The sequence below is a fragment of the Rhododendron vialii genome, chromosome 10a (genome assembly GCF_030253575.1).
Source record: "Rhododendron vialii isolate Sample 1 chromosome 10a, ASM3025357v1".
In the NCBI taxonomy this organism is placed as follows: domain Eukaryota; kingdom Viridiplantae; phylum Streptophyta; class Magnoliopsida; order Ericales; family Ericaceae; genus Rhododendron; species Rhododendron vialii.
In genome coordinates this window covers 16,439,371-16,500,318 of record NC_080566.1, presented here as the reverse complement: position 1 = coordinate 16,500,318, position 60,948 = coordinate 16,439,371, and the positions used below count along the sequence as shown (strand labels likewise).

Genomic DNA, 60,948 nt, shown 5'->3' with positions numbered 1-60,948 from the left:
TTGTCTTGACGAGACAAATCGGAACAGTAAAAAATTTATGATTTTTACCCAAATATTTTTTGAAATATCCAAGATACAATTCATAATTTTACTTTTCCGATTTGTCTTGACAAAACGAATCAAAAAATCAAAAATTGAAGCGCCAAACTAATAAACGCTAAAAAATTTAAACAAAGACAAAGTAAAAAAAGTCCCAAAATACAAAAAAAAAAAGAAAAAGAAAAAAAAAGTGAATGCCACCTAGCGATTAACTTTTGTAACTGTAATTAGTTACGCAAGCGTGTCCGTATCTCCCTTTCTGACTTCCAAACAAACCCTGTGAACAAAGATTCTTGAATCTTGACACCATGACGAAAACATGACTCCATCCTCTCTCTCTCTCTCTCTCTCTCTCTCTCTCTCCGGTCCCGCTTGTCTTGAAAGCCCAAAACAAGGGGCTGCCTCTCTCTCTCTCTCTCTCTCTCTCTCTCTCTCTTGCTTCCCCTAATTCTGCTTTGGGTTTGTGGGTTTGTCAAAGCAGAAAACATAGAAGAGAGATGAGGAGAGAGGAAGAGGCGGAGATTGACCGCCTTCCGATTGACCTCCTCGCTCACATACTCTGCCTCATCAATTGCTTCAAAGATTTGGCCCAGTAAGGCTTTATTTACTTTACCGATCTTTTGGTTAATTTGAGCTGATTAATTCGGTTCATATTATTTGTTAATATATTTGCACGCAACTCACAAACATGGAGGAGTAATTGGTAGTAATATGATGTATGTGGTCATATTATATTATGTAGGGCGAGCGGGGTATGTAGGAAATGGAAACAGGCAGTGAAGCAATCGCTGGCTCGGAGAGAGAGACTGAGCTTTGCTGGCTGGAAAATGGACGATGAATCCACTACCCGCCTTGTTCTCTACGCTTACAACCTCAAGGAGCTCGACATGTAAACCCCTCTCACTCTACATATATATAAATAGATTGTATATACGTATGTGTGGTTAATTTGTATTGTTTTTATTTTTGATTTGCTGCACAATGTGTTCGGAACTTGTGGAAGAGAAGGGAAAAGAATGGAAAATTAAAAATTTTCCTCCTCTCTTTTTTGGATTCCTACAGAAAGAGGAGGGACAATAACAAAATGATCTCAACTTTCCTCTTATTTTCTCTTAATTATCTTCCCTTCCTTTCTTTTTCTTTCCACAAGTTCCAAACGTAGGTTAATTTTATTATCAATTATTGTTCTTTTCATTGGAGGTTGGTTCTTGTTTCACACATGGGTTGATTGGTAATCTTGTTGTTTTGGAGAGGGTCTGCGGTTAATTTGTGTTGCAATGAGGGGAACTGTATTACTAGGGAATGCTAATTCTTCTCACTGATGGCATTGTGTAACGCGTGCACGTTCCCAATCAAAGTATACCTTCGTACCGAAATGGTGAATTAGCGTTCCAAATGGACTTTCAAATTTTCAGATTGTATTATACTATGAATCTGGAGTTAGTGGACTATTGGCAGGATAGAAGGGTTAAAGAAATTTTCGTTATGCTCTTAGAAGTGTGTCTTGCATTAATAATATGGAAAATAAAGTTTCTTTATTGGCATTTGGCTGTTTATCGTACCACAATTTGGGGCGTGTGACATCAATCATGTCTCTCTCCTCATATAGATACGATCCAGTGATCCACGTTCTGGGCTACGCAAACTGAACATAGGTGTAGCATGACCATAATCCATTGGGTTTAAATTTGAGATCAAGATAAGGTGGTTGATTGTGTTATGGAAAGTTATATAACACTAAAGCTCCAACCGGATAAAATAAAAATTTTGTTCGCTGGCTCGGAGAGAGAGACTGAGCTTTGCTGGTTGGAAAATGGACGATGAATCCACCACCCGCTTTGTTCTCCATGCCTACAACCTCAAGGAGCTCGTTATGTAAACCCCTCTTACTCTATATACATAAATAGTTAGTATATGCGTGTTTATGGTTTGTATTGTTTTTATTTTTGATTAGCTGAAGATTAACTTTATTTTCAGGAGGTTAATATCATTTTCGAATTTTGTTCTTTATTGGAGGTTGATTCTTGTTTCACGCATGGGTTAATTGCTTATCTTGTCGTTTCGGAGAGGTTCTGTGGTTAACTTATGTAGGAATGAGGGGATCTGTACTGCTAGGGAATGATAATTCTTCTCACTGACAACGGTGTGGAACGCGCATGTTTTCTGTCATAGTATACCTTCGTACCGAAATGGTGAATTAACGTTCCAAAGGGATTTCCAGGTTTTCCCCAAAAGACTCATGTTTGATTTTATATTTAAATTCTGGAGTGGGTGGAGTATTGGCAAGAGAGAAGGGTTAAAGAAGTTTTCATTATGCTCTTAGAAGTGTGTTTTGCATGAATAATTTGGGAAAGAAGATTTTTCTTTATTGGATGTTTATCGAACCACAGTTTGGGGGATATGACATCGTCCAATCGTGTCTCTCTCATCATCTAGAGACGATCCATGTTCAGGGTAACACAAACTGAACATAGGTGTAGCATGACCCATTGACCATAATCCATTGGGTTTAAATTTGATATCAAGATTAGGTGGTTGAGGGTGGTTATGGAAAGTTTACTCCTGGATTCTATGTAAAAACTATAGCTCCAACTGGATAAAATAAAACATTGTTCTCTCTCTCCCTCTTTCCTCTCAATATCTCTCTGCCAAGTAAATAACAAAGGATAAGCCTTTGTGCTGTAGATTCTGAACTAATACCCATCACCATGGTGTTACTCCATCGCTGGGCAGGTCAGTGGTCGTAGGAGCATGTAATTCATTCTGTTTTGAGGGACTGGGTCCATATTCGAAGTGATTAGTCTGGACCACTCCACTTCCTCATGTCTTTGAGTTCTAATCGGGAGGAAATAATCGGGTGCAAATAATAATTAGCGGTATCAACAGATGATGGTGTGACATTGATGTTGTTATAGGCGTCTATGCGGTGTACAAATATTGCAGACTTCTGTGTAGTCATCTATCTGTCATCTGTATCCAGGATTTATTTACTGACGTGTTCACCTGTTATGTATTTTCAGTCCAAGGAGTCGTTGGGGTTGCCAAATTACAGACATTGGTCTGTACCAAATATCTTCAGCAAAATGTGTCAGCAACCTGACTTCAATATCTTTATGGGGTATGACAGGGATCACAGACAAAGGTGTTGTTCAACTGGTATGTAATCACTGCTATTGCCAAAATCATGTACTTCAAAGCAACCTTCAACATTTGTGATTTTGAACTGTTCTTGCAGCCTTGTTTGTAATCTAGTCTACAAGATTGTGTACTTTCGAAGATACGAACTTCATTTTGTTCTACTAACAGTATGCAGTTATTAGTTACAATAGATTAGGCTTCGCCACATAGACAAGAACTAAGATAGCATGGCTGCAAAAAGAACTCAGCGTAGAAATCAATAGATGAAAAGAGCTCATGAGGCTGTAGTTTCTTTTAGATGGTATGGTTTGTTTTGGATGTCTCTTTCATGTATCTGCTTTCCAGACTGACCGTCTTATCCAAAATCAAAATTTTCATCCACATACTTCATCATGTATAGCCATATTGCTGACAATGAGGTCTACGTTGTGCTATGTGATTGAGAATGTCAGGAATTGGGCTGATAATAGAAGAATCAGATATCTAGAGACTAGAACTAAGAAACTGAATTGTGATCATGTAACAGTAACTGGAGTATATAAAGATTGGATGTGGTTTTCGCCTCATTGATAAGTAAGTAAGGTGTTTGTACCCAACCCTGCCCTATTAGTACAATGGTCATGCCACTTAACTTGTCAATGAATTACCTTTGGGAGTTAAATGACCTAGTTTACGAGATTGAGGGTGTTAGACCTAAGGAATTCAGGTGTCAGGCTTTTCATTGCAAAGTCTGAGTAGCTTGATTTTCTTGTCTGGACAATCATCGATGGAGGTCACGTTTGAGGTTTGTCATGTCAAGGATCATAAGAATCTTTTTTAGGGGTCTATCCGAACCCAAAAAAGAAAATGATCTCGGGTTTATTATTGGGAAGTTATCTTATACTCCATTGTCTTTGAAGCATTTCCTTGCATACACATATCTTAGAAGTGCATAATTTGGTGCTTCAGTTCCTATGTTTATAATTTTTCAGTAACATATGCTGTATTTGTTAATGGATATATATTTCTTTCCAACAGATTTCAAGAACAACTTCCTTGCAACACTTGAATATTGGTGGTACATTCATAACAGATGATTCTTTGTTTGCCATTGCTGATAGCTGTCCAAATTTAAAGGTGAGTTTTAAAAGTAAAGATCATTCAGGCTTGTTTTTTCAGTTATATGATTCCCAATGTGAATGGCGGCCCGGGTGAAAGGTAAGGTTGCCCCAAGGTGACCTGGTGGTAAGGCTATGTACATTCAACCCTTCCCCATACCCTGCAGTAGCAGGGAGCCTTGTGCACCGGGTAGCCCTCTTTTCTATGAACTCCCAAGATATCCCCCCTTCTATATGCACCATAGCGGCTATGATCAACTACTTTCACCCTTATCCACTCCGCATCGCACTCTTTTTTGCCCCATTATGATCTTCTATAATACAACATATTATCTGCACATAATTTCACACAGACCTGATGCATGTCTTGTATGAATGTCTCTTACGTCCACCTTTTTTTCCCAGACTATTGTCCTCTGGAGTTGTCGTCATGTAACTGGGAGTGGACTTCTTATTCTTGTAAATAAATGTCAGAAACTTAAGTCCATCGATGTGTGGGGTACACGGGTTCCCCTGGATTGCTTCATTGGCTTGCTTGCCATCAGTCCAGCTCTCCAGATTAAACCCAAAGAACTCCAGCTAAACATTGAAAGGGTTTCGATGGTGCCTGTATAAATGATTCAAGTACAGATTGTATGTTCATGTATTCGTTGATTGGACATCGAACATGTTTTGTACTGATTACATCATGTTGCTTCCTGTATTTTCCATTCCCATAATTTGCAAGTGATTTCCCTCGGTCCATATATCTTTGTTCGTGAAATAAACTTGCGTGCAAGAAATGTATTTGTAATGGAGATTTATTACCACTTAGTTGTCAGCTATTTGAAAGGAAAATAAGTAGTTAGGTTCGCAGATCTGTATAACGTAACGGTGTTGTGTTTTTTGATCAAGGATATGTTTGGTTGCTGCAGCCAAAATCAGGTAAGTGAAGGCCTCTTTCATCTTTTGCCTTGAGGCACATTGATCTCTGTTATGGACACTGGTAACGAGTTCTTCTAGTTGTTGTATTACTTTTTGCCGTTGAGGGATGGTTGTTTCGAAGTATGACAGTAATGGTGGGTCTCACTCTACGTCTTTAGCTGGCTGGGCGGCCTAGTTGGCTTTTATAAATTAAAATAATCCCGAGTCCATCCCACTTATTAAATGGGCTTAGAAACTCTTCCCAGTCCAGCTCCATGAACCTAAATCGAACTCTCAAACCCTTTACTTTCTGACTTCATGGATGATCTCCAAATTCTTCTCCCAAAGAAAGTGTTCGGATAGCGAGAGAAGAAAAGGATGAATGCAAATCCACAGAATTCCCTGTCATTTTGAGTCTTTTATTGACAATCTACGAATTCTTATTCACAAGGCATCTCAAGTGAAAGTTGACTTGACTGGCTCCTCAATTGAACACTTCGTTTGATAACAATTAACTGACATCTCCATTGAACTCTTCTCAATCCCAGAATGCAGTTTGGCTTCCATTGAGCGTTAGATTAGGTCATACTATTCCGTAATACGATCGTCCACTTCCGCTCTCAATCCTCATCTTTGCGAAATTTAGTGATTGGATATTTCAAAGAATCTTTCATGCTCGTGCTCACATTTGTTAATGCTGCGCATTATGTGTTGGATCACTATTGCCAACTTGTCTCCCTGCTCTCAAACGTAGGAAAAGATATTGAAACATACCCCAAACGGTTTCTTTTTTGGGCCCCCGGATTGTTTTCCTTCACTGAACTAGTCATAAATCGAAAATGCAAATACGACCTTAAAGTTTCAAGACTGGAGTTATCTGCCCAGCCCAACCTGCAATTGATCCAATCACCTAATATTCAAAGTTCGCAGATGGGCAATTTGGCAAAGAGCTTAATAACAAATTTCTCTACAAACACTCAAATATTGGTACATTTTTTTGTTTATAAACTGTGATCGTCTTGGCAATTTCTCTATGGAATCAACATCTAGAATGACCAACAAATAGGGAATAAAATGTTGCTTGGTGTAATGCCAAGGGTGAATTAAACGAGCCACTTGAAACTTGAAAGCATCTCCAGAAATTGAGAAAAAAAAGGTGAAGGATGAGCAAAATCGCCCTATTTTAAACAAGAATAGGGTCCTAAAATGCATATTGGCAAAAAACCTTCACACTGGAATGCCTGCCACAAGTAGGCAACCTTTCGCTAGAGAAGGGCTTGATAAATGTCGAATTCTATAAGGGGATCTAGAATTTCCGAGAGGAGATAACACATCAATGTGTTAGATTCTATGATGAAAAGCAAGAATGTGCAGATCCAAAATTATGCTCCATAAGAACTAATATGAGCAAGAATGACCAACGGTTAGACTTGAGAATACCATCAATTATGTGAAAGTAAATATGATAATATCATTTAGTCTTGAAAATTAAACACCACTGCTTCGTTATTTTTCCTCGCACTTTAAGGCAAACCATACATATATAGAAAAACATTGATGAAGGCCGGAACACTTCCTCCACCACCAATACGAACCCATACGTTCTCCAAATATTGCTGCTGCTACATATATAACATGACCATCTCAAAATGGCCATCAGAAACCTGGCAAAATATGAGCAGAAATCATGACATTTCAGCATGTACGCAAATGAATGCTGCATAACGAGCAAATTTTTGAACAAAGTAAGATTTTTGAAAATATTTGTGGTGTCTTCCAGTTTTAAGCTCTCTAATTTTCGTTGTTTTCCAATATTGCTGAAGTAGCAAATATCCCATGGGTCTCTCAAAACCCAAAGCTCCACAAAACCATCCTTCTAATGGATGTGATAAAAAATTCTGAAATTAACTCTTTTGAATGAACAAATAGCAATGATTACTTGCAAGACATACACCACGGCATACACAGAATAACAGAAAATACAAGCACACCACGTGTGTTTCACTGACCTAATTGAATATATCGTGAGGGCAATCTCAAACATATAAGCATGCATAATCGAGACAACTGCACCGACGATTTCACCAATGAAGCATGGGATGATATAACAATCGGAAGAAGCACTTAGGATGAAAATTTCCAATGCTTGAGCAAGATGCAATATGAATGCCATTGAAATTTTGTCTAATATAGAAAATATGAGCTTAATTTTCCACTAAACATCTTTGTTGAATCAAACAAATGGTGTTAAGACTACTAACTAAGCATAACAATACTTATGACATGGTTTATCATCTAGCCATTGACATTTTCATTTAATAACAGCATGCATTCGACAATGCCAAAATGGATTTTTAGGACACCTAGTGTTCTGACTTGAAACTTATTACACTTCAGCTATGGGAAGGGATTTCTGTGATGAATGAAACTGCAGTCTTATATATTCTCCAACTTGAGTGACAACACCCACCACAGCAAAGCAATGAGCAAACAAATGAAAGGAACAACACGATTCTAAAGCAAATTTTAACTAAGCGTGTATCCCGAATAGCAAGACCATTATTCTTGCATTAATAAGCACACTGCAGTGCAGAAATTCACAGTCAAGTCTGGTAGAAATACCTGAACCACCTCCTGGCTTCTTGTTGATCTATTTTGGCCGATCTTGACCACAAATTTCAAAGCACCTTCTTGTCTCTTGACTTGGTATTACTTTAAATAGCTCTCCCATATTTAACCTTACCTTATAAATCTAGCCAGCATGTCTTGACTTCCCAAAGGAAGCTTGCGGCTTCCTATTCTAACTCCAAAATTTACGTACTAAGACACTATAACCCCACACTCAAGGGCGTAGCTCATTGACCATCTACCAGAAACATCCATATTAGTCATAATTTGAAAAACATTGAAATGAAATAAAACAAGCAGAAAACCAAGGGACTAGTGGTGTGAACAGTTGAAGCAGATCCTGTTAACTGCACAGATCCGGAAAAAGTTCCCGCAGGAGCAGCATAGGTTGGTGGAGTCCCATTAGATACAGGAGTGCTTTTGCAAACTCCAAAAGGTGCTCCTGCCTGTGAAAACCCACAAAAGATGCACTATTTAGGATGACTAAAGTATCTTATTGTAACACAAACACACACACAAAAGTTAGAGATATATGTCATTTTCTAGAAGGGTGGAAAATGAAATCTTTCCCCAAAATAGATCATAGGACTCCACAACAACTGTCAACTATTATAAACCATCAGCATCATACAATATGTAGAAGTTCGGTCAGCAAGTGAATAAACAGTACATCTTGCCGGATCAACAAACTCAAGTTCATGTCTTCGTGCAATAGGATATTAAGCATCCAGATTTTTAAAGTGCACAAAATCTGGGAATATGAGAAGGGCTTCCGAATTGTTTGAAATTATTGAGATCTTCACCAAAAGAAGGAAACTTCCACAATCTTACTTTCAGAATCTTAATTTTGGAAAACTTCAAATCCAACAGCTTCATGCTAAGTTTTATGATTGTATCTTTTATCCAGGAAGAGATTGTATCTTTTATCCAGGAAGAGATTTGGGTAATACCAAGGTGAAACTTTGTAAGACTATTGAGAGTCTGAGACAAGATGACTCCTGCTACATTTGTCATCCAATCTTAAAAAAAGAGTTGCCCTTGCAGGTGAGGAAAGAAGCAGAAAATTCCTGAGGGGATACTAGCACTGCTCCTATCCTGTTTCCATGTGATTTCAAAGTTTGGCAACTATGCGTTACCAATCAATCTTCATTTGGAAGACATTCAAAGATTAGTCAAACCAGTGAAAAACTAAGGACACTACTGAGGTGGGGCTGCGAGGTTTAGTCCTAAATGTTTTTGAGTTTTTCTGTGTGTTTTTGGTTTTTCGTTGGCTGATTCTGGTGGGGCTGTGTCCCCCCTGGCTTGTTTTTCTTGTTGTTTTGGGTGTGTTCCGGTCTGTGACTTGGAGATCACAGGTGTCTGTAGTGTTGTTGGCTGTTGGTTTTGCATGGTGGGGTCTGTTTCTAATGAATTAATTTACCAAAAAAAACAAAACACGGGGCAGAATTAAATTTTTTTTTTTTTTGGTTGATCAATGGGGAGTTGATTGTGTTACCTTTTGCTTGTATAAGCCGAATAATACAACAGAATGGATGAATAATTTGGAATTTTGTAGAAAATAACAAAGAAGTAAAGTAACACAATTGAGAATTTCATACTATCCAACTTTAGCAATAAATGGGGAGGCCTTTCAGCACCGCTAGGTATGAGTCAGTCGGAGTGTTGAATCTCTGTCCAAAACAAACTCTAGTTGAAAGTGATAGAAGGCGTATATAGTGCAAAGTGCAAACAAGGGAATCGCAAACCGTGGGAACAAGTACGTTAAAGCATTCCCAAACTGTTAAACAACTTAAACTAAAACCATGTACGGGAGATATGGACACACCTGACAAGCAGAAACTGAGCTACACCCACACAATGCCTGACCATTCATTCGATCCAGAGCGTCAAAAACGCCTCCTCCATCGCTTCTCTGCATAATTGCCAGTAAGAATGCAAAATTGACAGGAATAAAACATTCATATATGTTCCATTTCCCTTGAGCTAAAATTTTAATACCATGTAAAAGTTCACTGCCAAAAAGTTCGGTATTGCATTGCCTGCTGCTTTATAACATGTCCCGACCATGTCAAGAAGCGGAGCTGAATTCTCTTTGCAAGCATCAGCTTCAACTGGGAATGTGGGGAAGTAATTCTGCAGAAACAGAGATGAGCTCCTCGAATTGAGCGGCTTTGATTCCTTTCTGTTTGGGCAAGAGCCTTGCACCACACCAGGATCCCCAGCTGAAACCCATTAACGAGGTTGCTAAGAACAATATCTATAGAAGAAAAATAACAGAATAGTAACCTCATTTCAATGACACGTACATTCATTTTCAACCATATACCTCCACTGATAAGCAATTCCTTCACCAGCTTCCTTCGAGGAGTCGGAAGTGAAAACCAGTAACCGGTGGTTTTGTTGGACCATATCAGTAACAGTGGGCCAATCTTGACCCTTTTTTGGCATCTTAGATACCGGAAACCAGTACTTAACTAACCCCGCATCAGTGAACAATTTTGTCAAGCCTTTTGGAGTATGCACATAATCTTCAATTATAACGGTAACGATTTCAGTCGGATTTGTGCCTAAGAATGCTTCTACTTCCTTCAATGTGTTTATTGCAGGTTGCTGCAATATTTTAACAGAACACACAACTCACAATTATGAATCACAAAAATTGATATATGAAACTAAACAAGGGAGATGTGATAATGGATTACAAAGGCGGTGAAGTTGTAACACTGTCCGCGAAACGAATGGCAGAGCCAGATATCGTTGTTGAAGTCATACATGTCCAACATTAGTCCTCTCACTCCATTCTAAACAAAGCCAATCAAAGGGGGGGAAAAAAATTACGAACATAGAAATGATAATTGTATTGCAGCATGCCAATATTTTTTGAAGCTAAAAAACATCAAAAATGAAGCTCTTCAAACATTTATTTTAGTTTTCAGCATTTTAAAGTCGTCTTTGGCTCTGAAAAACAAAAAGAATTGTTCTCGTCCCATTAGCAATGGCAGAAACTAAAAATCTGTGTCAAACATGTAGCAAAAATTTCGGGAAAAAATAGAGTTGTAACGCAGAATTATAAACAGCCGTTTCAATAAGGTAATCAAAACAACAATGCTACAAACACGCGTGAGCCTCATTCCTTGCAAGTGTTCGTGCAAGTGTGTGCGCGATGCAAATGGACTAGTAGCCAAGTGGTAGGCACCATGTACTCCCACGCATTTGACGGAAGGTCAAATCCCATTAACAACAATTAACAATGCTGACTTTTGCCGAGAAAAAAAAAGTGTGCATTTTGTGGGTATGCATAGACCTTTTGTAGATTCTCGAGGCATGTTTGACACTACTTCTATTCCCAAAATGATTGTCCAGTTCACAAGAACTTAAATTAATACATTTTGTCAAACAATTTCACATCATTTTTCCGCTAGTTACTAGATATTAATTATTTAATTTTCATTTATAGCAAAAAGATTGAATTTTTTGCGACAAAATATAAGTTACACGATTTACGGACCAAACAATTTTGTTTGGGGCGGACGAGTACCATTTTGATGCACTTTCACGTCTTTCTATGCAATTTTCCACACATCCCACTATATATTCCAAACTAATAAGGGGACTATTTCTACTAACATTTGTTAAAGTTATAAACTATGGCAGAAAAGACGCAGAAAAACACCCTTTCTATCCTCATTGTATATTGAAATCATGCAATAACAGGAACCACATACTCTCAATTGGTTAGTAACAGTATCCTCTTGATTATACACCGTAATTCTCTGAACACCCGCCAACTGCGGAAAATCAACAATCGAAAACGAATTGTGCGTGACAAGCCATGAGTACTTGTTGAACGGCAACCCATCGACCTGCCCATTACCAATTGCACAAAAAAGGCACAAAACCCATCACCGCATTTGCTTTCAAATCCACCAAATGCAAAGAAACTTGAAGAATTGGACGAAAAACAGAAAGAAATCAAGTCAAGAAGCTTACTACAGGAGTGGGTATTGTAGCTTGGCCTCTGGTACAAATGGGTTGATTCTTACCCATCGAAGGGCAGTTGCCACAGTAAAGCCCGGGCCCACAGTCGGTGGCCGCAGCACACGAGTCTAGAACCTGTGTAATTCTTTGAATTTTCAGTTCAATTGCCAAGAGTTAAGTGAAAATTTAATGTTCCGAGAGAGAGAGAGAGAGAGAGAGAGAGAGAGAGAGAAAGACCTGGCAGTTGCCGTTGGAGCAAGCGGATGAAGCGGTAACGGAAAGGGAGAAAATGAGAAGAAGAAGAAGAAAGAGAGGTCTGCATCTGCTTATGCGGTGCTTTGCAAGAAACACCAACATGGTTGCAGCAGAGAGAGAGAGAGAAGTGGAATTAAAGCAGTCTCAGGTAGAAGGAGATGGAAAAGCAGATGAGAGAGGGAGAGAGGGAGAGAGGCAATTTTGGGTTCCAACCGCGGGCTTTACCAACATAAATTTCCTATGTTGTACTATTCATTTCCTATGTTGTACTATTAAATTAAGGGGAAATTTCAAAACAAGTGTCTGAACTTTCAACGATTCTTAAAAAAATACTACTCCATCAGTTACCTTTTTAAAGTTCAGTATTTTTTTTTGGGTTGTTTTTTAATAAGTGCATATTTTGTAAAATTCGTGAATAAAAATTGATACATTTTTTATTTTGCCCCTAAAAATAGATTTCATTTTGAAAAGTTAGTGAGTAAAAGTATAATGATGATGTCTCCATAAATGGTAAATAGGAAAAGTAGAGGTAAAAGTTGATGTGAAATGTGTAATTATGATGGTTTTGTTTGGTTGTGAATTTAGTTTAGTTTAGTTTTAGTAGTGGTGGAGAGAGAAATAGAGTAATGATTAAAGATAGGGGTAATGATTGGAGAGAGATAGAGAGAGATGAAAAGTTGTAATTGGAAAAATAGGGTAATGATTGGAGAAAGAAATAGAGTAATGATTGAAAACAAAACTAAAACTCAAATTTTAACCGAACAAAGCCTTTTTTTTCTTAATAAGTTGAAGTTACGAAATGAGACATTTAAAAATGGAAGGAGAGAGTACTGTATATGATCTTATGATAAAGCACACCTAAATTTGTCATTTCGTTAACAATTAGGCTCCATTCCAGTAATTAATATAAGTACTTATTTTTTAAGAAGGTAATTTCAAACTCAAAAATAATGTATTTATACAAATAATTTTTCTACCAATATGAATCTTATTTGATAGATCTCATTGAGATCTTTTATACGGTGCAAAAAAAAATCGAAAAATTATTTTTCATTTACATTATTTTTAAATTTGAAAATGTAAAATAAATACTTATTTTTTAAGAAGATGTTCTGGAACGGAGCCTTAGGCTCCTACTGTTACAATCTGTCAATTTGTAACAGATGTAGTTAACAAAAGTCATTTAACTTCCTTTTTTTTTAATTTTACTTTCAAAAATTACTTTAAACTCTTTCTTTTTTTTAGTAGTAAAAAATAAATATGTAATAAATTTTTTTTGGCTTACCATTTACCAAAAATTACTTTAATCCTTCTTAATTTTTTTTAAAAAAAATTGATGCGCTGCCACCAATCAATTGCCGAAGTATGAGCCCCAATTGTAGAATGACTTAAGTACGGGACAAACATGACCCCTGGAGATAATGTATAAATCTCATGTGTGGGTCCACCTCGCGCAAGTTCCATAGAGATAGTTGAGACGCTTATGTTGTAGAGATTAATTTTTAAACCATTCTTTTTAAAAATCAGTTCAATCGGACATGGAAAAGATTTGATAAAAACTTTCAATTTTTTATTCCAAAAATATACGAATGTTGTCACGCCCTCGATTTTAAACATAAATAATAATAACATTTAATAATCAAAATCCTCACAACTGTTACAATTAATAATCCAAAAGATAGTTCAGTCCCCAAATTAGCAAACTTGTCCAATCAGTTACATTGTTCAAAAGAAAAATATTATAGTACAATTTACTTATGCAAAGATACTTGGGTAACTTCCGAAAACAACTTAAACCGTGATATCAACATGCAATCCAAGCACTCCATGCCAGTGTCCCTGTGGTGTACCTGAAAATGATAGGGTTGAGCAAACACGCGCCCAGTAGAAAAATCTATACTCAAGTTATATAAACATGCGGTGAAACATGTACCAAGAGAGAGAATGAATTTCAACAAACGAACATGAGAAACAAAAGGTTACTACAATAAATAGGCAGACTACAACTACGGAATTCTAGATGTCTTATAAATATCCCTAACTATTCACATGTCAAACTAGAAGCATTATTAAATTTGCATCAATCTAAATAACCTACAGCAATTTCTCAACCATTTTATGACTCATCGAATGAATGCCACAAATAACCTCTATAGAATATCTCGTGTGTCTCTTTTTTAATAGCTACAATCTCAAGTCGCAAATAGTTCAAGAAACAACATGAACTTCTGACTTCGACTATACCATCCTTTGTTTTGCAAGAAATTCAACTGTATTACCTCCCCATGCGTTATAATGAACTCTCTCCACTTGGGTCTCCACGTTACCACCACATGCATTGCGGGACTCCCTTATTCAAATTCCCAACTCAAGCGTGTGCGCGCACACACACACACCATCAATCTATATACAAGCAAACAACATTCCTTAGTTCACATTCTTTCATTCATCATCATACAAGGCAATACAAACATTGTAGACATGCCACATTATACATTGACAAATATGCAAATTCCCGTCATTCCTCTAAGTATATCACAACATTCTTCGTCACATACCGAACCCACAAATAACTCTATGATGCACCACCCGCTAGGTTCTAAACTAGAATCTTATAGAACGAACGCCAAAGGACTTTAGAAAGATCAACGGGATGAATCACGAGGATACGAGTTACCCTATTCTCATCCGGACCATTAGGCAAGCCCCCATCAACCAACTATGCATCCCACGATATACCTTACAGCCTACGATATTTGAAATCACTCTACGGTACGTTTTCCAATCACCACGTTATGTTATAGCACCGAACATGTCTATATCGTTCATCATATCATGCCACAATGTCCACATACTCATTCTAAGACATAGGCGATGAATAGATACCAAACTTATAGGATTTGACTCTTTCCTCTTGTACAATGAGAGTCAAAGGAGATAGATTGATCAAAGAATCACCTAAGGTACGAACAATCAAGTTTAGAAGCGGTTTGGAGGTGTTCCAATGGTGTTAGAAGTGATCGAGGGTCAAAACAATCATGAGAACACGAAGTGGCAAAAAGCTGTTCAAAGACATAGGGGATCGATCCCTCATTACATGGGAATCGATCCTTTAAGGGTGAAAATCCAGATTGCATAGGAATTGATCCCTCCTTGCAAGGGGATCGATCCCCAGGCAGTTCGGGGCAATTTTTTGCAGATTTTCAAGCTCGAAACCCAAATAACAAACCTCAAGCTAAGGTACGATTGAAGCATAAAATCAACTCATAAACACATAGAATGAGTAAGAAATCTCTACCTCAAGTCAAGGATCGAAACCCACTTGATTTGGGCAAGCCCTAGCTCTCCAAACTTCAAAATCAACTGAGTGCTCCTCCTCCAAGAGAAATCCACGAAATATAAGCTCGAGACTGCGATTGAGGGGTGGAATGGAGGCGGTTCTTGGTGAGTTTTGGTGTATAAGAGCTTAGGAGGAGTGGAGAGAGAGAGAGAGAGAGAGAGAGAGAGAGAGAGAGAGAGAGAGAGGTGTGTTGTGTGTGTGTGTGTAGAGAGAGAGATGTGATTTTTAATCCCTTACACACACCCACCCACCTATATATACCAACATATACACAAATTACCCAAACACTCCTTCTACTAATAATCTTATCACATAGACCCCCAATTCATATAATTTTAACAATTTTCATATTTTCCTCAATTTCTAACATTTATAAAACCTTTAAATAAATTTTCAAAAATACGGGTCTCTACAAGTGTTATATAGAGTAATGAATTTAGGGTCCATTATTTTATATACATGTATCAATTATTAAGAGCAACATATTAGGGGATAATATAATATATAACTAATTGTATTTATTGACAGTTAGATATAATTACATTAATCCAATAAATAATTAATTCTTTGAAAAAAATCAATTCAAAAGGAAAAATAATTCTAACATTCTGTTTCGATCCTAGTGAATTACTACTATTTTTTGTCTCTTTCCATGGATTTATTCTGTGTAAATTATTTTTCATATATTTAGGGATATAATAACTTGATAAATCACAAAAAGGAGTTCATTTCAGTAAAAGAGAGTGTTTGAATAGTACCTTAAAGCAAACACCTCCATAATACAAAGACCACAACCAAAATTTGTTCATAAATTCTCCTTTAAAAAGTGCTTACAATTATCAAATCGATCTCGTCACAAAAAATGACGAATAACAAAACTTCTACCGTCACGCTCTCAATTTTCAACATAAATAAAGATAGCTTTTCATAAATGAAACTCCTCACATTATTTTACATAATACCTGAAAAGAGTTTACCATGTATTAATCTTTAAATTTACCATGTATTAATCTTTAAATTTCAAATTCAACTCCAAGAGTTTGAACATATTACATCAATAAAAGAAATAGAGTTAAGGTTCTATTACATTTCCAAAACATATTTTACCAAAATGTCCATGAGTCTTCTTTATCACTTCTTCCAAAAATATGTACTGGAATGCGTGCACTTCACTCCATGCTACTGCTTCGAGATCACACCTGAAAGATAATAGGTTAAGCTACACTAGCCCAATAGAGAAATCTATACAACCATTATATGCAAATGGGAGGACAAGCGGAATGAATAAAGTAGGTAAATTATTATGTCTCAAGTTTAAAATGGAATGTAAAATAATAGATATCTCACAGTCATTCATGATAATACAACATTATGACTACACGCCAAGTTTCTAGGCTAACCACAACATCTTATTCTGAATACTCTATCCGCTCCTGGACTTCACTTTAATCATAACGACATACGTTTAAAGAAAAAGACCTGTTAACACATGTCTCATTGGTGTTGTTTCGACAACCAATCATTTTTTTTGTAAATTCATCAAACAACCCTTACAACTCAGTCATTCATCTCAATCACAACGAAAACTTATTCACATAGAAGTAGTATGGATAAATTCCACTTCAGTCAACTCACCATCATTACGCCATTAGTTTCTCATATCACCATTTAAGCTTGTACATATTATACATCAAAGGGCACTAACTCACAACGATTCATAGATTTCATCCTAGCAACTCTTTTAACCGTACAAGCCACACAAGGGATGTATCATTCATCAATCATGAGAAAAAAGTCTCTCGTATTTACGCCTAGCATTGTTTAACTTAGCAGAGTGTTCTACATATTTGTCTTTCACATCGCATGTCAGCACACACAACATTCGCCTACCTATCTTCATTATGTTCTCTAAACTCTCATTTCGGTATCAATAGGCTCATGCGTAATCCAACGACCACTACCAAAGCCTTAAGTATACCACTAGCCTCGTCAAACCGTTCAATTAAGTACTCAGGCAAACCTAAGAACATCTGGTCTCACCCAAACGATTCTAAGAAAAAAGGATTACCCAACGTATATGAACATATCTATCTCATTTTGGCTACCAAACCTTATCGGCTTAGAATTAGGTTATGAGACCACCACCGTTAGAAAGTAGATTTTTGGTACATGAATTTCAATATAAAATTTGCCCAAAATGGAGTTCGGATGAAAAAGTTATGCCCGTTCGAAATTTTGCCAAAATTGCAGATTTTTCAATCCCTACCGGTAGGAGACCAGAATTTCACAAAATGACACTACTGGACAGCGTTTCTACCGGTAGGGTCAAAACTCCTATTGGTAGAACCTGGGTTTTGAGTGCACGGTTTTTTTCAGATTTCACAAGAATAAATTCAACAAAAAAATCAATGATCTAGGGCACGATTCAAACACCAAATCAATGCATAAACACATAATAGAAGTGAGAAATCCCTACTTCAAAGTCGAAGAACAAAACCAAAGCTCAAGCAAGCAAGCCCTAGCTCCGAAAACCTTGAATCAACCGTATATTCCTCTTCGAGCTCAAATCCATGAATTTCCAAGCTCTAGAACACTTGAATGCGAAAACCTTGCGGCGGATCAATGTGGGTTCAAAGTATTTTGGGGTGTTGGAGTGTGAGAGTTTGAGAGAGAGCCAAGAGAGTAGAGAGAGTTCGGATACAGAGGGAAGGAGGGGTGGATTGTGTGGTTCTCACACCCACACACACTCCTATATATACTCCATTATCTTTGCATTACACTATCGCCCCTCACCTCCAAGTTCTTGCACATTCGCCCCAAATCTCATATTCACATGACGTTTCACATTATCCCGATATTCTAATTTTCACTTAAACACTGAAATTATCGAATTTAAAACACGGGTCTATACATCTACTAAGGCACAAATAGGTAAATATTTTTATGACAAATTAATGGAAATACTAAATTAATTTCTGCTATTGATTTCACCTGGTTTGTATTAATATACATGTACCATTCTTTGGTCGCAAAAAACGTTCTAGTCTTTGTAAACTTCAATTTTTTTTTTTTTTTTGTAAATTTACATTTCAATACATAGTTGAAAGAAAATAAAACAAAATATTCACTTGCGTTTAGGATTAAGAAAGATAGAAATGAGGTGAACATGGAAGATGGTACTAATCCACCAATCCTAGTTGTCAACTATTTCTCAAAGCCATTTTTATAATTATTTTCCCGGCGCATGGAGGACAGCGCGACTGCTCTCTTGCGTTCGCCATTCTTCAATACCATGTTTGGTTGCTGTGGAGGATGGCGAACAGGGCTCCACCATCGTTGTGGAGTGAGTGCCTCGTCTCTCTATTCTCAGGAGTGGCTCGAAGTAGATGTAGGAGAGGCATTGATGTGGAGCTTCAAACTCAGTCACGACTGGAGTTGTTTTCTCGAGTTCTAGCTTATCACTCAGGCTGTGTTTAGGCTCTTATCATTTAGAATCTTAACATTAGCATTTGTAGCCAAAGATTTCTGTTATGTAATTTATGAATTTTTTTTGTTGATGTGCCTCGATAAAATTCCTTGCCAATTATCTTGAGGTTTTCAGCCTGTTTTTTCAATTGGAATTGGCTAGATGACCTGCAAATTCTACGTCTAGTTTTACTCCTTTAACCAGAATAACATAGTTACTAATTAGATAACCTGCTGGTTCTCTTTGAGCCTTCTCGCGAAGCCAGGAGAATTCCTCGATTCCTCTTGCATGTTCACCATCCTCAATACCACGCCTAATTTGCTCTAGAGGATGGGGAACATGGCTCCACTATTGTCATACAATGAGTGCCTTGTCGTTGTTCGGGAGTGGCTTGGATAAGGTGTAAGAGCCAAATTGGTGTGGAGTCCCAAACTCAGTCGCGATACTAATGAAACAAAGACGATTGTATGCAAGGATGAGAATTTGTATTATGAAACAAAGGAGTACAACTTACCTAAGTGTTTTTAGTTGATTCAAAATAGCCAGACTCATACTCTATTTATACTACTCCATGGATTGTTTTAGTCCACTGATATTTTCTACATCTTAATGTGGGTACATTCTAGATTCAAACATATATTTACATGAGATAATTATCTAAATGTTTCTATGATTATATCTTGGTATTGTAAGCAAACTTCTTCTAGAAGCTAGATTTTTGTAAATCTCTAGAAGCTACTCCATTTTGGGTTTTTTTTTTCCTTTGGGCTCCTCTGCAAAACTTTGGATTTCTCTACAAATCTAACTTCTAAATTATACAAATTAACTTCTTACTACCCCCTCTTAATTGTAATCTTCATGCATTCTTGAAACTGTGAGAATTTCTATGTTGTTACTGCTTTGGCCATTATATTTGCTAGTTGCTCTCTCTCGTATTAAAAAATTTCAGTCGCATTTTTCCTTTCCATGCCATGTCTTTAATAAAATGATATCGGAGTTCGATATTTTTTGTTTTGCCGTGAAATACTAGATTTTTACTCATTGCCATGTCATAATAAATAGTTATTGCACCTTCTTCTCTCTGCTCCATATTAGATATGACGCAGCTGAATTCACAAGAGATTAGTTGCGTACTAATCTAAAAAAGATAAATGTTTGAGTCCACGAACGAGTTCTTGAGTCCACAAGAAGAAAGAGATAAACTCATAATTTTATTGATAAAAAGTTCAATAATTGAATAACTTACACCCCTTTTTATACTAATAAGAGTCATAACAATAAGGTAACTACTTAGAGTGGAGACCAAGCAAAACAATTATTTGGAAACCAAGACCATAATAAGAAGGAAAATAAAATCTCCAAGGAAATAACATCTCCAAGGGAATAATAAATCCTAAAAAACTAGGAATTAGAAAAATAAGACACGTGCCAAATAAGTAGCACAAATATAATTTCATAACAATATTGTTCCTATATAAAGGTTCCCAAAATATAAAAAATCCTACGATCTTGTCCTACATCAGTCTTCTTTTTTTCAAAAGAACTCGACCTCGAGTTCTCATTGTTTGAAACAACTTCACACGTTGACACTTGTCTTCATCAATTTTGTACTTCAAATTAATTTTCTCGAACACGAACTTCAATAATGTGCTCCACTCTGCTTGACCTTCAAAATCTTCCAATAGGTTGCAAGTTGACAACAACAGTATCGACAAAACATGGAATATTTCAACTTCTTACTTCTCCAAAAATTTATCAAAGAAAAGTTTTCAAGCAATAATCTTTTCTCTTCATGTTTCACCTTGTTGACAAGATTCAATAGATGAACATTGGGAATTCATTCAAACTGTTCCACTCCAAGAAAATTGACAAAAGCAAATTTAGCCCTATCAAATATGCAATTATGTTGTGAATCCATCGTTTGGATATACGCTTCAAATTGATTGTTGGATGATCCTTTTGAATGTATTTCATTTGACAACCCTGTATTGATGGTGAGACCCTCCTCCTCAACACAAATATTAGTATCAACCATCTCCAATAAACAACTGTTTCGGTCCTTAACAACTTGATCACCAATATCGATATTAATTTTATATTTCTCACTAACATCAGTGTTACTTTTCTCATCATCAACTTCCATTATGACATCTTTAACATCTTTATCAGCATCACATTCAACCTGATCTCCTTCCTCTTCTGCGACCTCATATCCATCATAATAATTGTGAAACGATTGATTGGAACTTGAAGGAACTTGATTCTTTTTTTGACCTCCGAAGCTTAACTGAGTCAAACTCGTTGGCATATTTCTTGAATAATTTGTATCAGCAGTAACATACTATATTGCAAATCAAAATTATCTCGGAACATTTGTTTTGACTCAAGTTTTCTCCGGTATTCTTGATACAACTCTTGTCAACGATTTGATTGAAGAAATCTATCATTCATCAATCGTCTCATCCTGGGCCATGTCCTAATGGGTTGTTTATATTGTCGCAATCTATTGGACTGCAATCGTTCCCACCACGTAGAAACATAGCCATATAATTTACGAGCCACATATTTGACCTCATTCTCTTCAAGAATATCCGTGTAGAACTCAAAGAATTTATCTACTTTACGAAACCAATAAATAAAATTCTTAGGATGGCAATACCCATAAAAGTAGTAGGAATTATTGGTTCTACCTGAAAGTTAAAAAGTCGTCATCTGTGCGATAAAATTCTCCAGACCTTGAATGTCTCTTCTTCAACTGATATCCATAATAATCCTCAGGTAACTCGTCTTTAGATTCATCATCACTATCAAGTTGATAATAAGAATATCCTTGACGCAGTGGAATTCACGAGAGACTAGTTAGCGTACTAGTCCAAACGAGATAAATAACTCGTCGTAACGAGCAAATCTTGCGCACAAGAAAGAAAGAGAAAATCTCTGAACATTATTGATAAAAAGCTTTAAAAGTTGAATAATTGAATAGGTTACAACCCTTTTTATAAGACCATAATCCTAGAAATCTTACAGTAAAAGAAATAATAAATCATGCCAAAACAAGCGGCATTAAATAAAATATATTTTCTAATTAATTAAAATAAAATTATAATTTTTGTAGACCAAGAATTCTAATAAAGGTAGAAATCAAAATCAAACCGAATACGGAAAGTTAATAATTCTAACCTAAATGAAAATATTCTTAACCAAAATTTTATTCTAAAATAATAAAAATAAAATACAATAACTCTCTTTTTTGTCCTACATCAGTCTCTTTTTCTTCAAAAGAACTCGACCTCGAGTTCTCGTTGGGAATCTGCCATCTTCCATGTCAAAGAAACAGATACTTAGAATACTTCAACTCCTTTCTTAACTTGAAATAAAATTTCAAGAAAAAATGTATTTGCAAAGATTGTTTCTCAGCATGCTTTAACTTGTTGACAAAATTCACTAGATGAATGTTGGGAACCCAATCAAATTGTTGCACTCCAAGAAAATCGACAACTAGAACCTTATGCTGAAGTTGTTGGTTCTCTAGACTTTGATTTATTGTAGAGTTGGTTGGCACTCCTTTATCAAAAAATCGGATTTCAGCAACAACTATATTTTCTTGTAGTGTTGCAGTCAACTCCATTGTGGGTGATTCATCAAGCCCAAACACACAAACCTCCAATGCAATATTCCTTTGTTCCTGCGCAACCACATCGGAAACAATTTCAGTATCCTCTTGCACACAAGCATCGATGTTAATTTCATCTTGATCTTCAACATCAATTTTGACCTCTCCCATGGCTTCTACAATAATTTGTTCTACATGATACTACTTTGGCCTATATTTTTCCTCCAACAATTGCTCATAATTCCTTGGTAAAAATCTTTCCATCATACATTTTTTAATTTTGTACCATGCATAAATTCGACGCTTGCCCAATCGATCTCTTAGAAATTGCATATCTAGCCACCATCGTAGCTCTGGACCCGTAAGCTTCACTAACAAATACCTCCACATTTGTTCTGTCAGAATTTTTGCATACTCGAAGGAATCTTCGATGTCTAGAATCCAATCCAAACGATCTTCAAAAAATTCAAGACCACTAAATTTTGGTAAACTATCGTAATACCTGAAATTTGGTTGTCGCTTTGTCGACTGATAATCATCACAATTTTTGAATAGCTCGCCTTCAAGTTTATTCCTACTATCATAGTGATAATAAGAATATCCTCTACAGACGTTTTGGTTACTAGGTTGGTCGTGGGCAAATCCCTCAACGCGATTCCTATCAACTTTGCATTTAATAGGTTGACCATGGGCAAATCCCTTGGTGCGAGTCCTATTAAATCCTTCACCACGACCAACGTCAATGGGTGTGTCTTCAACTTTGTTTGGTGCCATCAAACCAGGCAAAGCCTTGCTCTGATACCACTTGACGCACTTCGATGTCTAGAATCCAATCCAAACGATCTTCAAAAAATTCAAGACCACTAAATTTTTGTAAATTATCGTAATACCTGAAATTTGGTTGTCGCTTTGTCGACTGATAATCATCACGATTTTTGAATAGCTCGCCTTCAAATTTATTCCTACTATCGTATTGATAATAAGAATGTCCTCTACAGACGTTTTGGTTAATAGGTTGGTCGTGGGTAAATCCCTCAACGCGATTCCTATCAACTTTGCGTTTAACAGGTTGACCATGGGCAAATCCCTTGGTGCGAGTCCTGTTAAATCCTTCACCACGACCAACGTCAATGGGTGTGTCTTCAACTTTGTTTGGTGCCATCGAACCAGGCAAAGCCTTGCTCTGATACTACTTGACGCAGCGGAATTCACGAGAGACTAGTTAGCATACTAGTTCAAACGAGATAAACAACTCGTCGTAACGAGCAAATCTTACGCACAAGAAAGAAAGAGAGAATCTCTGAATATTATTGATAAAAAGCTTTAAAAGTTGAATAATTGAATAGGTTACAACCCTTTTTATAAGACTCTAACCCTAGAAATCCTACAGTAAAAGAAATAATAAATCATGCCAAAAGAAGCGGCAATAAATAAAATATATTTCCTAATTAATTAAAATAAAATCATAATTCTTGTAGACCAAGAATCCTAATAAAGGTAGAAATCAAAATCAAACCGAATACGGAAAGTTAATAATTCTAACCTAAATGAAAATATTCTTAACCAAAATTTTATTCTAAAATAATAAAAATAAAATACAATAACTCTCAATTTTTGTCCTACATCAATCCTCCAAAGACGTTTTGATTAATAGGTTGGTTGTGGGCAAATCCTCAATGCGGTTCCTATCAACTTTGTGTTTAACAAGTTGACCATAGGCAAATCCCTTGGCGTGAGTCCTGTTAAATCCTTCCCTACGATCATTGTCAATAGGGTTTGTGTATCTTCCACGGACAAATGCCATTGAACCAAGAAAAAGTGTGGCTCTGATATCACTTGACGCAGTGAAATTCACAAGAGATTAGTTGCATACTAATCTAAACAAGATAAATGTTCGAGTCCACGAACGAGTTCTTGAGTCCATAAGAAGAAAGAGATAAACTCATAATTTTATTGATAAAAAGTTCAATAATTGAATAACTTACTCCCATATTTATACTAATAGAAGTCCTAACAATAAGGTAACTACTTAGAGTGGAGACCAAGCAAAACAATTACTTGGAAACCAAGACCATAATAAAAAGGAAAATAAAATCTCCAAAGAAATAACATCTCCAAGGGAATAATAAATCCTACAAAAACTAGAAATTAGAAAAATAAGACACGTGCAAAACAAGCAGCACAAATATAATTTCATAATAATATTGTTCCTAAATAAAGGTTTCCAAAATATAAAAATTCCTACGATCTTGTCCTATATCAAGATAGTATTGTCTTAGTCCTTTGCAAGTTGCATCTATGACTGCTACATAATCTACTTCGGCTTATGATAATGGATAGTCCTTTGCTTTAGAACTCCAATATATAATGTTTGGTCCAAGACATAATACATATCTAGAGGTGCTTTTGAGATCATGATCCAGTGAGCCTGCCCAATCACTATCTATGAAGCCAATAGGGCCGACCCAAGGGTTTTTAGTGCCCAAGGCCAATAAAAAAAAGTGTGCCCTTAAAGAGTTAATACTAAACAGTTTTACAGCAACAATCACAATACAAGAAAACCAAATCAATTATAAAGTTCTAGTAATCATTACATACAAACACAAAATATAAAGTCTCCAAATAGGCAAATACTTACATATTATCTCAAGAACGCTGGAGTGTCACTTGAATATTACTCGTTGTGCATTTCTAGAAGCAAAACTATCAATTAAATTTGTATAATCCACCTCTTTCACCAAGTCATTTTCAATTGATAACATGGCTAACCCATTTAGTCTTTCTTGTGACATGGATGATCAAAGGTAATTTTTGATCAACTTTAACTTTGAAAAGCTTCTTTCTCCTGTGGCAACACTAACCAGTATAGTCAAAATCACTCTATATGCATTTCATGCATTTGGGAAAGAGTCCGCCATAAATTTGAAAAAATTGAGCACTTCAATTGGTTTCTGCACTCCTCTTGGCAATACTTGTTTCAAGCATTTCAACTTCACAAACAAATCTCTCCCATCAATATCGGAAACCCCGCCATGCTTTAAAACTTCTTCAAGGTTGGTACAATGATTTTTCAAGCATTCATTACTCGAACTCGCCTTTTCCAAATCAAACAAGAATCCAAAATTTTTCTTATACACTTCAAATTGTTGGAACCTATCTTTGAAGGAAGAAAGAGGTTTATCCACAATTACCAAGAAGTAAATCACTTTCATTGATTCTTCAGCAGAGTGTGTCACCTCATCTGTAACATCTTCATCAAATTGCTTCTTTCTTTGAATGATGTGCTTTTCAACAAACTTAGGTTCAATCCCCATTTCATTCGCCATTTCGGTAGCATCAACCATTACCTCTGCAAAATCAACTTTTCTGTAGTTCTCAAAATAATCAATAAGGCCTTTTAACTTCTCGATAGCAAGGTCTATACGCATGTCTTCACTTTGAAGAAACTTGCTCACAATGTTAAAAGCAAACAACAACTTGTACCAAATAGCCATGGCAAACAAGAACTCAAAATTCTCAAGTACGTTCTTTGCAAGGGATATAGCTTCACTTTGTGTTATCGACTCTGTCGTGTCGTTCTCCAAGTCTACCAAAGCATCTCCTAGTTTTGAGGGATGATATCTTATCAGCTTGATGCTTTCAATATGACTTTCCCAACGTGTTTGTGACAATATCTTAAGCGTGAGACCCTTCACATTTTTCAAATTGTCTTTTAAAGTTGCCCGATTGAAGACGAAAACAACACATATAGACGTTGCACCACTCCGAAAAATGTTTTTGCTTTAGAACAAGAGTTGGTCATATCACAAAGAACAAGATTGAGACTATGGCAACCACATGGCGTATAGAATGCTCTTGGATTTACTTCAAGTACTCTTGTTTGCACACCCTTATTTTTCCCTTTCATGTTAGAGCCAGTATCATAACTTTGTCCCCTTAAGTCACCGATATCACGTTGAAGGCTAATTAATACTTCTTGAAGTGCACAAAATAGTCCCAATCACATCGTGTCGTCCACCTTCAAAAATTCTAAAAGAAACTTACTCACACTCACCTCTATTGGACTTGTTGAAATATCTACGCATCGTACGACAAGGGACATTTATTTTTCACGACTTACATTCAAGGTACAATCAAGTATAACTGAATAATATTTAGCATTTTTGATTGTTGCAATAATTTTACTCTTTACTTCCGTCGCTAATATTTGTATCAACTCGTTCTGAATTTTGTGACTGAAATAATGGTTATGAATCTCACCCTTTTCAATTCGCCTCAAGTGCTCTTGCATTATTAGATCAAATTTTTTCATCATTTGAATAAAACATAAAAAATTTCCATTATTCATTTGGTAAATCTTCTCATTTTCTCTACGAAATGGTAGATTATTCTGCGCAAGTGCTTCCATAAGAGCAATTTCCCTCAGTAATACCCCTCTCCATTGTTCCCTCTCTTTAATGACTCGTTCTTGAACATTTTGTCAATTGTTTGATTCTTCTAAAATCTTTTCTCCAACTCAATCCATTTGTTCATGCAAGTGAGGTGCTCCTAATTAGTTTCATGACCTTTAAGCCTATCACCAATATTTTTCCAGTCTTGAAATCCATCATTAGCCAATCGAGTCTTGTTTCCTTCATTCTTGAATAATTTGCAACAAAAGCAAAATACTTTATTCAAAGCCTCCGAGTATACTAGCCATTTTCTATCATGTGTTCTCTCCAGTGGGTAAATGGCAAATATAGTGCACAGAAGAGAAATGTCTACTCTTCTCATTGTCATCCTTAAGAAAGGCATCACCATTTCTTCTTACGAGACCTCTTTGAACCAATAAGTCCCTTAATTTTTGATCCATGTTATTCCAATTACATGGATCATCAATGTTCACAGGAGTGCATTCAACATTCAAGTCTTCATTTTGATTGACATCCCTCGAACTTTCATTACTGCTCTCATTGATAGGCTTCCTGACCCCCTAAATCCCCACATTCTTCTTCTACTTGTTCTTCATTCACCAAGTTTTCAGCGACATCAATCACCAAATTTTCGTGTTCTTCGACTGAGCTTTGTACATTTTCGTTACTTAAAAAGAACTTTTTAATAGCCCCTTTTGAAAATTTATTAATGCTTCTGTCTTTTGCTTCTTTATTCTTTTCTGATGATCAGATAGTTGACGTTTAGGCATGATGCACCTAAGTAAGAATTAAAAAAATAGGCTTACAACATTATTATTAATAATGCACTAACCCATAATCAGATAAATAAGATATTTTTAAATTTAAGCATACCAACCAATGACAACTAAATCAGCACAAAACTAAGCACCAATACGTACAAATCTAAACACCACCAGCTAGGGCTCTGCATAATAAGAGAATACTTACCGATTTGAAGCCTCGCAAGTCGCAAACGAATAAGAGATATAATTTAAGACTCCGCAGTGTGCATTATACTAGTATATATTGGTCCTGCAATTCAATTTCCAATAAGCTCAAATCAAGTGGAGAATAAAAAAAGCCCTAATATCACTATCACTACTCAACTGAACTTAATAAAAAAAAGCCCTAATATCACACAACGTGGCATGTGCAAAACAAACCCACAAAGGCACAAACTTTAGTCTGTAAATTTGTTTTACAGTAAAACATTTCCTAAGAATATCATTACAGGAGGGGTAGTCCTATGGTACACACCCCTTATTAGGGGGTGTACCGTATGGACCATGATTTTAAATCATTGGATTTCAAAGTGAATAATGTGGACCACCCATTTATTAAATCAATTGGTAAAATAAAAAAAGAGCTTAGCAGGTAACAAGTTGTTCTCTCCTCCTTGACTTTCTCTCCCTCTCCCTCATATGTAAAATACTACAAATTATATAATATAACCATTATTATTATGACAACACAAAAAATTGGCACTTTCTTACCACAATGTATCGTACCAAAAAAATCAATCAAAAGATACTAGATACAAGACCAAAATATGTCGTAGCACAATCAACAATTATTATACCCAAGCAAGATACATGTCTAAAATATCACAAATTAAATATCGTATAACTTGACATCCTAACAGCCCTAATCGATCATTCTAAAAGTACACTCACTAACGACATTTAGATTGTACATTCAATTTATATTTGATATGAAACCTAGTCCTCTGTTGTAGTTGAATATAAGGTAGCCATGCAACCGTGACACAATAATAATAATTAAATTCGTTGAATTTTTAATGTTTGTTGATTAAGTCACCTACGTAAATTTTTGCCTCGATCAGGTTTAGGAAACTCTATCATCAGCACGCAGATTGAATAATAGAATGATAATTTTCATCCAATTAAGTGTCTAGCTATAAGCCATCAACTTCATTCTTGGTACGAATGACCTAATTAATATCATGTAAATTGTAAAAGATAGACGATTTCAATAAAATAAAATAAAAAACACCTTACATGGGGCTCAAATGGTGCATTATTAGATTTTAATGTTGTATTGAAATTGAATGACGAGATTTGTTGAAGTATGAAACATCAAGGACTAACTATGTAATTTATCCTAAAAAATAACCACATTCTTTTAAAAAAAAATAGGAATGAAAGGTGTAAGACTTGAACCCCAAATCTTTTAGATAAATGTCCAAACTCCGACACCTTATCACTATGGTACACAATTGAGAAATTGTAATTTTAAAGGCTATTAATTATATAATGCTTTCTTGTATGTAGGGACCCTTGTAACGACTTTGATTTTTAGTAAATAAAATCTCGTTTGATATTTGAATTATATTTTTACTTTTTTTTTCTTTTGATAATTTGTTATAATTAGATTTTAGTCCTTTGAAATTTCATTTCTTGATTCAAAACCCTGCATGGTTAGTATAATTAGTTTCTAACCGGTTAGTTGGAGAAACCAAACTACCTAGTTCCTTTCTCTTTCATCTTTTGGTTAGTAACCGCTAGGGAAACTTATAACCATTGGGTAATAGAGTTTTAATGGCCAATAAAGTTTTGATGTGATAAGTCAAGAAAAAAATCTTGGGTCATGTCATGTCAACCTTACTTTTTCTTTACCCTTTGGTCCATAATTGTTAGGGGAGATATTACCCATTGGATAATAGCAACTAGTCTAATAATATATATATATATATATATATATATATATATATGTGTGTGTGTGTGTGTGTGTGTGTGTGTGTGTGTGACAAGACTAGTCACATGGAAATCTAGCCACATGGGAATCTTGTACCATGGAAATCTTGTACCTTGTTTCTAAGAAGTCAACCTTGTCATTTCAACCTTTCATGTCAATCTTACTTTTTCTTTACCGATTGGGTAACAAATGTTAGAGGAATTATTATCCCTTGGTTAATAGAGATTAGACTTGCCAAGTGTATATACATATATATACAACTTGATAAGACAAGATATACCTAGGGTTATAGCTTTAAGCCTATTTATACTAGAGTTACTTTCCTATATATATATATATGCAAGAGAGAGAGAGAGAGAGAGAGAGAGAGAGGTGGAGTGTGTGCTTGTGTTTTGTTCTCTTTCACAAGCTACTTAATAGCCCTAAGCCTATTTACTACATGCCAACCCATTAGTAGTCTTCCTAAGTACATCTTAACCTTTGATTTTGTTCTTTCTTGCAAGCAACCTCTTTTTAGAACAAGACTAGTCAAAAATCCTTCATGATGGCCTAAGATTTGGCCTATAAATGGAAGTGACAAGTGAGGGAAGGCTATGGATTGATTGAAGGACTTGAAATGACAAGTCCATGGAGCAAATCCATGGGAGGAATGGAGAGAGAGAGGGCCGGCCATGAGAGGAGGAGAGAGAGCCAAAATTTTGGCTATAAATAGGACCACCCTCATGCCATTCAACTCACACCTTCACCTAGCAACTTCTCTCTTTAAGAAAGCTTGTGTTCTTATTTCTTCTTGCTTAGTTTTTTCTTGTTCTTGAAGTTCTTCCTAAGTTCTTCAAGATACTCATCCCAAAACACCTTTTCAATCCAAAAAGTTCAAGTAGTTTTAGTCACAAAGTAGTTTCGAGAGAAACCTTTCTCTTTCGAAGCTACCGGAAGCCAACCGTAAGAAGTTACTCTGCCCAAACACCAACCAACTTTCCGTAGTTGTCAACTACCGCCAAGAAGAAAGGTAGAATCCCTTGTCCCCTAACTCAATGTATAGCGTAGAATCGAATATTGGAAAGTAGTATGTCTTTACTCTTTAGTTCAAAGTATAACATGAAATATTTTTAAGTAGATAAGGTTATCTATCGCTTTTAAATGTTTGAAATGCATGATAGTGAATAAACTCGTTTCGCTAATGGTAGTATGAACATGTTAGAATAATCGACTTCTACTCTAATAAACATGTGTTGTTTTGAATTTCCCACAAAGGTAGAAAGAACGGTTTTTCAAAATATAAAACTTTATCGTTGATAGAAGTATTCGTATTTTGATCTTTAGATGATTATGAGCATGAGTTATGAATTGTTTGTATTACTTATCTTGTTGTAAAGTATAAGTGATTTTCACTCCAAAGGCGTCCGTACATGTGGCGTTATGCTTTAAGTTGTGATATGAGCATGATAAAATAATACAGAGTTGGATGATCTTGCTAGCTTAGTTTCAAGATTACAATGAATGGTTTATAATGTCGTATGAGTTTAGTTTCAAGATTACAATGAATGGTTTATGATGTCGTATGTGAAAAGTCCTACCGCGGAGTCTATGCATGAAAATGAGACACAGAAATCGAGAAAGTTAGAAACATGACACCTAGCGTATGGTTAATGAAAAGGCGTGTTTTGGAAAGGTGAAATATTTTGAAAACCGCAATGTGGCCGGGCGTGGTAGCCAATTATGTGGTGTGTGTTTTGTGTACCAATGGGAACCCGGTGCGGCGGAACCATTGTGAGGATACTCGGGAGACCGGAACGGCGGAACCGAGGTTGGGTGTGTGGCTTGGTTATCCGCAGAGAGGAGCCAATGCAAGTGTGCCAATGGGAACTCGGTGCGGCGGAACCATTGTGAGGACATACTCGGGAGACCAAAACGGCCGAACTGAGGTTAGGTGTGTTAAAAATAATTTTGGAAATGTTAATGTGGTTATGAAATGTGAAAAATGGTGACACGGTCTACGAGGAGTCGCGTAGGAGAAACTCGGAAAATAATGGACACCAACGTTAGTTTGGATAATGAACGAGGATGTGTTTTTGTTAACCATTTTGTCAAATATGTATGAACTATGTGAAAATCATTAAATTTATGATCGATTGTTTGTAAGTTAAGGGTTAGTGGGTATGGGTTGATCTATTGAGTTTTTGTAGCTCACGGTGTTACCTTTGGTGATCCTGACATATTATATTGGTGGCGACGCCGGTATAATGTGTCAGATCTTATAGACGAATAGGGTAAACTCTACACCTTGGAGGCCATTGGAACCGAAGAGCTAGCCAGGATGGAGGAAGAAGCAGAGCAGTAGATAGGAACCTTAATTCCCTCCCTTATTTGAATAAAAGTACTTTTGTAAGGTTTATGATGTAATATTGAGCTAGACTCCATTAATTTTTCAATGAAATTTCCTATTTAACGTTCCCAAAATCCGGAGCTTTACAGCCCTATTTTCCGGCTGAAAATTTGAGAAGATAGTGGCCTCAAATGCCTCCGTCCTAGTGCTGGGCCTGCACTTGTAGATCATATTATAGCCTATGTCATTGGTGTAAATCAATATGTCGACTATAATAATTTTTTTTGAAAGAAAGTACAATGACAATAAATTTACAAAATTATTTAGATTGTACTTCCACGATCTAGTTCCAGAGACTACTATTAAATTTGGATTGGTATGCATAGGGTGAAGGTTTGGCACCGATCCACGTGCCAAATATATAGCGTCAATTGTTAAGTTTACCGTCCTTAATATTGATAAGATTGGGTAATGCTACTTTATGATTTTATTATAACAATTATGGTTATATTATTTAATTATCGTATGGTATTTTGCAGATTATATTTATTGTTAACTAACCAAACCAAATCAAATCGAGTCTTATGTCCCAATCACTTGGGATTGGCTACATGAATTCGTTTCCTCAATTGAGCTCTGTCAAGGGCCATTTGTTCATACAGACCCATTATACTCATATCTTTGCGCACTATATCTTCTAATGTCAATTTAGTTCTACCTCTCCCCGTAACATTGCTACCTAGAGCTATCCTATCTGCTCTCTTAACTATTGCATCTTCTGGTCTACGGTAGATATGCCTAAACCACCTTAGACTATTTTCCCTTAACTTCTCCTCTATAGGTGCTACACCTACCATTTCACAAATAGGTTCATTTCTAATCTTGTCTCGTCCAATCTTACCACACATCCACTTCAACATTCTTATTTTCGATACACTCATCTTGCTCACATGTTGTTTCTTAATATGCCAATATTGTGTCCCATAAAGTATCGCTGGTCTTATGGCAGTTCCATAGAATTTTTCCTTCAATTTTGTGGGTACCCTCTTGTCACAAAGTACACCAGTAGCGCTTCTCCACTTGAGCCACCCCACTTTCATCTCTACTAATAATTGAGCCTAAATACCTAAAATGATCACTCTTTGGTATCTCTTGGTCTTGGATCATCACTCTTTCTTCATGTGCACTTTGGTGCCACTAAACTTGCACACCATATACTCAGTTTTACTCCTACTTATCTGAAAACCATTTGACTCTAATGCTTCCCTCCAAATTTCTAGTGTTGTATTAACACCTTTAACGGTTTCATCTATGAGAACAATGTCATCTGCAAATATCATACACCATGAAATATCCTTTTGAAGTTGTCTAATCAATTCATCTATAACTAAGGCAAAGAGGTACGGCTCATGGCTGACCCTTGATGCAATCCTATGGTGATTGAAAATTCATTTGTTTCCCCTACTGGTGATCTAATGGTAGTGACGGCACATTCATACATGTCTCTAATCACCTTGATATACCCTTTGGTCACTCATTTTCTCTCCAGAACCCACCATATGATGTCCCTAGGCACCTGATCATAAGCCTTTTCTAAGTCTATGAAAACCATATAGAGATCCTTCTTTTTTGCTCTGTGTTGTTCTACCAATCTCCTTAACAGGTAGATAGCTTTCATGGTTGATCTTCCTGGCATGAACCCAAACTATTTCTCTGACACCGTAGTCACCATCCTCAAGTGATGCTCAATAACTCTTTCCCACAACTTCATCGTATAACTCATCAATTTTAATACCTCTATAGTTGTTGCAGCTTTGAATATCCCCTTTATTCTTATAGATAAGTACTAAAGTGCTTCTTCTCCATTCGTCGGGCATCTTCCTAGTCATAATAATCTTGTTGAACAACTTCGTCAACCAAGTTACCCCCAAGTCACCTAGACTTTTCCACACTTCAATAGGGATACCATTTGGTCCTAGGTCCTTACTCGGTTTCATCATTTTCAAAGCTTTAACCACTTCAAACTTTTGTATTCTCCGATAAAACTCATATTTTATGTTCTTGCCAGGTACATACACTTCCTCCCCATCAAAGCCTCCTTCATGTTTCTCGTTTAACAACTTATCGAAATACGACTTCCATCTATCCTTGATCGCCTCATCTTTCACCAACACCACCGAATCAATACATTTTATACACTTAACTTGAGAAACGTTTCTAACTTTCCTTTCTCGTAGCTTAGCAAGTTTATAAATAATCTTTTATCCATCTTTACTATTGAGTCTACCGTAGAAATTCTCATAGGCTTTCAACTTAGCATCTCTAACTGCTTTTTTAGCTTCCTTGCTAGCTTGCTTATAACTCTGAAAATTTTTCAAATTCTGGTACTTTTGCCACTTTTTAAAGCCCTCATTCTTTGTTTTTATCATGGTTTGAACCTCGTCATTTCACCACCATGTCTCCTTAGAAATTGGACATTTTCCCTTCAACTCGCCAAGAACTTCTTTCGATATTCTTCTAATACCGTCAGCTATCGTATTCCACATATTGTCACTATCGCCTAATTCCACTGCCCACCATACTTCTTGAGACATTTTTTCCTTAAATACCTCTAATTTCTCCCCTCTTAGGCCCCACCATTTAGTCCGTGGGCATCTAGTTTCCTTTTTCCTTCTATTATTCCCCTTGAGACAAATATATACCAAAAGTCTATGTTGTGCCACTAGACACTCTCGGGGAATAACCTTATAGTCCTTACATGTCAAGCGGTCTGCACCTCTAGCAAGAAAACGTCAATTTATGATATTGTCATAACAATTGTGGTTTGTTATATAATTTGTGGTATTTACATATATTTTCTTTTGATACGACACGTTGTGATAAGAAAATGACAATTTTAGGTGTTGTCATAACAATTGTGGTTATTTTATAAAACTTGTGATATTTTACAAATATTTTTGGCTTGGGTATAGCAATTGTTGATTCTGGTACGACAATTTTTAATTTTATTACGGAATATCATACGAGTCAAAGAATTTTTGGTACGACTCATTGTGGTAAGATAATGCCAATTTATGATGTTATCATAACATTTATGGGTAGCATTATTTAATTTTTGATATTGTATGCATATAATTGGTTGAGATACAAGTATTATGGATTTTGGTACGAATAATTATGGTTACATAATAACAATATTTTTTAATTATGATTAACCTACTAATGACCTATTCAATAGGTAAATTTTAAAGTACAAGTCGTAACTAGCATCATAAATATGCATTAGAAAATCAAAAATTGGCATAATGAAATCACAAATTGTCGTAATTTAGGCATACGGTATACCCTGTTTACCATAACTTTCCCTTACAGGAGTAGTAATAGTAGTTCATAACATTCACTACGACCCAAAAACCTCAAACAATAAAAACAGAGGAAAACAAAGAGGGAAAGAGGGGTCGTATTACAGGATGATTAATTCCTTACCAGTTTTTGATGGGGAACAGTTGAAGAGTGAACTATCTTGAAGAGAGAAGTAAGCACGGAAAGAAGCAGAAATCCTAAAAAAAATTACCTCGAAGTCTCGAACATAGTGCCCTTCCCAACAGACGTGAGAGAATCGATCGTCTTCAATTTTAGAGCAAAACGTGAGAGAATCGATCGTCCGTTCGTTCGAATCGTTCGTTTTTCATTTTTTCTTCGTTTATAGGAGTATTTTTTTTGTTTGACGGTGAGATTCTTAGAGAAAGGGTTTGAATTAAAGACCATTTAGATCTCTTATTTACAAAAAGGCCACCGAGCATTTTTTGGGCTCTTACTGGATCCGTGTGGGCCACAGCAGGTTTTTAATTGGAATGGGCCCTTTTTTTTTTTTTTGTTTTCCTTCTCTAGGGCCAAAAAAGACTTCTACTCAAGCCCAAATAAAAAAATTAGTGGAGTGCCTCTAAAATTTGGCTTTTTCGGGATGCCCAAGGCCCAAGCCTCTTGGGGTTGGGCCGGCCCTGGAAGCCAATAAGCTTGTTGTCCATTGCCTATAAAATAAAATAATAGATAATTAGAGGCCGGTCCTCCTTTCTAGCCTCGGAATGATCCCAACCCTGAAATATTTTCCCGAAGCTGAATGGCTCTGGTATGTTGGGTGATGGACGTTTTTGCCTTTTCCGGGTTTACTATATATAGGCTTGTTTTCAAAAGAATATTGGCGGAGAGAGAAGACAGATAAAGAGAGAAAGAGAGCGCGATCGCGATCGCAATTGTAACGCCCCGAATTTTGGGTACATTAATGAGGCATTTATTATATAATAAAGAGAGTCTGGCTCATTATTACATCATAAATACATCATAAGGAAAGGGTACATTTATTCAACAAGGAAGGAAACTAGGGTTCCTAATACTACTCTACTTGCTCTTCCATCCTAGCAAGCTCCTTTGCTCCAAAAGCTTCCACGATGTACATCTTACCCTCTTCGTCTAAGAAGTCTGACACATTATACCGGCGTTGCCACCCATATAATATGTCAGGGTCACCATAAAGGCAACACCATGAGCTACAACGCTCAATCGGAAATCCTTACCCACCAACCTTAACTTACAAGTAAGGTTACAATAAAACATCGATTTCCACATGATACGTATAAACACAGCTAACAATGACACATCCACATTCGTCAATCATCTATCGTAGGTGTCCATAATTCTCTTTGTTTCTCCTACGCGACTCACCGTAGACCGTGTCAACACTTTTACATTTCAAATCAACCTTTCAAAAATCATTTGCATTGGCTCCATACCGCGGATAACCAAGCCACAACCTTTCAAATCATTTGCATTGGCTCCGTACCGCGGATAACCAAGCTACACACCCAACCTCGGTTCCGCCGTTCCGGGTTCCCGAGTATCCTCACAATGGTTCCGCCGCACCGGGTTCCCATTGGCACACAAAACTTGCATTGGCTCCTCTCCGCGGATAACCAAGCCATATTACCAATGAGGCTACCACGTCCGGCCGCATTGGCAATCTTCACAATGGGCTACCAAGTCCGGCCACATTGTGGTTTTCACAATCCACGCAATGGGTTACCAAGTCCGGCCACGTTGCGGTTTTCACAATCCACGCAATGGGCTACTAAGTCCGGCCACATTACGAGTTTTCATACACACAACGGGCTACCAAGTCCGGCCACGTTGCGGTTTTCACAATCCACACGATGGGTTACCACGTCCGGCCACATTGCGGATTTTCATACACACAATGGGCTACCAAGTTCGGCCACATTGCGGTTTCAAAACACATCTCATCATTATCCACACCCTAGGTGTCATGTTTCTATTTTCTCGGTTCCCGTGTCTCATTTTCATGCAAAGACTCCGCGGTAGGACAAAAGTAAGCATGAAACATACTAACAAGATCATCCAATTCTATACTACACATCATGCTAAGTCACCATTTATAGCATAACGCCACATGTACGGACGCCTTTGGAGTGTATCACTTATGCTTTATTCAAAGCACAACGCCACATGTACGGACGCCTTTGGAGTGAAATCACTTATGCTTTATCACATACCACAAGTAATACAAGCAACTCATATATGCATACTCATAACCATCTTAAAGATCAAAATACGAATGCTTAAAGTAAATAGGTAAAGATACACTTCATATAATTCGGAGTAGTAGATAGAGAGAATCTACCATTCTTTCTTAGCGGTTCAAAATAACAACGTTATACTTGAGTAAGTAAGTAAATAGGAAGTAAGTAAGGATTTCCTTACCGTTCTTCTAGGCGGTAGTAACGGCTTACGGACGGTAATCGGCGGTCGGACGGAGTAACTTCCTACGGTGGTCTCCGGTAGCTTCGAAAGAGAAAGGTTTCTCTCGAAACCTAATCTTGACTAAACTACTCTACTTTATGGATCGAAGGGTGGTCGGGTGGCAGTTTAGTGGCGGTCTTGGATGAGTTTCTTGAAGAACTCAAGAACAACTCAAGAACAAGAAGAACAAAGAAAGAACACAAATTTTTCTAGAGAGAGAAGTTGCTAGGTGAAGGTGTGAGTTGAAATGCTTGGAATGGGGTCCTATTTATAGGCAAAACTTTGGCCCTCTCCTCTCTCTCAAGGCCGGCCCACCCACCCCCCCCCCCTCTCCATAGCTCACAATTTTGATACTTGTCAAGCACTCATGGAAGGTCAAAGTCTAAATGGTAGGCTTGCATGGCTAGGTTAGGCTAAATGGTAGGCTTGCATGGCTAGTTTTGTACCAAGGATGGGATTTATGGAAGATTTGTTTGGGAAGAAGGAGACAATGGTACAAGATTTGGTTTCAAACAAATCATAGACGTACAATGGAGAGTTAGTTTTGGCTAGGAAGAAGATTCACCAAGGATTTGAAAAGATGAGAAAGATCAATGGAAGTACAACAAAATCTCTACCTCTCTCTCTCTCTCGGCCCATCTCTCTCTCTCGGCCCATCTCTCTCTCTCTCTCTCTCTCTCTCTCTCTCTCGTACATACATACATACATACATATATATATATACATACATACATATATATATATATATATATATATATATATATATATATATATATATATATATAAATGCAAGAAAGAATAAGAAAGGTACAAAGTATGTAGGGGGATGAAAACAATTGATGGCTCGGTTCAACTGGATTGCAACGGCTTATTCGTGCCTCTTCACCGGAACCCTAGCTCGACGTCTGAACCCTAATCTGCAAAATAGACAGGGGGTGAGTGCACCTTTGCCTCTCGTGGCAAAGGCCCTCCGATGCCTTTGTTAGTATCACGTACTAAGAACAAAAACCCTAATTATCAGTAGGAAAGCAATAATAATGCAGTCTATTGCGTACCTCTTTCCTCTAGGTTCACCTCATATTTATAGATCTCGTGTATGCTTGTTTCCCAAGCATCCCTGTTTCCATAGGACTCCCAACTCGTATAGGAAACCAAGGATATCAAGGACTCTCGTTTCCTTTATCAGTTTTATGGAAAAGAGTCCTTTTTAGGATTCCTTTCCTTTACTGGCCGAACATCCCATTCTCATTGGGTATCTTTCTCAGATCCTTTATTCATGGGATCTTATTCCTTTAATGGAATAACAACACTCTGGATTCTTCCAGAATGTTCCCCTTTCAACAATTAATTTGGGGTTGTTTCCTTGTTTGGCAATCTCGTTGCCGATCAGGCTGCCTGGACCAATGACTTCATATGTAATCTGGTCCAAGCAGTAATAAGAATGTCACTATGTGCCGAACAGCTTAGTTTCACGCCACTGGCTTCACTTGCCATTGACCTTTAACTAGTCGAACAGACTTCACAGATCAATGACTTTCCATGCTACTGATCCGTACTTCCGTTCACCATACTGCCCGGCGATGAATCCCGTCGTATTCACCTTGCACTCCTAAACATCACGTGTTCGGCGACTAAATGTCTCTGCTCGGGAACACCTCCCTACAATTGCTCCCCAGCTTCATGTATTTACCACTGTTCGGGGGCAATATATGACGCTTTTAGAAACAGAATTTTTACTACGACCAGACTCTTCTGATCCCATGCAGCCATAATTTCAATATCTCATTGATGTATTTTGGCGCCTCCGTCACTATACCATCTCGAGGTAATGACTCCACGTGGTGCTCATCGTACGCTTTTCATTTAATGTGATCTGCCACTCTGTTCAAACGACGTCAATACGCCGTTTAGTTAGAACCCTTTTCCCCGTTACTTTTCCTGTAACGGCGTAAGAGGGGACGCTTCGTCTCCGTTTCTCCCTCTTAAACCCCAAAAAAGGGGTCATTTGGGTTTTTACCCAAAAACACTCGAACTTTCTTTGAGACTTTCCCTCTAAGCTTTTCTGCCATCGCCGCCTTCTGAAAACCCGATCGCGTTTCAGGAAATCGTCACGGTTCCCTTGTAAGATTCTCGTTCTTAACTCTATTTTCTCTGCTTAGGTTTTCCATCTGAGATTTCATTCTCGAATTTGTAGATCACTTCTAGGGTTTCAGTCTCGTCCAGTCGTATTTTTATACTTCCTTCGAGTATATCCATGGTGGATGAACACGATAACCTTCCTAAACCCGGTAAATTTAGGAAATTATGCGAGACCCCTTCTGCCATGACAGCATTTAGGAGGGATTACAACGTTCCAGAAAATGTTGGTCTCGAACTCGCCCCTCTAGGGGCAGATAGGGACGGTGGCTCTTGGGATAGAATGTGTATCCCAATCGTAGCCATCGTCGAAGGCGGGGTCCGTTTCCCCCTTCATCCACTCCTTCGTCAAATCCTGAGTTGGTACCGTCTCACTCCAATGCAAGTGTCAACAAATGTGTTTAGGTTGATAATGGGGGTAGTTGCTTTGAATAGGATTCTAGGCACCCAGCTGGGGATCTGGGATATTCAGTGGTGGTACAGCATTGTACTTAACCCTGATTATAACACATACTATTTCAAAGTAAGAAGGGCAGAAAAGCGCCTCGTGCTGAACCTGCCAGATTCTGCTCGGGACCATGAGGTTGATTTTCTCTATGTCACTGGAGCTTTCGAACCTCTAGGAGAGGATGGTCAAGTGGTGGGGCTCCACTGCCCCCACATATGGGGCTACCCACGTAATACTCCTCATTTTCCTAATTCTGAAAGTTTCTGTTTACTGCTTTCTCGTAGCGTTTCCTTATGTCTTATTTATTTTAACATTTTGGATGCAGCTGATAACGCTAACCACCGTCCCAGACGTACACCAAGCAATATCCGAACAGAGGATATCAACAAAGTACTTAAATACACAGGAGTGCCGGGTACCCGAACAGCTGGTCGGGGTCGGGACGTTGACGTGCTGCTGGGGTACGAACCTTCATACAGAGGAGTCATTGATAGAAGACTAGCTCATCCCAGCACCAGTGCTGCTTCTACCTCCACTGCCCCCCAACCACGAAACACAAGGCTACAAGCTGGTGTCACTGTTGCCGGTCAGTCAGACGAGATTGCTATCCCTGACGGTGTACCTCAAACACGTGTGGTACTTAGAAGATCTAGGCGTAGGCAAGTCATTACCGAACAACAACCTGTTCTACACCCAATCACCAGTCAGTCTTCCTCATCCGGATATTCTCGATCTCCTCCGACTCCAGGTACAATGACACACCAACCCATCAACCTTAGCTCTTTACTTACTGTCTCCTCACGGGGACGAGGTGCTACCAATAGGGTAGCATCAACTGGTGTCCCTCCCCCGCGTTCACGTCGCAATAGGGGGGGATCTGCACGGTCATCTTCTTCTCCTCGGGAAGTTGATACTGCTACAGAAGCCACCGACTTCCATCGAGACAAACGTCCAAGAGCTGACAGTCAAGACGGTACTGCTCCTGGAGCAGTTACCGAAACTCATCATCCCATCTCTCCAACCACTGAAGTCCTTCCTCAGACTTGGACGCCTCCCTTCACTAGGGGAGATCGTCCTGTTCATGTCGGGGATAGTGCTAGCTCCTCGGAGACAGCACTTGCCCTTGCCCAAGGCTTACTGCTCCCTGTAGATATGCAGAAAGAATCTGAGGCTACATCTGATCGGCTCGTCGCCACTGGACTCGTCAGTGGTATTAGGGTAATGTGATTTAATCTTTTCATATAAATCTTAGTGCATATTTCATACACCACTGGATATTCTTATTGCTTACTTGTTCGGTGTTTTGCCAGTTCATTCAAAAAATGGTCACTTTAGGTAAAAAGTACCAAGAAGCAGACGCAGAAAGGGTGAGGCTGATGAATGACAATACCAGACTGCTCCGAACAGTTACCAGGCTGGAGAGAGAAAGAGACAAGGCCAAATCTGACTTCAACCAAACTAAGGAAAAACTTGAAGTTGCCGAAGAGAGCCTCAATCAGGCGTTATCAGAGATTGATACTGCCAAAAAAGCTGCATATGAGGATGGGTACCAGAAAGGATTTGACACCACAACTGCGAACTATGTTCAACAGATTCCCGCTCTTCAAGATCAAATTTGGATTGCTTGCTGGGAAACCTGTTTAACAAAGGTTGGCGTTGCTGAGGACTCTCCATTGTGGACTGATAATGAACTACCGAGCAGCCGGTCTGCAGCTTCCCAACAGCAAGATGTTCCTCTGGAAGATGATGTTGAGCAGCAGATTGAAGATTTTACTGGAGCAGAAGAAGACATCCCATCTGGTTCCCAGGCTGTCCTGTCCCCAGCTCAAGATGCGGTCAATGAACCCATTGTGTTGGAGGAGAATCCAGCAGATGATGGGGCAGGTCCCCAGGTTAATACGGATGTTCCGGAAGTCCAGAATGTGGACTGACTGTTGGTAGGCTTGTCTGAACTCCTTGTTTTTGGTTGCTGGTCCTGCGTGACCATAAGCATTTGGCCCTGTGTGGCTCCCAAACTTTTAATATTTTGTCTCAAACAGGTATTCGGCCCTCCGTGGCATTTGCTCGGCTCTCTTCTGTTTATTACATCTGTTCGGATGCATTGCTTTAATCTCAAGTATTTCGTACTATTGATTTGTTTGATCATATATTTTGTGTCTGCATAAGTATTTCGTACCCAAGCAGATCCTAGAAACAGGACGTCGTTGTACTGAATCTAAGTTTCACGTACTTAGAAACTTTTGTTGAACCAGTTTTTCGGACTGGTTTTCAAGTTTTAGTACATACAAGTGTTTTCATACTTGTATTCGTAAGGTTCATATAGGCATATAGGTGTAAGCCATGCCATTTGCTTTTTACAAGTCTTTCAAGTGTTGTCACACAAACACTTGATCATAAAGGATTTCCTCAAGTTTCACATACTTAAGTATCTCGTACTTGTATTCGTTAAGTGTCACGTACTTAAGAATTTGGCTTACATTTAAGTCAAGCCAATATAGTCTCTTAAGTATCACGTACTTAAGATGCCATATAAGTATCTCGTACTTTGAACGTCCATACAAGTATTTCGTACTTGTATATAAAAAAAAACATACAAGTGTTTTCATACCTGCAGTTAGTTTAAGTGTCACGTACTTGGTTTTAAGTTTCACATACTTAAAAACTTTTAAGTTTCACATACTTAAAAGGTATACCCTGCTCCCCAATACGAATAAAGGAGACTAAACTCGTAGTTCGTATTTAAATACCACAACAGTTATATGAAATAAGTGATTTTATTCATAATCTGCAAAACGCAAGAGGGCGTTTATTCGTACCCCATAAAGTAATCAAAAATAGAACAAAGGAATTATATTCGTAATTCCCACACAATCACGTAGTGCAAATCTAAAACAGATTTTAATACTTCTAAACAAAGAACTTTCGTAAATTATGAACATTCCAAGGTCTTGGAATTGGATCACCATCCAGATCTGCCAATCTATAGGCTCCTATGCCCACAATTTCAGTTACTCTGTACGGGCCTTCCCAGTTGGCCCCCAACTTACCTTCGTTAGCCACCTTGGTATTGCCGAGCACTTTTCGTAGCACAAGGTCCCCAACACCAAATTCCCTAGGATGAACATGTTTGTTGTAGCTTTTCATCAGCTGTTCTTGGTAAGAAGCAAGATGTACCAAGGCTTTTTCTCTCTTCTCCTCGGCAAGATCAAGCTCAATTTCAAGGGCCCTGTCATTGCCTCCACTTTCAACCAAAGCTGTCCTGTTGGTCGGCAGACCCACTTCCAGAGGTATAACAGCCTCTGTTCCAAATGCCAACGAATAGGGGGTCTCTCCCGTAGACCTCCTAGGCGTTGTTCGGTGAGCCCACAAAACTAATGGTAACTCATCAGGCCATTTGCCCTTAGCTTTGTCCAGTCTTTTCTTGATTCCATCAAGGATAGTTTTATTAGATGCCTCTGCTTGCCCATTACTCTGAGGGTAAGCTGGGGTGGAATAATAATTTCTTATTCCATACTGGGCACAAAAAGTCTTGAATTTCTTCTGAAATTGGGATCCATTGTCCGTAATCAATGAATAAGGGACCCCAAAACGAGTGATGATGTTTTTCCACACGAACCTTTCTATCATAGGTTCAGTGATTTTGGCTAATGGTTCTGCCTCAATCCACTTCGTAAAATAATCAGTTGCTACAAGCAGGAATTTTCGGTTCCCAGTTGCTTTGTGCAATGGACCTACGATATCCATTCCCCATTGGGCAAAAGGCCAGGGACTCGTCAAAGGCACCAGATCCTCAGCAGGTGTTCGAATCATTGGTGAGAATTTCTGACACTTCTCACAAATCTTTACATAAACTTTTGCATCTTCTTGCATGTGTGGCCACCAGTAGCCTTGAGTAATTGCTCGGTGAGCAATGGATCTCCCTCCAGCATGGCTCCCACATGTTCCCTCGTGGATCTCATGAAGGAACTTCTGTACCATCTCAGGATGTACGCATAGCAAATAAGGACCTGTGAAGGATTTCCTGTACAACTTACCCTCTGGGGACATCCAAAACCTAGCAGATTTGACTCTTATCTTATGGGCCTCCTTCTTATCAGAAGGGAGTATCTCGTCTCGTAAGAACTCTATTATTGGGTCCATCCAACTTGGTCCTTGGTTCACGTCCAAGACCAAGTCTACACTCCTTCCAATGCTCGGCTCATTCAGATATTCAACTGCTACCTTCCTTTTGAACTCAGTAGGAACAGCCGCAGCCAACCATGCTAAGGAATCCGCATGAGCATTCTGTCCTGAACTTATTTGCTCAATATATACCCTCTCGAAGGTATCAAGCAGGTCCTTGGCTGCCTGCACGTAGGCCACCATCTTTTCATTTCGAGTCTCGTACTCGCCGGACAGTTGATTCACAACAAGCTGGGAATCACAATACACCCTTACCCGCTCTGCTTTAAGGTTTTTCGCACTTCTCAGTCCTGCCAAGAGTGCTTCATATTCAGCCACATTATTGGATGCACTAAATCCAAGCCGAACAGAGAGTTCAATCAGAACTCCTTGAGGAGGAAAAAGGACAATTCCAATTCCAGAACCAGTATTACATGCTGATCCATCAACGAATAGCTTCCATTCTTTAGGATCCTGTTCGGCAAAAGGTTGATCCTTCAAGGATGATGTGTTAGCCGCCTGCTCCTTTCTCGTAGGAGGCAAGGGAGCTACAGTGGGGGAAAACTCTGCCACAAAATCAGCCAACACTTGGCCTTTAATTGCTGTTCGTGGCTGATATTCGAGATCATACTGGCTCAGCTCCACAGACCATGTCGAGATCCTTCCCGAGAAATCTGCCTTTCGAAGCAGTGATTTTAATGGATACTCGGTATGAATCACAACCTTATGGCTTTGGAAGTAGTGTGGCAATTTCCTAGTTGCTGTCCTAAGTGCCAGGACAAGTTTTTCTAATGGCAGATATCTCGTCTCTGCATCCAATAATGTCTTGCTAACATAATAAATGGGGATTTGCTCGATCCCCAAATCCCTCAATAAGACTGCACTAACTGCGTGCTCGGAAACAGCTAAATACAGAATTAAGGACTCACCTGGCTGTGGAGTTGACAATAATGGGGGTTCGGCCAAGTACTTTTTCAGGTCTTGGAAGGCCTGCTCACATTCAGCTCCCCATTCAAATCCCTCCCTCTTTTTCAGTAACTGAAAAAAGGGTCTGCACTTGTCACTTGACCTGCTGATGAATCTGTTCAATGCTGCTGCCATTCCTGTCAGCCTCTGGACTTCCTTGGTAGTTTTGGGACTCTGTAATCTCTGCAAAGCATCAATTTGTTCGGGATTTGCCTCTATCCCCCTTATGGTTACCAAATGGCCCAAGAACTTTCCTGAACCAACTCCGAACGCACACTTCGAGGCGTTGAGTTTCAACTTGTATTTCCTCAAAATGTCAAAGACTTCTCTTAAATCAGTGATATGCCCTCCTTTTTCTCGACTTTTCACCACCATATCGTCAATGTAAACTTCTAAAGTTTTCCCAATGAGATTTTTGAACATGATGGTTGCAAGTCTTTGGTATGTAGCCCCAGCATTCTTCAGTCCAAACGGCATGACACTGTAGCAGTATAATCCTCGAGGTGTGATGAAGGAAGTCTTCTCTTGATCAGGTTCAAACATAGCAATCTGATGATATCCTCGATATGCATCGAGAAAACTCATTCGCTCGTAACCAGAGGTTGCATCAACCAACTGGTCAATCCTGGGCAAAGGAAAACTATCCTTAGGACACGCTTTGTTTAGGTCTGTGAAGTCCACACAGACACGCCACTTTCCATTCTTCTTCTTTACTACAACAGTGTTGGATAACCACTCGGGGTAATAGACTTCTCGTATTGCTTTGGCTTCCAACAAACGATCTACCTCCTCAATCACTGCATCTACATGCTGCACGGCTGCCCTTCGTTTCTTCTGAATGATCGGCTTGTGCTGTGGGTCGATGTTTAGATGGTGACAGATCACATCTGCATCCACCCCAGGCATTTCCTCAGGCACCCATGCAAAAACATCAATATGCTCTTTCAAGAATTTTACCGATTCGGCCTTTTCATCTATTGGTAGTGATTCCCCAACCAAAAAATATCTTTCAGGATCAATCTCGTTGATCTGAATCTTCTCCAAGCCCTCTACCACTTTTTCAGCCGGGCTTCTTCCAACATCTTCGATGGTTGGTTGATCTGGTACTTCCAGTGTATGAATATGGTGGACTTTTGGGGCTGTTTTGATGATGGAAATTAAGCATTGTTGCGCCACCTTCTGGTTGCCTTTAAGAACTTCAATCCCATTTGATCCTGGGAATTTTACCATCTGGTGATAAGTCGAGGAGACTGCTCTCATCTTATGCAACCATGTCCTCCCTATAATCGCGTTATAGGAAGAAGGGACATCGACCACTAAAAAGTCCGTTCTTAGCACCACTGATCCGGCCCGAACAGGTAATGTCACTTTTCCAAGGGGCCAAACTGCTCCTGCACCGAACCCAATAAGAGGCGTTGTAGACTGTTCTAAGTCTGATTGTGCCAGCCCCATCTTCTTGAATGCATCGTAGTACAATACCTCTGTACAGCTCCCCGAGTCCACTAGAATTCTTTCGATGTCGTATTCCCCAACTCGTAGGGTTACGACCAATGCATCATTGTGGGGTATTTGGACCTCCCCCAAATCCTCATCACTGAATGCCATGCTCTCTTTGCATACATCAGTCTCTCGCCCCCTCTTGTTTCCCAACCGCATCACATGCTGATCATGCTTGACTTGCCTCTGAAATAGCCTAACCTCACTTCTCGTGTAAGGTGTGGCCAATCCATGTATCATATGGATGACGCCTTTAGGGTTTTGTTCGTAACCCAACTCCATGGCTTTCCCTTTCTCTTTAGGGTCCTCCTGGATAAATTCCTTAAGATAGCCCCGAGAGACTAAATCATCAAGGTGCCTTTTATATGTCTCACAATCTTCTGTCATATGGCCCCAATCCTTATGATAACTGCAGTGCTGATTCGTAGCACGTTTTGCATCTTTGTCTCCTCCTAGACTCGGAGGCCATTTGAAATATGGTTGATTCTTTATTCGATAAAGAATCCTGTAAATTGGCTCCTTCCAAACTGTAGTGATAGAAAAGAAGGATTTAGGGTCTGGAGCTTGCTTTTCTTTGTATGACTCCTTCTTATTCTGCCCGTATTCCTTTCTATCTCTGTAAGTCTTGGGTTCTGGCTTCTCCACCTTTTTAGCAGGTGCCTTTGGCTGTTCAGCAATTATTCTGCCGTCCTCACGGAGTATATCATCCTCCATTCTGGCATGTTGTTCTATCCGTTCCATCAATTTAGCCAGGGTGGCTACCGGATGTTTATTCAATGAACGGCGCAGCTCTCCCCGAACAGGTAAACCAGTTTTGAATGTTGCAATTGCGTACTCCTCACTACAACTTTCAATCTCGTTAAAAGTCTCCCAGTACTTCTTTGCATAATCCCTGATCTGTTCGTTCTCCTCCTGCTTCATGGTGGAAAGACTTTCAAAAGTCTTCGGGGCTTTTCTGCTTGTCAAGAACCGAGCAGTGAATTCCTCTGCCAACTGCCTCCATCCTCGTATGGATCGTGGGGCCAGTTTATGAAACCAGGACAAAGCCACTTTGCCAAGACTAGAGGGAAACATCTTGCACAAGATGGAATCATCCCCCTCATGCATAAACATGGCCTGTTGATAATGCTGTATGTGAGCCACGGGATCCGTATTTGTCTCGTAAAGTACGAACGCCCCGTGCTTCACTCTGCTCGGCAATCTCGCTTCTTGTAGCCTCCTTGTAAAGGGGGAGGCCGCAATATTACTCAGGGCCTTGCGTGCTGCTTCTCGTGCAGTCATTGTCCCATCCTCTTTTTCCTTCAAATTGTGGGCTGAAGCTTCGGCCCAATCAGCATCAGGTCTCTCGTACCTGTCTCGATGATGCTTTCTCGTATCCTCTTCCTCGGGGGTAGAGCTTCGATCTCTGCTTCTCCTTTTTCGTGAAGAAGTCTTTTTCTCTGGTGTTCGGCTTCTACTTCTTCTTCCCCTTTTTCGTGGAGAAGCCTTATGACGCCCTATAACAGGACTTCTACTCCCCCTTCTGCGTGAATGAGTCTGTTCATGAATCACCAGGGCCCGTCCGTCCCTTTGGGAATTCCGTCGAGAGAGTCCAGAATCCTCGGGGTGCTCTCGTACCTTCTGCAACTCTCGTATCTCGTACTCTCGTTTTCTTATTAAACGAGCATATTCCTCGATTTCTCTTCTTTTTTTATCAAGGACGTCATCATCGTTGTGTATACTCTTTGAACGAGTATCTGACTCCTCTCGTCGATGAGACTTGCTCCTTCTTGTGGAACCAGTAGCAGTTTTGTCTCCTTTTTCTTTGGAGTTTTCTCTGTCATGTCTACCAGTGGGCTTTCTCGGAGCACCTGGTGGAGATTTATCTCTTCCTCCACCCAACTGGTCCTTTGGACTAAACGGTGTGACTGGATTTTCTTCCGTCATGATTACTTTCTTCAAAAAAATCTGTTCGTTTCCCACAGACGGCGCCAATTGTAGGGGGATGAAAACAATTGATGGCTCGGTTCAACTGGATTGCAACGGCTTATTCGTGCCTCTTCACCGGAACCCTAGCTCGACGTCTGAACCCTAATCTGCAAAATAGACAGGGGGTGAGTGCACCTTTGCCTCTCGTGGCAAAGGCCCTCCGATGCCTTTGTTAGTATCACGTACTAAGAACAAAAACCCTAATTATCAGTAGGAAAGCAATAATAATGCAGTCTATTGCGTACCTCTTTCCTCTAGGTTCACCTCATATTTATAGATCTTGTGTATGCTTGTTTCCCAAGCATCCCTGTTTCCATAGGACTCCCAACTCGTATAGGAAACCAAGGATATCAAGGACTCTCGTTTCCTTTATCAGTTTAATGGAAAAGAGTCCTTTTTAGGATTCCTTTCCTTTACTGGCCGAACATCCCATTCTCATTGGGTATCTTTCTCAGATCCTTTATTCATGGGATCTTATTCCTTTAATGGAATAACAACACTCTGGATTCTTCCAGAATGTTCCCCATGTTTCAACAATTAATTTGGGGTTGTTTCCTTGTTTGGCAATCTCGTTGCCGATCAGGCTGCCTGGACCAATGACTTCATATGTAATCTGGTCCAAGCAGTAATAAGAATGTCACTATGTGCCGAACAGCTTAGTTTCACGCCACTGGCTTCACTTGCCATTGACCTTTAACTAGTCGAACAGACTTCACAGATCAATGACTTTCCATGCTACTGATCCGTACTTCCGTTCACCATACTGCCCGGCGATGAATCCCGTCGTATTCACCTTGCACTCCTAAACATCACGTGTTCGGCGACTAAATGTCTCTGCTCGGGAACACCTCCCTACAAAGTACAAGATTTACAAAATCAAATATCCAATAAAGAAATCCAATTTAGGCACATGTCCCATTTAAATAAATAAACTAGTGTACAAATGTACTCTAGGAAGATCAACTCCCCAATAAATTAATCCAATTGGGTTCAAAACCCCAATATAAAATAATAAAAGAGTACTTAGGAAAATCTTAGGCTTTAAAGGCTACTAATTACTTTTATAATAAAATAATATGTACTTTATCACATGGGGTTTAAGAAAAAGACTTGTTTAATAAACCCATGTACTTAGTTGAAAGAACAACCTATTACCCAATGGACAATAAATTCCCTAACTTTTATTGTCCAATGGACAAAAGGTAAAAGGAAATTTTTATATTAAAATAATCAAAGTCCTTTAAAGCATGTGACAAAAGCCCTATATTTAAATATAGGTGTGGTACCAAGTACCCCAATTAAATAAAAAGGCTAGGATTCCCCCCATTAGTTTATAATAGAGTACAAGTACTAGTTTAATAAATAAAGTACTTTGGAAATCTAGGGTTTAGATATACCTCAATAGTTTAATGCATAAAAGTACATGGGAATCCAAATCTTGATTATTTTAAACAAACTTTATACTTTGTTGGAAGATTTGGGCTATTACCCAATGGATAATAATTTCCCTAGCATGTAATAACCAATGGACAAAAGAGTACAAGTACTTTTATACTTTAAAATAAGATTTTGAAAAGACTACATGTACTTTTAGTCAAAAGCTTATTATCCAATGGACAAAAATTACCCTAACCATTATGGACCAATGGATAAAAGCAAAAGGTTCAAGAGGTTCAAAAGGTCCAAAAGGTTCAACTAGTAACTAGGTGAGTTAGGTTGCTCGGTTCCTCCGACCAGTCGGTTAGAAACTAACTAAATTGGTCAAGTAGGGTTTCTAGTCGAGACCAAAATTTAACTACGACGAAAATTAACAAGAAATCATATAGCCACTCAAGAGAAAATAAGTAATTCAAATAAAATTCAAATATTTAACGAAATTTTTACTGACCAAAATTCAGGGCTGTTACAGCGATCGTGAGAGCGATCTCGAGAGAGAGAGAGAGATATCGAGATTTAGGGAGAGATCGCGATAGAGAGAACGATTGATGTCTAGCTTGAGCGATTGATGTTTGTGGGCTACCACAGCCCCGGGTGAGATCGGGGCAGCCCGAAAAACACATACCGCTCCATCGAATCGATTTGAAAAATTTGAAGAGTCGCCACCCGGATTTATGGTTCGCCACCCGAGAAACTGTTTTTGATTTGAAAATTGATTGATTTGAATTGAAAACCAGAGATCATTCGACGGTTCGGAAGCCATGTTACGAGGGGGGAAGGGTTTTACGGCACCCCCCTTGCCCGACGCGATGTCGGTCTCTACTAAACGTTCGTGGGATTTTTCAAATGGATTTTGTTTCGTTAAACATGTAGCAGGTATCCACAGGTATGGCAAATAGAAGGTGTATGCTGGTGCTTATGTACAAGGAGTGATGAAATGATGATGGACACATGCATGATGGCAAAGCTGTATAAACTGCTACTGGATCAACTCTCGAGCGCTTGAGAGTACTCTCGAGTGCTTGGGAGTGCTACTGACCAAATCCTGCAGAGTTTGTTAGTCTCAAATAGGATGCCAAATAACGGTGTACACTGGTGCATGTGTATGGGAGGGTGATTATGCGATGAAAGACAGCGAGATAGCAATAAATGAAATACTGCTCACTGGCTTCACTCTCGAGCGCTCAAGAGCACTCTTGAGCGCTTGGGAGTGTCTGAACCCTCACCTGCACTTTTTGTTAGTACTGACAGAATATAATGTGAAGACTGCAAAATGAAATGCTGTCACACAGACCACTGGCTTAGCAGAGGACTTGAAAAACTGAGATAGGACCTCAAGTTTTCAAGTCATGTATCATTGCCATTACACGAACGGATCTACAATTTTAAAAGAGCAAATATGCACATCTATGCATGCAGAAGCTCGGAAAACACAGAAGGCTGGGAAAATGAAACGCAATAGCACGCATGCACTCCTGAGCGCTTCGGAATGGATCCGAGCGCTTGGGAGTGAGCTGCATGCCAGCCCACTCTCGAACGAAAAAATTGGCACTGCATCATCATAAAAACATCTTTATCTGAGTTTTTAACAAGAGAAGATCTTGTTTTTAACTTAGGAAAACTTTGTTCTTACTTGAAATTTGTAAGGAACATTTGTGCTTTAGGAAAAATGATCTTATGTGTCTGCATACCAGAATAAAACCATTTTGTTTGAGAGTGCATCTCATCCCAGCCTACTGCTTACCAAAATACCATGCATGGGACTGGAAACAGTCCCGAGCGCTCAGGACCACTCTGGAGCACTCCAGAGTGTTTCCAGTAGAGATTTTGAGAAAACATCATTCGTGGACTATTTGCTCTTGCTTTTTTCACTAAGGTCTCCCAACCATGCACCAGTATTAAGGACTGGGACAGGCTGAGAGACCCCCCTCAGAAGGGAGAACAACCTCTTGATTTGAACCAATGATAGAAATGTTTCTACCTTTATTTGACATTTTGCTCCTTGGATAGTTGTGAAAGACCAGAAACTGAGAATGCCCTGGATTCCTTGCCCCCTTTTTTGTTCTTTGATGAAAAAAAAAAGACCTTTGAAGTAGGGCAAGAAGTTTTGTTTTCGAGACCTTTTCCTTTGAACAAGAAAGAGGGAAGAAGAAGAGTTTAGAGAGAGAAAATTTTCGTGTCCCTTTCAGCTGCAAGATATGGTATATATATAGGGGATATAACCCATGGTTTTGAAAATCAAGTGATTTTTGAAATAAACCCCTTTTTTAAAGAAAGAAATCTTCAGCTGATCTCTTCTCTGACTGAGGTTGAGTGTTGACTCACCTCAGCCGGTGCAATGATGGCTTGCATGGATAGTGTGAATCTTTTTCCCCCATTGGCACTGGGAGAGGTCTCGAGCGCTCGGGAGTGGTTTCGAGCGCTTGTGATTCGTTGTAGCTTTGTGGTGCGTGAGGAGATGCAGGTTGATGGAGTCGAGCAGATGAGGTATTTAATGTCGTTTTTGTTGGTAGATTTGTTTATTTTTCAGTGTTTATGTGATTGTTTTGATATATGAGAACTGTTTTTAGATCTATGAGAACTGTTTTCTGAATTACGAGAGCTGGTGTCTGAACTATGAGAACTGTTTTATGAACTATGAGAACTGGTTTCTGAACTATGAGACCTAGTTTTTGAACTATGAGAACTGGTTTCTGAACTATAGTTCTCATATGAATTTGATGTGAATTGTCGTTTTGTGTATTTTGCACGAGAACTGTTTAATTGTCGTTTATGTTGTTAGATTTTGATTTTTTTTACTGTTTTTGTGATTATTTTCATATTTTTATTATTTAAATGTCGTTTTTGTTGTTAGATTGAGGCCTAGCTTGAACTATCATTGTGTTTGTTTGTTAGATTTTGATGTGAACTGTCTTTTTGTGTTTTTTGCATGATAAGTGTTTATGAGAATTGTGTTTTTAAAATGAGAACTGTGTTTATTTATATAAGAACTGTGTTTTTTATAGGAGAACTGTGTTGGTTTATGAGAATTGTGTCATTTTCCTTTGTGTGAATTGTTTGTTTTTTTGTTAGGGAAACGGAGAAATCGTTGATTTTGTTTTGTAAATACAATGGATTGTGTGTTGGAATAAAGTTGTCTCGGTCGTCGAGAATTGGAGATTTTATGAAGATATTGTGTGGCAAGTTTAGTGAGTTGAGAAGACACTCATTGCAACTCTTTTATGCTATACGTGATCATGCTAGTACCATGTTATATAATGATGAAGATTTGGAGGTGATGTTTGCTGTAGCTGATAGTATTGGATTGAATTACATTGAAGTTACAGTAGTAGATAGTCGTGGTTTTGATAGTGGTATTAGTGGGTGTGGTGTTGATGTTGGTGCTAATAGTAGTGGGGTTTTCGATAGTGGTGGTGCTAGCACTAGTAAGGGCATTTGTTTCAGTGGGCAAGGGTTAGTCGACTGTCGGTTGGAATCAATGGAATATGTAGGTAAAGAAGATGATTTGGGAGCTATGTTTTGCCCACATCAGCATCGGCCAAGGTTGTCCGACCCGTGGAAAGAGCTTATTAAAAGTGTTGGTCAGTTGTTTGTCGGGGGTTCGGAAGGTTTTCGTGATGCATTGCGGAAATATTCAATTGTTCATTCTTTTGAGTTTGACTTTGTAAAGAATGAAACAGAGAGAGTGACTGCAGTTTGTAAGGTAAAATCTTGCAAGTGGAATATCCATGCTAGACTTGACAAGGTCAGTGGTTGCTTTTACATCAAAAGGTATTATAATGTTCATTGTTGTGGTGTTGCTGGGCGTACGACAAAGAACTGTCATGCTAATTCATCTCTGATTAGTCAATTGATAAAGGATGATGTTCGAGACAAGTTAAAAGAAACGTCCTGTTGATGTTGTTGATGATTTGAAGGAGTATTATGGGGTGGATGTGTCATATAATCGTGCTTGGTTAGCTGTCCAGAAAGCCAAGTCAAGTGCATTTGGAGATTATTCAGATTCTTTTAATCAACTTCAATGGTATTGTAATGTTGTTCTGAATTCGGATCCTAGAAGTGTTTTTGATGTTGAGTGGGATCAAAACACAAATCGTTGTTTGAGGTTGTTTGTAGCATTTGATGCATGTGTACAAGGATTTAAGCACTGCAGGCCTGTTTTATCCGTTGACGCAACGTTCTTGAAGGCAAGGCATATGGGATGCTTGATGTCTGCTTCAGCTAAAGATGGTAATGCAGGTATGAAATAGATCACATATACAATTCTCATATGACTACTTACACTCATTTCACATAGGCTACAATGCAGTATGAGAAATATGAGAACTGTTTTCAGAACTATGAGAACTGGTGTCTGAACTATGAGAACTGGTTTCTTATAGTCATATAGGATGTTTGATGTGTGATTGAGCTAAAGATGGTAATGCATGTATGAAATAGATTACATATACAATTCTCATATGAATATAACATACAGTTCACATAGGCTATAATGCACTATGAGAAATATGAGAACTGTTTTCAAAATTATGAGAACTGGTTCCTGAAGTGTGAGAACTGATTTTGCCATATGTATGAACTGGTAACTGAATTATTTTTTCCTTCTCAGGTCTATTTCCATTGTGCTTTGGTGTGGTTGATTCTGAGAATAATGATAATTGGCTTTGGTTTGTGGAGAAGTTGCATGGTATTTTGGATGAAGAGAGAAGGGTTTTTGATTTTATATCTGACCGTCACAGAGGAATAAAAGAGGGTATTGCTAAGGTGTTTCCTTCAAGCTTTCATGCTTACTATCTCTATCATTTGAAGGGTAACTTGCGTACTGCTTTGGCGTCCACAAATGTCAAGTATAAAGAGAGTTTGATCAGAGTGTTTTCAAAATGTGCTTATGCTCCCACTGTGGCAAAGTTTAATTAGCATATGGGTAATTTGCTGAAACACGGTGGTGCAGCTGTTGTTCATTTTCTGTCGGAGTTGCCTAATGAGCGTTGGGCAAATGTTTTTTTAACGGGGCAACGTTATGGAGCAATGTCCTCTAGTCTAGCTGAGTGCTTTAACTCATGGATATTGAAAGAGCGTGAATTGCCCGTGGTGGATATGGTTGATCGTATAAGGAAGAAGATGATGAAATCAATGTGTTTGAGGAGAGAAAGGGCAAGTAAATGGGATCAGGTGATTTGTCCTTATGGGAAGTCTCGGTTGGAGAAGTTATATGATTTAGTTAAAACATGGAAAGTGATTCCTTCAAGTGCTGATATATTTGAAGTTGACACGGATCCGTCTGTATGTGTTGATATTGGGAGGCGTACATGCAGTTGTTGTTGGTGGCAGTTGAATGGATTCCCTTGTTGCCACGCTGTCTGTGCTATCAAATATAGTGATAAGGATTTGAACTTGTATGTAGAGCGTTTTTTTTCATGTTGAGAGTTATCGTCAGGTGTATTCAAAACCAATTTACCCAGTTGCGTCATTGTTGAAAGGTGATGTGGTTGATTGTGGTACTAGTATTCTGCCACCATTGTCAAAAAAGCCTCCAGGGCGGCCTAAGAAGAAGAGGATTCGTTCGAATGGGGAGAAGGTTAGAGAAATGAAGTGTGGTAGGTGTGGGAAGATGGGGAATCATAATAAACTTACTTGTAAGGAGGATTTGAGGCCTGGTTTTTAGGTTTTAATAATTGAGTTGTACAAAAAACAATGTTATTGGATTTGATTCATGAAATAATTGTTGAGAATAAAATTTTTTTTTGTGTTTTTGTTACTAATTCTGTGTTTTGTTCTAGCACTTTGAATTATGTGAAGTATCTCAGCAACCTGTGTGTATAGCTCTATGAGAACTTTGTATTTTCTATGATAAGTGTGTATTTTCTATGTGAAATGTGTATCAAAACTGTGTTTTTACTATATGAGAACTTTGTATGAGAAGTGTGTATTTTTCCATGAGAAGTGTTTTTCCCCCTATGAGAAGTGTGTATTTTCGATGATAAGTTAAATTCTAACAGAACATGCATCAAATTGACATACACCAAACCATACTAACAAATAGCAAACGATTGTTAACATAGATGAAATCCAGCTTAACATTCAGAAGATCCTAATTATCATCAGAGTCAGATAGCACTAATTACAGCATCAGTGGTTTAACGCAACTACAAACCCTAATTTTCATCGGAGTTAGATTCCTTAATCATTTGAGGAAGGAGCCAAAAAGTCGCAAAAAATCCCCAAAATGTTGATGTTCAACCCTAATTTTCCAAAAAGTAGTTGAGGCACCAAACCCTAACTTCTACTGTGCATCTTCCTCTTCCTCGTCCTCGTCCTCCTTGTTCCCTCCTGCTCTATGAGCGTCCATCAATGCCTGGATGTCTAACCTGAGGTGGAGAAGATCGATGCTTTGTATCCTGTGCTGGCAATGCAGGCGTTCCACTTTAGCTTTGAGAGGAGCCACATGCTCCTCAATGATCTTCTTCACAGCATCCTCCATGGTTGAGATTTTTGGAGCGTTGTTTGGTGGAGTGTCGTTCGGAGCGTTCTGATTTGGGGCTGCCATTGTAGTTTGCGTCTGAGATTTCTTCTCTCTCTCTCTCTCTGGAAATGAAAAGCCGTGTGTGATGTTTAACCTTTCAGGTATTTAATGGAGTGAGAAGGTGGTAGTGATACACGTGGTGAACGGTTTAAAGTGCAACGATTTTGGGTATAAAAAACAAAACAAAAACAACAAAAACAAAATATAGAGATCTTTGTTTGAAATATAATAAATAATGATAATAATAAATAAAACAAAAAATAGAATATATTCGAGATTACTAATTAATTGTGACTGTTTTTTTTTTGGTTTAAGTATTTTTGGCAATTAGAAATATAATAAACAAGGAAAAACATCCAGATTTATGAGACATACACGTTGAATACACTTGACGATAGAAAAAAGTATACATTTCAAACATCCTAGATGGAATTGATAGATCCAAATACAAGGAGAAGAAGAAAGTACCAGATTTAAACAAGAGATCTACTAAGAAAGAAAGGAAAAAAAAAAAAAACATAGAACAGCCAAACTGAAAAATTAGATCCCTAGTTAGTTGGTGGTTGTCTTCTTGGTCGCACGTTTCTACTAGTAGTGGCTTCTTTCGCTTCCGCTTCCTTTGCCAAATTTTTGGCAAGTTTCCAATCTTTGAAGATCTGCACTTTTTTCTTGAGAAGGTTGATGTTGTCCTGGTTTTCGAAGAATCGGGCTTGGGTTTCGTCAAGTTTTTCACTGGTCTCTTTGAATGATGTATCTACAGCATCTTTGATGAGTCTTGCCAAGTCTTCTGCCATTTTTTAGGATTTTTTTGTTGTAGTTGTGTTGAGGGTGGGAAATGAAGAAATGGGAAGAGGAAGAGGGGTATTTATAGGCCATATAAAATAGGGTTTCACGTTGAAGATGTAATTTACAAAAATACCCTTTAAATTTTTTATGAGAATTGGTTATTTTCTATGAGAATTGTGAAATTTCCTATGAGAACTGTGTTTTTTCTATGCGAACTGCAAATTTTTCTATGAAAACTGTGTTTTTCCTCTATGCGAACTGTAAACTGTAAACAATGAAAAATGGAGTTTAGAGAAAGATGATTGTATATCTTGATTAACCAGTAAACCAAACAACTCATTAACCAATATACATGTCATGATCTACACCTCCATCATGTCATTACCCATGTGCACTACTTTCACATCCAAAACTAGTCCACATCCGAAACTAATATTTTTGCAGTGGTTAATGAGGTTTTTGCTATGTTAGGTTTCTATGAGAATTGTGAATTTTCCTATGAGAAGTGTGTATGAGAACTGTATTTTTTCTATGCGAACTGCAAATTTTTGTATGAGAAGTGTGTACGAGAACTGTTTGTTTCCTCCAATGCGAACTGCAAACTTTGAACCATGAAAAATAGAGTTCAAAGAAAGATGATTGTATATTTTCATTAACCACTAAACTGAACAGTACGCATTAACCACTATACAAGTCATGAACATCACCTCCACCATGTCATTACCCATCTGCACTACTTTCACTTCCAAAACTATTTTTGCAGTCTGAAATTGTATATATTCATTTACCAGTAAACTAAACAACTCATTAACCACTATACAACTGATGAACAACACCACTACCAACTTTGATGAGTAAGTTGAATCTATGCCTTTTTTTTCTTCTCTTCAAGAAGCTCCTAGTCGTCATAATATTTTTGCAGTCTGAGATTTTCCATCCTATTATGATAGATCTTTGGAGTCCATGATCTCTTCGGGTCACTGACAAATGCTTGCACAATATCAGCTCTCATTTGAAGGCATTGTTGCTTTGTAAGGTCATTTTGAATTGGTTTTTTCATTAGCTTTTGGCGAATGATGTAGGCAACAACAACTGCACAATCAACCCTGTGAATACAAGACTAATGTTAGGGGCTTATATAAGATGCAGTGACGAGTTTTGGTAGTTGAAGGATACTTACAAGCCTGGTTCTTGTTGTGGTGCATCGTCCACGAGCTTTGCAGAGGTTTTAATCTTCTTCTTGCATTGTTGGTTGATGTAGTTCGTGACATTCTTTCTCTGTTACAGAATATGATCATGGATACATTAACGATACACATTTCACATAGTTTGTTCACATAGACTACAATACACAGTTGAAAGAGTTCATATATTTTTCTTAGAATAAGGAGGGATTATGTTACCAGATTGGCAGTTGCTTCACAGTATTTATCTCTTCTCCCTTGTCTGTGGATGGAGTTGTAGAACCTCCATTCTTGGTCAATGGTGTCTAGCTCAAGCAAAGTATAATGGTTTGAACCAAATATTGGGATAAGAATTGTTCTGGTGTTCAAAATCTTTGAGCGGATGACATCAAGTGCTCTGTTAGCTGAGTTTTGATCACCTCCAAGGAAGGTCTGTTTCGAAAGAAGATAATTAGGCAACCTCTTAACTGTGAGTGTATGTTACATGAATTGTGAGAGAGTGCTTCCTTTTCTTACTGATGAAAAGCTGTTGAAGACAAACGGCATATCTTGTTGGGAATCTTCTATTCCCAATGAAAAGGATGGTCCAGATGTTGGTGGTTGTAGTGTTGTAGTCAGCAAGTGGACGTAGGCATCTATTGGTTGTATCAGAATGTAAAAAATATTTGTTTATCACGTACAGTTCTGATAGAAAAAACAGAGTTCTGATAGAAAAAATACAGTTCTCATACAAAAGCACAGATCTCATATATATTTCTCTTAAAATACAGAAAGATAGTTGCTTCTTTTTTTATTGTGTTACCTGGCCTGTTAATTCTCGATCACATAGCAGAAACCTCACATCTTCTTGATATATGTGCAGGTCATCTAATTCACAATCCCATATGTGCGTACTGCATGATATACATAACATTAGCCAATCTGAAATGATTTAAAGACAGTAAATTGTTGGGTTTAGCATTTTTACCATCCCTCCTCGAGTTCTCAAAATTTTCTGATTGTTTCTTGGCATTCGTCAGGTAGCAAGGCAAGGACAATGTCTGCCTTTTTTCCTAGGGGAGGAATCTTGTCATCAAGTTTCTTGATTTCTGCTTGTGGCTCGTCACTTTCGACAAGGACAATTTGTTCTTTTTTGCGACCATCCTTTGTGATTGAACCATAGTAATAGTTGTCATCCATTTTTTGCCTTCATGGTCTTTGTTTTGCATTATCATCTTTGTTGTCCTCTTCAGAATTTTTCCCGGCATGAGCATATAGTTGTGTAACTTCATGGACCACTTGCTCAATCTTCTGATCAGTGTATGTTTGTGTGATGTTATGTATTGCTTCCTCACTTCTTTGTGTGAGCAAAGAGGAATCAGTCTCGAGAACCGGTAAACGCTTTTGAGGTTCTTTGGTATGTTGCGGTTGGATGGAAAGCTTGCTGGCGAGGGAAAGCTTGTTGGTTAGGCTGCGTATTTCTGCATCTTTTTGAACAATTATAGCCTTTTGCCTTTGTTCAGTTGTGCTCAGATACTTTTGCAGCTGGCCCTTCTCGGTCATTAGGGATTCAATTTGCATCGGAAGGGCCTTTTTGATTTTGTTCTTCTCAATTTCAAATTGTTACAGCATCATATGTTTCTGTTTTTCAAATTCATCCCTTTCTTTTCCCATTTCCAGCAGCTGTTTTTCCATTTCATCCCTGTCCTTTTTCAAAACGTTTGAGACAGTATCCATCTTCTGCAGCTTTTGTTCCAGTGAATCCCTTTCTTTTTCCATTTCCAATAGCTGATTTTTCATTGTATCACTGTCCTTTTCCAAGACTGCAGTCTTCTCTATCAGGAACTTGTGTTGTTCTTGGGCCTGCAACATTGTGTTGGACATAGTTACGATCTTCTACAACTTTTCTTTCATTGCATCCCGTTCTTTTTGCATTTCCTCCAGCTCATTTTTCATTGTATCCTTGTCCTTTTGAAGTCCGTGATTTTGTTGTTCAAGTATTTGTTTTTGATTTTGAATATATTGGAGTTGTTGCTGGAGATCCTTGATGATAACTTGATCATTGTCCTCCAGTAAGCTGTCACAGAATTTACCCATCTGGTTGTGCGCTTTAATTAG

General features: G+C 38.3%; 4 protein-coding genes and 1 pseudogene across 5 annotated transcripts; 2 read left to right on the top strand and 3 right to left on the bottom strand.

Moving 5' to 3' along the window:
- The first annotated feature begins 324 nt into the window (after positions 1-324).
- Positions 325-5,083, top strand: LOC131304337 (F-box protein At5g67140). Its single transcript, XM_058331556.1, has 5 exons — positions 325-631; positions 782-928; positions 3,060-3,195; positions 4,195-4,293; positions 4,680-5,083. The coding sequence occupies exons 1-5, from the start codon at positions 537-539 to the stop codon at positions 4,887-4,889; spliced, it is 687 nt and encodes a 228-aa protein (XP_058187539.1). The 5' UTR covers positions 325-536; the 3' UTR covers positions 4,890-5,083.
- A 1,518-nt stretch (positions 5,084-6,601) lies between these two features.
- Positions 6,602-12,274, bottom strand: LOC131304174 (PI-PLC X domain-containing protein At5g67130). Of its 2 annotated transcripts, XR_009192320.1 has the most exons (9): positions 12,021-12,274; positions 11,796-11,918; positions 11,531-11,668; positions 10,508-10,606; positions 10,112-10,415; positions 9,804-10,027; positions 9,631-9,717; positions 7,800-8,251; positions 6,602-6,841 (listed from the first exon to the last, which is right to left on the bottom strand). XR_009192320.1 is itself a non-coding variant. In XM_058331307.1 (8 exons), the coding sequence occupies exons 1-8, from the start codon at positions 12,138-12,140 to the stop codon at positions 8,066-8,068; spliced, it is 1,281 nt and encodes a 426-aa protein (XP_058187290.1). In that variant the 5' UTR covers positions 12,141-12,264; the 3' UTR covers positions 6,602-8,065. The 2 variants fall into 2 exon arrangements, 1 of the variants encoding a protein (XP_058187290.1); XM_058331307.1 differs by having other exon boundaries at positions 6,602-8,251; positions 12,021-12,264.
- A 13,074-nt stretch (positions 12,275-25,348) lies between these two features.
- LOC131302951 (uncharacterized) lies at positions 25,349-34,525 on the bottom strand (annotated as a pseudogene).
- An 18,174-nt stretch (positions 34,526-52,699) lies between these two features.
- Positions 52,700-55,275, top strand: LOC131302950 (uncharacterized). The gene is made up of 4 exons (XM_058329744.1): positions 52,700-52,845; positions 53,431-54,103; positions 54,276-54,597; positions 54,968-55,275. Exons 1-4 carry the CDS (start codon positions 52,700-52,702, stop codon positions 55,273-55,275), a joined length of 1,449 nt encoding a protein of 482 aa, XP_058185727.1.
- A 3,184-nt stretch (positions 55,276-58,459) lies between these two features.
- On the bottom strand, positions 58,460-59,490 carry LOC131304372 (uncharacterized). The gene is made up of 3 exons (XM_058331594.1): positions 59,368-59,490; positions 59,071-59,283; positions 58,460-58,945 (listed from the first exon to the last, which is right to left on the bottom strand). Exons 1-3 carry the CDS (start codon positions 59,395-59,397, stop codon positions 58,844-58,846), a joined length of 345 nt encoding a protein of 114 aa, XP_058187577.1. The 5' UTR covers positions 59,398-59,490; the 3' UTR covers positions 58,460-58,843.
- Between the last annotated feature and the right edge of the window lie 1,458 nt (positions 59,491-60,948).

Excerpts from the sequence above, each read along its gene's own strand:
- LOC131302950 (XM_058329744.1), top strand. The coding sequence starts at position 52,700 with ATGGCTTGCATGGATAGTGTGAATCTTTTTCCCCCATTGGCACTGGGA. Across the intron at positions 52,846-53,430 it reads GATGGAGTCGAGCAGATGAG|GGAAACGGAGAAATCGTTGA; the intron begins GTATTTAATGTC and ends TTTTTTTGTTAG. Across the intron at positions 54,598-54,967 it reads AGCTAAAGATGGTAATGCAG|GTCTATTTCCATTGTGCTTT; the intron begins GTATGAAATAGA and ends TTTCCTTCTCAG.
- LOC131304372 (XM_058331594.1), bottom strand. The coding sequence starts at position 59,397 with ATGCCGTTTGTCTTCAACAGCTTTTCATCA. Across the intron at positions 59,284-59,367 it reads TCTTCAACAGCTTTTCATCA|ACCTTCCTTGGAGGTGATCA; the intron begins GTAAGAAAAGGA and ends CTTTCGAAACAG. Across the intron at positions 58,946-59,070 it reads GTGAAGCAACTGCCAATCTG|AGAAAGAATGTCACGAACTA; the intron begins GTAACATAATCC and ends ATTCTGTAACAG.
- LOC131304337 (XM_058331556.1), top strand. The coding sequence starts at position 537 with ATGAGGAGAGAGGAAGAGGCGGAGATTGACCGCCTTCCGATTGACCTC. Across the intron at positions 632-781 it reads TGCTTCAAAGATTTGGCCCA|GGCGAGCGGGGTATGTAGGA; the intron begins GTAAGGCTTTAT and ends TATATTATGTAG. Across the intron at positions 3,196-4,194 it reads ACAAAGGTGTTGTTCAACTG|ATTTCAAGAACAACTTCCTT; the intron begins GTATGTAATCAC and ends TCTTTCCAACAG.
- LOC131304174 (XM_058331307.1), bottom strand. The coding sequence starts at position 12,140 with ATGTTGGTGTTTCTTGCAAAGCACCGCATAAGCAGATGCAGACCTCTC. Across the intron at positions 11,669-11,795 it reads CTACAATACCCACTCCTGTA|GTCGATGGGTTGCCGTTCAA; the intron begins GTAAGCTTCTTG and ends GGTAATGGGCAG. Across the intron at positions 10,416-10,507 it reads GTTACAACTTCACCGCCTTT|CAACCTGCAATAAACACATT; the intron begins GTAATCCATTAT and ends AAAATATTGCAG.